The 61767-nt window shown below is 47.5% G+C and overlaps 1 protein-coding gene across 1 annotated transcript; it reads right to left on the minus strand.

Annotated features, from left to right (window-relative positions):
- Positions 1-17088: 17088 nt before the first annotated feature.
- On the minus strand, positions 17089-58370 carry LOC125943413 (uncharacterized). The gene is made up of 5 exons (XM_049662709.1): positions 58314-58370; positions 31059-31222; positions 22166-22329; positions 18396-18478; positions 17089-17093 (listed from the first exon to the last, which is right to left on the minus strand). Exons 2-5 carry the CDS (start codon positions 31173-31175, stop codon positions 17089-17091), a joined length of 369 nt encoding a protein of 122 aa, XP_049518666.1. The 5' UTR covers positions 31176-31222; positions 58314-58370.
- Positions 58371-61767: the final 3397 nt, after the last annotated feature.

Genomic DNA, 61767 nt, shown 5'->3' on the forward strand with positions numbered 1-61767 from the left:
AACTTAATTGAAATCGGCCCAGGGGTGATATCATAAACGGATGTTTTGCATGTACTTGAAGAGGCGGCGTCGGAGTTGGGGCCGAGCTAAAGCTTCCTCTTAGGACAGCTATATTTTTAATTGTTTAAGGAACGGAACAAGCAGAAGAGCTAAGAGAACTTGCACAAATAAATGTCAAGACCTCCGAATGCAGTCCTCTATGGACGAGGGAGGCCACAAGATAAATTTTGAGTAAACAACAGACGACTTACAAAGTACGTAATTACTCATATGTCTAACACCACACAGAAGAACAGCAGCTCCACGCGCAAGGGTTGCCTTACCGCTGCACAAGTGCCTTCAACATTGCGAGGTGCCGAAAAGGCTACTTCGACATCTCTTGTTTATTCGATTCCCATGACGAATGATTAGTCCTACGTGAAACAAACTGGCGCACCTGTCAACGACAGTTTAAAGGCGCATTCCAATGAAGAATACGAAAAAAAAGCAGAAGCTATTTATTTGAGCATTGTGTTAAGTATGCTATTACGTTGTGATTTATTGATACTAAGCTAGTGGTCTGTCTAGGATAAAATGACATGATAAATTAGGGCACCCTATCGCATAATATAGAGGACTGCGTTAGCAGCACGTCAGTGACTACTTCTGGCGAGTCAGTGACGACTTCTGGGGAGGAAGACCTTGTGAGGACACCTGAGTGTTTTGCATATTTGTGTTTTGCGTTTCGTCCGTTAATTTTCGTTTCTGCGCATGCGCGAATAGAGAAGTGTGAGGGTTTTTAATTATATATGAATGCCTGCCTACCTATTTTGTAAAGAACTTTTAGTTGCGAGTAAAAGCGCCATGACCTATTTCTGCCCGGTTTGCACCTTCGTATCGCGGCGCATGCGCACGTGGTTTCCTCCTCGCCAGCTCCTTCGCTTCCCGACCCCCGCCTCTCTTCTCTCCGTGGTGCGCTGAGCCAGGAGAGTAAAAAAAATCGGGGTAGCTTGCACTAGTGGCGCGAGGCTAAAGACACAGGGCAGCTGATCGGTTCCTAGCTTGACCTGGCTATACGAAGTGATGCTAAGTTATACGAAGTAATGCCAAGTGATGCTAAGTTATACAAAGTGTATAAGCATTTCCTCGTGGTCCGTGGCATCGGGGAACGCATCGCGAAGCACTTGCAGTCCCAGCCCACGTAGGGGAAGTGGGTCGAAGCACAGTGTACGGGCGACGCGCAGCAGACGACATCACGGGATGACGTCACGGCGCATACGCAGTAGCGCGCAGCTGGTGGGAGCTCGGCCGAGCCGCCGCCAGAGGCGCCTGCTGCAGTCACGGACACCGCGAGCGTTCGGCGATAATACGTGGAAACGGAGAAGCGCGGATGGCGTCGGCAGCCCCTCTGCGCGTTGCCTCGTTGGTGCTGCCACAATTTGTTTCTCTATCTCTCGCACTCTCATTTTCTCTTTCTCTCTCCCGAGCATAGCACGCGACGCTCCGTGAGGTGGTTGCTAGGAAACGCAGTGGCAGGCGGCACACAAAACGGCCGGCTTAAACAGCTCCGCTGTTAAAAAAAAATTTCACAGCATATCCACGGGGTGAATGATGATGAGTGGGCGAAACTCCGGAGGGAATCATCGGATCTCCCGCTTAAGGGGACGCTAGGACAAACGCGTTAGAAACGTGCAGTACTCTCTAATAAGGGGGAGCGGCCACAGCGTCTTACGCAGCCATTTACACATGCCGGAACGTGCACCGCGTTTGCCGACGCCATCACATGACTGCCGAGAGAGCATACCCCCCGTATTCATAAACGCTCCTCGACTTGAACTTGACTTGCCACCGCTTTGGGCAGCGCGTTCGAAACGCGTTGAAGGTAAGGCGGAGAGACCACATCGTCTTACACCAGCTTCTTACACGGGCCGTAACGCGCTAGCACAAACGCGTTAGAAACGCGCTAGAAACGCGGCCTTTCGTTAATGTTGGGTATTTATTGCCATCATGGTGCGTGTGTCCATGTCCGCTTCGTGGCGTAGGCGATTGACGATCTCCGTCCCGGCAAGTCGCCAGGGCCTGATGGTCTCGGAGGGGCTTTCTATAAGAGCTTTAAAAGGGAAATAGCTGTAGCATTACACCGTGTGATAAGTGAGATGTACGAGAGCAAGGAAGCGCCTCCTTCTTTTCGGACATCGCACGTTATTTTAATTCCTAAAGCGAAAGACCCAGCGAAGCTTTTGGCGGTTGAATCCTATAGACCAATAAGCTTGACAAATACGGACTATAAAGTTTACACTAAAGTACTAGTGAGACGATTGCAAACTGTGATAAAAGAACTTGTGGGCCCCCATCAAACCTGCGGTATCAAAGGGAGATCAATATTTTCGAATATACATACAGCAAGGGCCATACTGGAATGTTGTGACGAAAAGGAGGGCCGAGTGGCCATGATACAAATTGATCTTGAAAAGGCTTTTGATAGAGTCGTCCATGATATCATTTTCTTGCTTTTAGAACATGTTAAAGCCGGTTCAGTGATAACAGATGGAGTGAAAATGGTGTACAAAGATTGCACTGCAAAATTAATAATTAATAGAAAATTAAGCGCCAGTATAAAAGTGCAGTCTTCAGTAAAACAGGGATGCTGCTTGTCGCCTCTTCTGTTTGCCTTGTATTTAGAGCCGCTTTGTTTGAAAATAATTAGAAGCCAATCTATTCGTGGATTTATCTATTCAGGAATTGAGACTAGAGTTCTGGCTTATGCGGATGATGTGGCAATTTTTTGCAGAGATACTGAGAGTGTGGAGAAAACTATGAAAGAGGTTGTTTCTTTTTGTGCCGCAACTGGAAGTGCTGTCAGCTGGACTAAGTGCCTAGGCTTATGGCACGGCAGCTGGCCACAGACACCCGGCTATTTTTGCAACATAAATTGGAGCGTTATCCCTGCAAAATACCTTGGGGTGCCATTGCAACATTATCGTGACAGTGCAGAGTATTGGAGCGAAGAAATAAAAAGAGTTAAAGACCAGACAGAAAAATGGGGTGGGCATAATTTCTCTATGTTTTCAAGAGCTAGTGTGTGCAATTTGTTTTTAGTTACAAAAGTGTATTATGTACTACAAGTTTTATGCATGGCAAGAGTTTCGGTGCAGAAATTTCATAGAGTGTTTGCAGTATTTATATGGGGATCTACTTGGGAAAGAACTAGCCGATGTAACTTGTTTCATTCGTTGAAGAATGGGGGACTCGGGCTAACACATTTGTTTTTGAAACAGATCGTAAGTAGGTTCTTTTTCTTACGGGATCAAAGTGATATATTTCTGCGTACTGTTATTCAAGTGAGATTAAGTTCTTCGTTGCCTGAGTGGGTTGTTTCGTCAAGAAATGAACGAACACCAACGCCAATCGGATTTCTGAAGGAAGTTGTTGTCATTTTCATTACTGAAAGCTCATTTTTCGAATGAATTTCTGTCTTCTGTGACGCGAAAGAAACTCTATTGGGATCTTGTAGATGTTTTCTTACCGCTTCCTGTATATCGCACGATATACAACTTAGGACCTGAACGGAATGTTTTGAAACGTGTGAAAAATATGCCTGTTAGACCTTCAGCTAAAACATTCTTTTTTCAATTGCATTCTGGCACTCTCCCTGTGAAGCCATGGCTACAAAGTAAAGGCATATTTGTTCCATGGTCTGTTAACTGCATCATATGTAACAAATCGGAAACTATCGAGCACATCTTCCTGGATTGCCATGACTCCGTTTTCTTGTGGGACGTTCTCAAACGAACTCTGAAAAAAGAACTGCCGATAAGCCCTTTCGGTATTCGTTTCTTGCCAGGCGCAGACACAGAGGGAGTGCCGGCTGACATGATAATGCTTTTGTGTATGAACAGTGTGTGGAAAACGCGCATGGATGTCAGGAATGCCCGCGTAGATGCAAGGTCGGCAAGGCAACACCTAGTTGAAAGTCTTACGTACACCCGGGATGCCCTAAGGCACATGATTGAACCACCAGAGTGGATTCAGGAGCTTGACGTTTTGGTGTCTGTGGTGGCCTCTTTGAAGGCCTTTCAAAGTAGCATAGTCTAGCCAAATTATGCGTTAATATTGTGTAGCGCCAAGTGACCTGCTTTGTATTTGTACGGGTGTATGTATTGTTGCAAAGAAGGGAATAAAAAAAAAAAAAGCTTCGTGGAGTAGTGGGCTAACGCCGCGCGCTCGGAAGCGAGGGGTCCCTTGGTTCGATTTCGCGCTACGGACACAACTTCGGAATTTTTTTTCTCATTTTTCTCAGACTGGTTACGCACTACGACTACGACGAGGGACGAACGGGTGCCGCCTTAAGGACCTTCGCCCCTAAAAAAAGCCCGCAGATCCCACGACCTGTGGGAATCGCTGTTATGCGAAGCAGTGTGCGGGGAGCCTACCAAGTTAACGTAACGACCATGAGAGCACCAAGACGTAGGCGGCTTTTTCATGACCTACATGACACGCATGTCATGGCATTCACGTTATGAGTCCTCAGGAGTCCCTTTAGCAACGCCTAGGAGACCTTAAGGCGAAAGCCTTAGCCATGCTCATGACTATGACCAACCATTGACCTTTAGCCTTTTCCTTCACTTAGTACCACATCCGAACCCATTCCATTGGTTTTTGAGTGCTAATCTTTTTTCGGTGAGTCAATGTCATTTTTGCTGAGTCGTGGTAACGGTGTAAGATATATACTCTTTAGGTGAGGACACTCGCCAGACTCGATCAACCAGATCGAGTCTGGTCGAGCCTGATCATCCCGCACACGGTTCTGCACGCGGCTGCCCAGGTCCGCGGGAAGCGCCGCCGCAACCGCCGTCCCCTCCGAGACGGACGACAGCGCCTCATCCTCGTCGGCATCTGCGGGGGGCTGGTCCTCTGACGTGGCCGGCATCTTGTCAATAAATCCCCAAAACGCGCGATCACTGCATCGCCGTCGTCGGAAAAATCGCCCTCCTCCGAACGGGGCGACTGCCCAACACAACCACGCACCGAGAAATGTGCACCGGGAAGACGTCGAAATTCGGCCGGCGGACCACAATGGCGCGCCGATCTGCCCGGTGCCGGCAGCGGATACCTATCGGCAGTACGACGCAACTTCAACACAGAAAGCTTTTTATTGCTTTAATCTCCAGTTGTTACAGCAACCGGCGGTTCGCGGGAAATCCGAAATGATTGAGTGACGCACGAAAGTAGGTCACCGGGGAGAGGGCATGCGCGCGTTCCTTGTTGGCGGACGCTCTCGCGTGCGTTCTAACTGAAGTTGCGTCGTTCCGCCGATAGGTATTCGCTGCCGTCACCGCCCCAATAGACGCGCGCCCGTGCTACTTTATCTGGTCGATCGCGTCTAGCAAGCAAGCCGAGAAGTGTCCCCACCTAAGGAGTATATATCTTACACCGTGGTCGTGGTCATGACTAGGGCTTCTACCACCATCCTTTAGTGTTTCCTTCACATATTATCCACATTCGAACCCATTTCAGTAGATTTTGAGTGTCAATATTTTTTTAGCTCAGTCATTGTCATTTTTACTGAGTCATGCTCATGACTATGACTTCTTCCACCATCTTTTAGTGTTTCCTTCACTTAGTACCCACGTCACAACCCATTTCATTGGATTGTGAGTGTTAATCTTTTTTTCGATAAGTCGTTGACGATTTTGCTGAGTCATGCTCATGACTACGACTTCTGGCATCATACTTTAGTGTTTCCTTCATTTAGTACCCACGTCAGAACCCATTTCAGTGGTTTTTGAGTGTTCATATTTTTTCGCTCAGTCATTGTCATTTTCGCTGAGTCATGCTCATGACTATGGCTTCTAGCATCATCCTTTAGTGTTGCCTTCACTTAGCACCCACGTCCGAACCCATTTCAGTGGTTTTTGAGTGTTAATGTTTTTTCGCTGCGTCATTGTCATTTTAGGCAGCTGTTTTATTACTTACATGACACACATGTCATGATATTCATGTCATGACCTATCATTTATGTGTGTCATACACTCTTGTCATAGTACGCCAATTTTGGTAAATACCAAGTTAGCGATACAACCATGAGAGCATCAAGACGTAGGCGGCTAGATAGATAGATAGATAGATAGATAGATAGATAGGTAGATAGATAGATAGATAGATAGATAGATAGATACTGTCAAAGTGGCAAATGTTCGCCAAGAAATGCTTAACATTTAAAAAGGCGAAAGCTTGCACTAGGCCGCGCAATGCTCAAGACCACGGTGTAAGATTATACTATTTAGGTGAGGGCACTGGCGATACGGGATCGACCAGTTAGTTAATAGACAGTTTTAGTTTAGCGTGGTTACCGGAATAGCGGGCGTACCGGAATAGCGGGATCGAAATGCGCATGCGCAGAACACTAAACGACCCATACCGCTTACTGTGCGCACGCTATTTTTCAGACTTAACGTTACCGTGTTAGTAGAGTGTACTAGATTGGGGGAGTGGGTCCAACGAGGGCTCTGCGCTGAGGCATTTTTTATTGAAAATCCAGGTGGCGCCACCATCGCTTCCTCCCGAATGAGTGGTCCCGCTCGCCGGCCGGACGCTTGTCGCGTCGGAGACCCTACCGCAGCTGCATTGAGCATTGACAGGCGGATACTCGGTGGCGGTAACACTGAGATTATTCCCCACCGATCTATTGTAAATAAAATGGAAAAAGAGCGGCGGAAAGAACGCAAACGACGCAACAACGACGGTGCGTCGAGCAGACGACAGTTACTCAGCCCGCGAGCTCGCCTCAGCCAATGAGCACTGCCGAAACAGCCGGGGCCAACGTTTATTGGCCGGAGATTCAGAAGGCGACGGCAGCGCCGCCACATTTTCCGTGTTTTTTGCTTCACCCTCGCCGCTTGCTAAGGCGTCCGCTGGACCCACTCCCCCTTCTAGTACACTCTAGTGTTAGCGTGTTTACGTAGTGTACGTAAAACATGGCGGTGGTCCCGGTCGCCCGCTTCCAACTGAATTTGGCGTTGTTTTTGTAGAATTCACTTCGTTCGTAGCAAATGACTGCGTAAATGGCTTTTGCTTAGTCTCATGCCGCTTCGACGAGAGAGTGTTATGGCTAATATTGAGGAATTTTCGAGGTCGCTTCTCGTTTCGAACGCGCCTAAGCCTAACGAGAGAAATTTTCTCCGAGATGCGAGCGCCACCTTTCGGTAAAGTTGGGAGATAGGCGCGACGACGGCATATGGCCTCTGAGATAGGAGCATTTCGGAGGCTATGGTAGATAGCTTGTACTGCTTGTCTGTTTTGCTGCAGATCGGCGGACATGGCAAGTAAAAATACAACGCGCTCCTGGCTTCCATTGCGCTGCCTCTCGCACTTTCCGGACGCACACACACATAGACTTAGGTGCCCTATGCATGCGAAATTCAAAGCATAATGGAATAGCGCCCCGCACGTAAACTACGCTATCACGCTATACTAAAACTCTCTTTCTGCAAAGTTCGTTTGCGGAACGGCAACGCTATTTCCCTTAACCCCGCTATTACGCTAACGTTAAACTAAAACTGTCTAATGTAGCAACGGCGCGCGTCCGTTGGTCCGGTGACGGCAGCGGATACCTATCGGCGCGAATACACAACTTCAGTTAAAACGAAAGCGAGAGCTTGCGAGGGCACGGAATGTTCGGATAGCACAAGCTGCCAGAGAACCGCGTCTGCAAGCGGCGTCGCGTCGCTGTACCTGCTTCGTCAAGGTGATACCCTCTCCCCCACGCTGTTTCCTCACCACCGTGACCTACTTTCGTGCGTCATTCAATCATTTCGGATTTCCCGCCAAGCATCAGAAGCCGAGAAGTGTCCCCACCTAAAGAGTATAGATTTTAGACCGTGCTCAAGACACAGAGAAGCTGGCCGATTGATTGCGTCTCTTGATTGTAGCTAGGTTGAACTTGGCTATGTCGAGGCTATGTCGAGGACTGGGAAGGCTTAGGAGTGAGGATCAACGGCGAATATCTAAGCAACCTTCGGTTTGCAGATGACATTGTCCTATTCAGCAACAATGGAGACGAATTACAACAAATGATTGAGGACCTTAATCGAGAAAGTGTAAGAATTGGGTTGAAGATGAATATGCAGAAGACAAAGATAATGTTCAATAGCCTGGCAAGGGAACAAGAATTCAGGATCGCCAGTCAGGCTCTAGAGTCTGTAAAGGAGTACGTTTATCTAGGTCAATTACTCACAGGGGACCCTGATCACGAGAAAGAAATTTACAGAAGAATAAAATTGGGTTGGAGTGCATACGGCAGGCATTAAGAAATCCTGACTGGGAGCTTACCACTGTCGTTGAAAACAAAAGTGTACAATCATTGCATTCTACCGGTGCTAACATATGGGGCAGAAACTTGGAGGTTAACAAAGAAGCTCGAGAACAAGTTAAGGACCGCACAAAGAGCGATGGAACGAAACAATGTCACAGTTTCGCCCTAAGGGCGAAGCAATGAATGCGATAGCAACACAGCAATGTCATACGAAGTAAGGTGAGCGGCTTTGGTAGCAATATGAATTGTAGTAAACATGAGCTGATTAAGTAAGCAGGTGTGCTGCGGCGTAAGTAGACCGACATAAAAAGAGACTCGATGACCACGAGAAGGCGCGTGTGAAACGGTGGTGTTGATGAGAAGCGCTGCCCGTGGGCAGCGCGTGCGAAGGGACACACCTGTAGCGCTGCACTGCCGATCCGGGCAGCATTGCATGTGTAGCGTGCGTTGGAAAATGTGGCCCGACTATTACTAACTGAATGAATAAGCGTGGTGTGAGCGCGCGCAAACAAACACGAATAGATCACACTGAATGACTGCAGACAACGACTGTCAAAACGCTGGCAGCAAGCGCATATACGCCGCAGCGGGCGAAGGTACGTGCGGTCCATCGCTTCAACGGAAACTGAGCGGCGAATGCACAGCGCATAAAGGTCAGAGGCGTGTGGAGATAAGAGACGGTGCGGGGCGAGCGACGAACGCGGTTGTTGGCAGAGTAGAAATGCGCCCCCCCCACCCCGTTCCCTCCGCGCTCGCTTCCCGCTTCCTTGCTTGCGCGTGGGAGATTGAGTGCGTTCGCTCTCCGTGACAGCGTGCGTCCCCGCACGCTTCCGCTTGGGCATACGGCGCGCGGCGAAGATTTTATCTATACGGAACCTCACGGCGACGACGACGGCGATGGCGACGGCGACGCCGACGGCAGAAATCCGGTGGAAGTGTCCATATAATTGCCATCGCAATAAAAACTTAGGACTAACGTTAAGAGACAGGAAGAGAGCGGTGTGGATCAGAGAACAAACGGGGATAGCCGATATCCTAGTTGACATTAAGCGGAAGAAATGGAGCTGGGCAGGCCATGTAATGCGTAGGATGGATAACCGGTGGACCCTTAGGGTTACAGAATGGATACCAAGAGAAGGGAAGCTAAGTCGAGGTCGGCAGAAAACCAGATGGGATGATGAAGTTAGGAAATTTGCAGGCGCAAGTTGGAATACGCTAGCGCAAGACAGGGGTAATTGGAGATCGCAGGGAGAGGCCTTCGTCCTGCAGTGGACATAAACTATAGGCTGATGATGATGATGATGATGATATAATAATTGCACACTCTGTAATGATACGTTTCTTCATAAAAATGTCGGAGTTTTGCCCGAAAGGCGAAGCATCAATTGCGGAGTAGGGATAGTAGTTTCATCGGCTGCATAAACTTGGACACATTCGCTTACTAACTGAATTAACAAGCGTGGTGTCAGCGCGCACAAGCAAACATAAATAGATCACATTCGATGACCGCAGACAACCATTGTCAAAACGCTGGCAGCAAGCGCAGCCGCCGCAGCGAGCGAAGGTTCATGCGGCCTATCGCTTCAACGGAAACTGAGCGGCGAATACACCGCGCCTACAAAGGTCAGAGCCGTGTGGAGATCGCTTGCAAGATACGGTGCGCGCGACAACACCGGCAGCCCGTACCGGCGCAAAGTGCAAGAACGCATTTGTTGGCAGAGTAGAAGCACCCCCGCCCCCCTCCCTATCGCACTGCCTTCCCGTTTTCCTCCTTTCGCGTGGGAGATTGCGTCGCCAGTTCCCCTTGCGCCCGGTTGCAAGATACGCATTTGGTGCCGCAGCACAGCGCCCCCCCCCCTCCCTCCGTCCCATACCCACATGGCCTTTCGCGCGATGGAAGTCGCGTTTGCTCTCCGCCGTGCGTTCGCTCTCCGTGATAGCGCGCGTCCCCCGCGCGCTTTCACTCGCACATACGGCGCGCGGCGACGATTTTATCGCCTAGAATTTAATACGGAACCTCACGGCTACGATGACGATGACGGTGACGCCGACGGCAGAAATATGCTTGAAGTATCCGTATAATTGCTATCGCGATAAAAGAACTGAATCACTAGTGTGATATTACCTGCACAAGTGAATTATTGGTTGCAAGCTTTACTAGAAGGAAAAACATTATTTCGCAATTGTTTGAGAAACGTCCCACGTTTCCTGGCGTCAAACACTGGCGTCAAACACTGTTGTGCCTTCTCCAAAGCGATCTTTGGTAGCGATGGATGTCCCTCAGAAGTAAAATGAAGGTACTTAAGTAGAACCTTTAATTTACACTACAAGAATAGATTTGTGGCCTTTTCCTTGCCACAACTGCACAGAAATGGCAAAAGTAAGCCACGTACACAATTGTGCGCACCGTGACTGAAGGTTTTATGGCCAGACTGCGGCGCGAGCGCTCGTCACAGCATTTACGCTACGCAGCAGGCGCAGCTAGGCGCAACTGTATACAGGCACGGCAGAGCTGGAGTGCGCGCTCGCAGGGTCCAGCCTAGCCGTGCTACGTGGTGGCGACCGGCTTTGTCCTGCAAGGATAGTGTTGGCAAATCCAGATTGCGCGCTTTGTAGCGCTCGATACGAAGCTCAATACGAAGTACGTCTAGCCAAGAGCGGCCGGGAGTAAGCGTGCGCGAGCGCGTCCCTTGTAGATACCTCTGGTAACTTGATGCTAACCGCCATTCCTCGCGTGGCGCGGTAGGCATAGTAGGTACGCGTTGTCTGGGCTTAAGTTTCGCGTAGTTCGAGGCTAGTTGAGTGTTCCGGACTAGTCGTAAATTAGCGAGAGCCGCCAGCCAGAACGTCCCGAGAAGCAGTGTTGCCAAAATTTCATTCCTATGGTGGGCGGGCGCGGCCGAGCGTGAGCAAACGACGGTGGGCTCACGCTTCTCTACTGATGTCAGATCTTCGTCAGAAACGACCGTATCATGAATTATGGCAGACGCCAGCTACCCCTAAACTGCTGAGGAGAAGGCTGCTGTTGAAAAGAGAGTGTTTGAGAAGAAAGGTGTCTTCGCGCTGCGCTTGTGAGCCCCACGCGCCGCGCACGAGGGCAAAATTTGGCGGGGATGTTCCCAGTAGCGTATGCTATCCGCAGAATATGTTTTTTTCCCTCCAAGCTCGAGGGGTGGTTGAAGACCTCTTTAAGCACGAAGATTAGAGAAATGTGCTTGACATCATTCTCGTTTTAGTTGAACGATCGCAGCGTCAGAGCTATACCTCTAGCATGGCCGCTGGATAATAATAATAATAATAAAAAAAGGTGCGGCCTGCCGCGTGCATCGAAAACGGTGTGATCCACCGCGGCGCCACAGGCCGGGGTCTGTTGCCTGGCATCGGCATAGCAAATGCGTCAGGAACGCGCTTGGAACGCCGTCGCGCGTGCAAGCCGATGCGTTCCATCCCCCTCAGCTAGCGCCGTTTGGCCCAGCCAAGCGGCCGACAATGCAACTACGGCCGTCACGTTGGCTCCCATAGCAGCGCGCCCGACGCGGCAGGCCGCACCTTTTTTTTTTCTTTTTTTTTTCATCCAGCGGCCGTGCCTCTAGTACATAATTTGGAGGAAATTGTATGAAAACGTCGCCTGAGGTATCGGAGGAGCGCGAGCGAAACGCTGAACTTTGCTGTCCTTGTCGATGCTTCGCGCTTTGGCAGAAACTGCCAATCATAACTTCATTAAAATGTGGAGTAATGAATTGCGGGTATGTGAGTGACACATTAAAAAATTGCAGACACTAGAACTTTAAAATAACGAGTTTTGACATCTACTAATGACAAAATTACTGAATAGATAATATAGGCGGAACAACATGCGATTTCAGTAATTTAATAAAGTAGTCATTCGGTGTCCTGAATAAGGAGGATGAGAGGGAGAGAGGTAAAGACAGGGAGGTTAGCCAGTGCATAGACCTGCTGGCTACCTTTTGCAGGCGTTACAGCGTAACTAAAATGAAAGATAATAGAAAGACACACGAGCAAAAAAAAAAAAAAAAAGAAAGACCACCACCTTACTGTAAAAAAAAAGAAAGAAAGCTAAAAGATATGACTGTCGTGTAGCGTGCGGCACATTTCAAAGTCCGTCACTCAGTGCACATGCTCTCAAGGCGCGCAAGAACGCGTTCAATGCGAACTATTTTCAGGCCAGTGACAGCATATAGATTGTCCCTTCCAACAAAAGCTGATTGTCCAGTCGGTCTAATGCGGTTTAGAGTTCTTTTTAAGGTGCACTAAAGCAACTGAAGCGCAAGGAAAACTCCCGAACGGAGAGAATGGGTGGGGATTGTTGTGCAAGTCCAAGCTGGCAAAGTAGAATCTCTGAAGTTTTGTTTGCCTTGAGAACTGGCGAGATCTCCACTAGTGTGCCTCGATTTCCTCCTCGATTGCACAGGAGCCTATTGAGGCACCCTAATCTCCACGGTTCCGCCCATTTTGACTCCCTTTAAAGCCGCCGCGGCACCTTAGCTGGCCGGTGACGTGATTATGCTTCGACGGGCTGCTGGCGCGTTTCCGTTGGCGGAATCCTTGAAAACGCAGTCTCTCGCAATAAACGCTCTTAAATTAACATTTTCGAAAGCCAAAGAAACCTTGAACGCATGTTTGAAAACTTAGCGTGTCTGAACTATAGTTCTGCAATGTTTATTTCGAAATCTCTACATGTCTTTTTACGCTCACGATTTTAAGGTAAGTTTGCTACTCGAAAAAGACGTCGCAGCGTCTTCCGCGGTGCTTTGTAGGTTTGTCATAATTATACTGAATGCTTCACGACCTTGAGGTAACATGCAATTGAAAGCGCGTGCGCGCCTTCAATGGCTAGCGATGTTCAAGTCGAACCACTCAGTAGTTCATTCACGGCTTGTGTTTTGGTCTTCCGGGAAGCCCTGAGGTCCAGCGCCACTATATAGACACAATTTCGTCATAAGGGAGATTTAATGGGACACAAACGGCTTGCGCAGGCAAGCGAAACACAAACCGTTTGCGTCAGATCTAACCTATTACTAGTGCCGTGTGGCTCAAGTGTTCGATGTGATAGTAACGCGAAGTATTCTATGCCTCATACTAGCGCTTTGTGGTGCGCTTCTGTCTCGTCTCTTGTCGAGCGTTTTCAAAAGGCACCGAAAATGCCTGGGATTATCTTCATAGAAGCTTGCCGACAGAGTTTGATTCAAGTTCTCGAAGTGCACCATATGTGTAATGGTTGGATCGAACCTTGGTCTCCCAGCACGAGAGCCGAATATATATATATATATATATATATATATATATATATATATATATATATATACTTGTTTAATGCGTAGACTGCCGCCTTTGTAACTTGCCTGATGCTATTCAACGCTGTTTTCATATACCGGGTGTTTCAACGAACACTTTAAACATTTGTGAAAGGTTGCCTGTGGCCGATAGCACAATTCTAGTTGATGGGCTGGTCTACTCGAAAAGGCGGACATGCACAAAAAGTTGAAATGCATCATCGAGTTAATAACAAAAGTTCACTAATTAAGGCTTTAACTAATTATCTTATGGCCCATATTGCAATTTACAAATTCTAGCCGTGGAGTTCGCAAGGCGGCTCCACTTGGAACGATTTCTCAGGATGACACTAGTTTCGAGATGTTAATTCCTGAACTTTGTGGAGAAATGCATTGGTGCATTGCAACTCTCTCTCTCTCTCTCTCACCACAAAAGTTTGCAGAGAGTGTTTCATTGAAATTGTCACAGTATCCGATATCTTGCTGCACACCGCGCGATGACGTACCATGTGAGATGTTATTACTTATAGGGCTGCTTAGCACGTAGAAAATTTGTATGCAAGACTGAAATGCCGAAGCAATAGCTTCCTGCAATGCACATTTCACTCAAATAATTATGCACCTGAAAGTAATTTATGATCTAGATGATTGCGAGCCGGATTGGTGTCTACTTTTCGATTAAGTGTTTCGGTTCTCCTATCTAGCTTTTAGTGTGATGTGATGTCTTCTAATGATAGTAATCCTGTTTGTATGTACTGCTCGCTTTTTCTTATTTCATTTTATTTATTTCATTTCATTTCATTTATTAGTACCCCCAAGGCCCGGAGGCATTACAGAGGGGAGTGGTACATGATAACAGAGTAAATCACATGGGAAACAAAATAGAAAAAAAAAATGTCGCAGTTTCGCCCGAAAGGCGAAGCATCGATAGCGATAGCAAATTAGTAGAGCGCTATTCGGAGTAGGGATAGTAGTTTTATCGGCTGCATAAACTTGGACACATTGGCTTACTAACTGAATTAACAATCGTGGTGTCAGCGCGCATAAGCAAACATGAATAGATCACACTGAATGACCGCAGCCAACGACTGTCAAAACGCTGGCAGCAAGCGCAAGTTCGCGCGGTCTATCGCTTCAACGGAAACTGAGCGGCAAATGCACAGCCCATACAAAGGTCAGAGCCGTGTGGAGATAGTGACGGTGCGGGCGACCGCCGGGCAGAGAAGTTGTTGGCAGAGGAGAAGCTGCCCCCCCCCCCCCCCCCCCCCGCCCCTCTTCCCGTTTCTGGCTTTCGCGTGGGAGATTGAGTGGTAAGATACGCCTTTGGCGCCCGACCACAGCGCCGCCCCGCCTCCCTCCCTCCCATACCCCAACGGCCTTTCGCGGGATGGTCGCGTTTGCTTTCCGCCGTGCGTTCGCTCTCCGTGATAGCGCGCGTCCCCCGCGTGCTTTCGCTCGCGCATACGGCGCGCGGCGACGATTTTATCGCCCTTGGAATCTATACGGAACCTCACGGCGACGGCGACGGCAGAAATCCGGTGGATGTGTCCATATAATTGCTATCGCAATAAAAAAAGACGGAAGATATCCTACAGAGAATGTAAGTACCTTATACAATGATAGCATGTAAGCCATACACAGAAAAGTGGAAATACATGTTAAAATACCAGCAAAGGTTTGAACTATTTATGGCACAGTGTTAGCTACAAGTGCGTGAAAGCTAACAGGGTCTTGAATGCAGGTGATTTATCCGGGAAGGCCATTCCATTCTTTAGAAGTGCGTGGTATGAAGGAGTAGAGCTATGTTTTCTTACGGCACGGCGCAATACCGACCTTGTTGACGTGGTTGATGCGTGAAGACGTGTAGGATGGTGAGGGCATTAGGTGAGAACTTAGGAGTGGAATATGATAATAGATTTTGTGAAACAAGTACAGGCGGGAATGCTTGCGGCGAGAAGCAAATGGAAGGAGTTCGAGTGTTTTTTCTTTTATTGCAGTAATGCTAGCGGTGCGATGATAGTCGGCAATCATAAATCTAGCGGCGTTATTCTGGACAAGTATAAGTACAGTAATGAGAGTGTTAGAAGAAGGATCCCATATGGAAGACGCGTATCCAAGTTTAGTTCTGACCAGTGTTTTGTAGAGAAGTAGTTTGAGAGAGGAAGGTGCAGAGAAGTTTCGACGGAGTTAACCTAGCATGCGGTTAGCATTGTTAGTTATCATACTGGTGTGGAGAGTTCAGTTTAGGGGTTGATGTTATGTTTATTTAGTTATTATTTATTTAGTTACCTCTCTCCGCCTAGCGGGTTTCCGCTGAACTATTACGTCAAAACACTTGCCTTTGCTTCAAGTTGCTGATAAATTCGACTTCGCCCTGCCATCTGCTAGCCACCTGGTTAGCTCAGATGGTAGAGCGGCTGCCCCGGAAAGGCGGTGGTCACGGTACGAGTCCCCGGACCAGGGCGAATTTTTCTTCAACTGCGAAGCTTTTCTTTCGAGGAACCCGTATGGATTTCCTTTGTAGCAATTGCTACGATTGGGTGGATGTCACATTTTCCATTTAAAATTAAGTGTAGTTTGTGGGTGAAGGAGAGTAGCTGGGTTTCACAAGAGAGTAATTTGCGAAAGCCCTGTTGGGAAGAAGAAAAAAGTTATATGGATGAGAAATGAGGTGAGTTGAGAAGACAGGATATGTTCAAATATTTTACAGGGAATGCTGTTTAGGGAAATCGGGCGATAATTGGTAGGCGAATTCTTATTACCAGACTTGTGGAGGGGAATGACCTGCCAGTGTTTCCAGTCAGCGGGAATGTGGTGGATGTCAAGAGACTGATGAAACATTTTCGACATAATCATCGATGAATACAGTGTAATGTTCTTTAGAATTTTTGAATCAATCAGGTCGGGCGTCAGGCGAGCCAGACGATTTTAGTGATTCTATAACCTTAGCAACACCGCGTGATCCGATGATTATTGGCTCCATAGGAAGGCATGAGCGCGGTGCGACAGTGCGGAGTGGTGGATTAGGAACAACGACGAAGGTGTTGCAGAAAATTTCATTAAGAACGGAGGAACATTCGTCATCTGATATAGTTGCACCGGTATCGTTAACAAGTATTGTGACTGGAAGGGTTAATCACTCGCCAAAATTTTTGGGGATTGTTAGTTAACATGGTAGGCAATGTTTCATGACGAAATTTACTTCTAGCTAAAGTTAGTTTGAGTATTGATTATGAGCAGTACAGCCGAGTGCAAAAGTCCAGCGACCACGGCATCAGCAAAAATAACAAACAAATTAATTTCTTCTAGCACAGCCGTGCAACGTGAAATTGTATTAATGCACGCCACTGGTCAAACAGGCGCACATAGGCAGTACCACTTCATTTCAACCTTTATGCCTAGGCTGCGAAGAACGTTTAGCGGTACCTTTGGTCCTCAAACTTTAGCACTCGACTGTAGATATACCATCATTCTGCACAATTTTCTGCACATTCTGCGCAATCAATCTGCACAAGTGTTTCACGAAACCATGTTTCAACCAGGCAAGGTGGAAGTGTGAAGCTCGAAATTCTCCCGTGCCAAAGCCAGCTAGCTCTTTGAATCGGTTGGTGCGTGCACCACGTCGCTAGGAACAATTTGCTTCAGAAAGCGGGAGCACAAGTGCGCCCAGGCAATTTCCATTAGTCACCAGCCACAAGAATGGAACGTGCGTCTGTCGCTTGCACCACGTCGCATCGCAAGTTGCTTACAAATGCGAGATGGCGCCAATTACCGCCATTTTGTGTGTGTGTTTTTTAGTGGCAGCCATCGTTTTGAGATGCTGTGTGACACTACTGCACCGCCTTGGGTGTCGGCTCACTTTCCCCGAACCTTCCCTCATGGCAGCTCGCGCTTTGAGGTTGACGCTGAGTGACATTAGACAGTTTTGGAATAGGGTTTTTCGCTTTACGTACGTTGAACGTAAGCTTCTTTGCGTGACGTTAGCGTGCGCGTCCCTTCAAAACATTTAGTTTAGCTTACGGGAACACAAATGTAACGAATGCGTTAAAAGACAGAGCGCCGTCTGGTGCCTCGTGCCAAACATATGCTAGCCAAGGCAATTTATTAGCAGCCATCGAGTTGTTGCTATGGAGAGGCGTCTCGTTAGGCCTACGGATGTCGGAATCGCCGAACGATTTCAAAAATTGCACACGCTACGCGCTCACAACTAACGTATCAGGGAAGTTTAAAGGGAGCGAACGGTCTTGTCTATTTACTGGCGATCGACAGCAGCGAGAGCATAGCCATCACAACAATTCCCGCTGAAGCGGAAGCCACGAGTGCCGTCATGTGTTTTTTTTTAGTTTACGCAAACATTACGTACGTTACACGCGTCAAATAACGTGCGTTAACATATGGTACGTAAATTGCAGCAGCCAAAAACCGTACGGAGCATGCTCAGTGAGGACAACGCTTTACGCACGTGATACGCTTACGTCTCGCTGCAAACATCATTTTAAAACTCTCTATTTTACAACCTTCGGGATTAGTCCAAGTCGTAACGGAACATATTGTAACGTTTCTTCGCCAAGAAATGCCATCGCCATTGTCATACCAGCATCGCCCTTGTCTTCCTGCTGTTATCACACACAGTCTCGCATCACACACAAACAATGAATCGCTTGAGATAAACATTTCTCTCCATCAGGTATACGCTTTGCAGAACCAGAAGCGATGATAGTCATGCATCTACCTGTAAAATGCTTCACATGACGTAGATTTCCACAGTGCACGGGATCTGTACGTATTTTTTGTTTGTTAATGCTTACCGCTAATTGATGACGACACATATGCGTTAGGCCACTTGTAGCCTTCAGTAGTTTCCGCAAAGAGGTAGACCGTCCTATTGACTCTGCAAGGCAAAGGTGTAGAGAGAGAAAAAAAGGTGAAGGAAAGACAGGGAGGTTAACCAGACATTATCTCCGGTTGGCTACCCTGTACCGGGGGAGGGGTAAAGGGATTCGACAGGAGAGAGAGAGAAAAAATAAGTACAAAAAAGGGGAAAAAAAGGAAAGAAAAAAAATCACACACACACACACAACTGAACTGTTTCTGTGGGCATTGTCAGTCTGCGAAGGCGTTCTAGTGTTGAATAGTGTCAACGTCCCATCCTACGTCACACAGTGTACAGTCACAATTTGTCACTGAGTTTGGTGTCTTTTAAATAACGCAGCAGTGCCTTCAAGGTGGCTCGCGCTGTTTTTCGTGTAGGCCAGTTTACAAGGATGTTGATTTGTGTTATTAAGCGTTTGTCCAGTTGACCTATCGTGGCTGAGAGAGCTGCTCTCTGCGGGTTAAAACGAGGGCACTCACAAAGAAGGTGTGCGATATTTTCGTTGCACCGGAAGAGCGTTCTAATCACAGTCGGTCAGATAGGCCGGTGGCTCGTAAGAAGCGCAGAAGCGCCTGCACGGCCTTCTTCTGTGACGTTGGGTCCAGTCTGTAGGTGTTGTAAGGAAGGCACATGCTGATATAACGCACACACGTTCACAAACAGACACCAACGCACGTCCACATAATCATGTGCTCAGCTCATGTCCAGGACACAAGCACCGGCCCAAGGTGGTCACATCCTTGCAGGACTGGATCCGACTACGGACCAACGTGACACATTTGTTCTCACGTTTTGAGGCACGTTCGATTATCTTCGCAGCTCGCAGCACTTTTTTTTCCGGATGTCGGCTTTTTAGGATATTTTTCTGCGATCATTGTAGGCAGCATATGCGCAACACCGGGCTCTCTGACAAATGCCGACCTTGCGGTTGCCGCTAAACGCACATTTATCTTCAAAACTACGGGTGGCCACTGTGTTGACCAAGTGTGTGCTGTTTATACATTGACGTGCAGTACTCGCATCTTCTACAGCGTGCCGTCATTGCAGCTTATTTCCTGTACGAACCTGCAGTGCTATACGAGCGTAGTACAGCGCTGGTATTATTCATATTCCTGCCGCCAAAGAAGACATCGCTGGGCCTATTTTCATTGAGAACCACTTCGCGTCCATCGGCTGCCGTCGCCGCCACTGGAACAGACGATCGGCATTCTCAGGCGGAAGTACTCCGTTGGTTAGAAATAACTTCTATATTTGTTGCATTAGTGTGTTTATGCTTATGTTTACGCAAATTACTATGCGTACGCATGGTATTAAAAATAAGCTGAATGAAGCGACAGGTTTCTAGCAGTTCTGATGACGTTGCGTGGGTAGCGTTGACAACAGATGGAGAAGAAATTAGAGATGGAGACGGTGGCGTGCAGGAACCAAACTGAGCATAGTTCTGCGTGACAAGAAGGTGCGCATAATACGTTCCATCGATATTATGTTCCACCCATATACCAGCCATAATATGTTCGGTAGATCCAGCCAGAAAGAAAAATCAGAATAAAAGTAAAACTAATGATACCGTACCAAAAGCAGAGAAAAGAGTAATTCGGCTCGTCTTCGTTCTTTCGCGCAGTTCACGTCCCCATTATCGCTATTAACCCGCTAGCCAAGGCTAAAAGTTTGATCAAGAAGTGAATGTGTGGAGAAAATCGTCTTCAATAGGTCAAGAGTGCGAACCACATTGAGCGAAGCAACCGCCAGGAGAATCACGTTGCTAGACACTTTAAAATTGACAGCTCTAAAATCTACGGTCTCTGAAATCTAAGTCACTGAAATGTTTTACCCATGCGGATTATAACGTGTAATCAACATGTCAGGCGAGTCGTCTCGAACATGCAGCACTTATAGAAATGGCTATAATGTCACCCTATGGTATTGACTGCGCTATGGTTTTGATAATGTACGGTAGAGAGTGAAAATACATTTATTCGAACGTGTCGCAACACAATTTCCGTTCTTCGTTCGCTAGCGAGCGACTTCTTTTTCGGTTACAAGAGAACAAATAAACAAGCAATAAATAAACTGTTAGCAGCATGCACAGCAACATAAACATACATAAATAAACTATGGGCAGCAACACGACTACGCCGCTGCGAGAGTTTACACTTGGTTACTGCAATAATACACTTGGTTACTGCAATATTAGCTCTGTATTTGCCTGACTGAGCTCGGCGCCACCAGGTGGCTGCACCATGCAGGCCGCTCATGTTTTCGCCTCCGCACCACCGGTGAAACGCCCAGTCCCCCTGCGTTTGCCTGAATATCGGACAAGTGAAGACTCACTATTGACACGTCGGTGATGCCGTGGATCGTGCGAACAAATTAAGCGGAACCTCCCTGAACGGGAACTGTCGAAGATATGCGTATCATTAATGCCGGTCGGCGTGATGCGGAATGTATATGTTCGGCAATGCAAATAAGTGCATCTCTCGGCACGTACTCCCCACGCATCTATAAATGAATACGCACACTACAGCACCACAGTTAAGTACCGCACAAAGAGCCGTGGAATGAAATATGTTAGGCGTAACATTAAGACACAGGAAGAGAGCGCGGTGGATCAGAGAGCAAACGGGGTTAGCCGATATTCTAGTTGACACTAAGAGAAAAAAAAAATGAAGCTAGGCAGGCCATGTTGTGCGTAGGACAGATAACCGGTGAACCGCAGTCGACGATGGCAGAAAGCGCATGGAAGCGCAGTCGAGGACGGCAGAAAATTAGGTGGGGTTATGAAATTAGGAAATTTGCCGGCGCAAGTTAGAATCAGCTAGCGCAAGACAGGGGTAATTGACGACCCCTGGCGCAGGCCTTTGTCCTGCAGTGGACATCAAAACTTGGCTGATAATGGTGACATCAGCAGACCCCCCCCCCCCCCCCCCCCCCACACACACACACACACACACACACATGCATAACACGTACCCCAAAACGCCGACCGCCAAATAGTGCACCTATCTTGGACAGTTCGCGTTCAGGGAGGTGCCGCTTATGTTTTTTTTTCTTGTTTGCTTCGTAATTACTTCTGTAACCTTACCATTTTATTACTATTACTGCAGCTGTAGGATCTATTCTAAGTCTAGAAACTGTTTCTTTTTAGTATTATTGCCGTGGCTAGCTTTTTACAGTGATATCCACTTGAGATAGTCAGCTCGTACTATTCCGCAATTAAGCGGACAATTCCTTTTGACAATAGAAAAGCAAAAAGACGCATTGATGAACTACCAATTTAATTTTTAAAGACGCCCATAAGATGCATATTAGAAATCAGGATGAAAACGCATCAGCTTTTTGTGTGTTTTCTTTTTTATGATTTCTCATATACACCCAATTAGTGTCATTAAAATTTCAGTTGGTAGTTGAGCAATGCGTCTTCTTTCTTTCTGTTTTCTCAAAAAAAAATTGTGTCCGTTGAATTACGAAATAGGCGACCTTTTTACCTTCTCTGACGAACAGCTGTCATATTCGCGAACGTTAATTGCGTCCAATACTATGCAGACTTGTATTCGTAGCATATGTTCCAGATTATCAACGCTATGTTACAAGATGAATACCGCAAGAAACTCTGCAATTTGACGTTTATGCCCGGTATTGCTGATACCTGTCTTGTTGCAGATTGTTATTAGCGACTTTTCGTTTTCTCATGCTTTCGCCACTTACCTCTTGTTCTCGGAGGCACGCCATTGCACAATGCCCACGGCATACCGTTCTTCCGGGTAGAACTCGAACATAAAGCCTTGGATACAGTCTCCATCCCAGGAAAAGCTTGGGTCGTGCTCGAATGATCGCTGGTACAGCACAAAGGGGCGGTCTTGTATTAACGTCTGCAATGAACGGAACGAATAGTTTTAAGCAAACTTGTACGTAATTACAAGTAAGGAATTACTTGTAATCAGTTACGTTTCTTGATAATATTGTACCACGTAAACGATTACTTTGTTTACTTGCTAATACTCACTGTAATTCAATTGCTTTATTTCAGTAATCAATTACACGTAACGAGTTACATTTTTGAAGAAACGAGCTTAACAGGCGACGCAGCTTTGAGCACGTTAATCTGGCGGGAACTAGAATATCCAAAGCGATGAAACATGTTCATTGGTTACAGCTTTCCCACAATCAGTGTACACCTCGGTCACCTGAACATGGCAGGCTTGCAGATTTGTACACCTCTCTTGGAAGTCTGAGATTTTCTGTTACAAGAAATCTATTATTTCTCTCTCTCCTGGAACCGCTTTTAGAATCCTTCGTAAGGGGTAATAGCTGCTGCTTAATTCTCCTTCGCTTAGTGCAGCTTATGGCTTCTCTGATATAGACAGAAGTTTTTTGCCGTTAAATGCATATGGTTCCATGTTTTATATATACGTGACTGATACGCAGTCGAATCTTTTACAACAAATTGCTTGTGGCTTCCGAATTTATTCGTTATACAGGTCACTTGGTTGTAAAGTTTGTATGCATAATCTTGTTAGCTAAGTATTCGTGCGTTACTACACAGCCCTTCTCTCCAGCGCACACGTCGAGCCAGTTTTCAGCGTGGCTGCCAAATGTCTTCACAAGAAAACGAAAGAAGATTATAGAAAAAAAAATCGTCAGCCCTTCCACTGCTTGAAGATGGTTAACCGGTAGAAGCTGAAACGTGCGGCCCCTGGTATTTATCACTGGGTTAATCCCGAGTGTTTATTAAAGTATTTCTCAATTATGAGGTTACACACACGTTCGGCTGCGACGGAGAGAACGACGTCACTGACGGTACGCCCGCAGTCCGTGGTTGTCGCTTGTGTTCGATGTCTTGAGTTTGCTCGGCGGCGTGGTTAGCAGCATTCGCCCGCCATTGCCGCTTGCGATTCTTCGAAATTAAATTGCTTCAAAATTAAATATGACTGTCACGTAAAACAATGAATGGCTAATACCCCTGCATGTAAACGCGGCCTCCCCACTACGACGACATAAGAGAAGTGAAATTCTACGCTGGAATGATGAGCGGCAACGCAGCCAGCTGTGGAAGAAGACGACGACGAACGCGGGAGCAGTGGCACGAGCGCGTGCCGTGCACTAGCGCGAGTGCAACCCGAGGGTCGTCAACGAGCCAGTTGCGGAAGAAGACGACGACGCTCGAGTCAATGCTGATGATGATAGTTTTCTGTTGACAGGTGATTTGGGCTCGCCATTTAAAGCTTCGCTTTAAAACGTATTGAAAAACAACTTTTAGTGAAGGTAAACAACGTGTGTTGTTGTTGGGCTGCAGAGGCTGCATTGAAAGAACCAGACCCGCCTTTATCTTATTTACTGTGTTTGTGCAATACTAATAAATGTAGTGAGAAAAATTACGTTCAAGTAATAGATTACTTTGTAGTAATTGCTCAGTTACTTTCGTGGGGTGGTAATTGGTAAATGTAAGCAATTACATTTTTCAAATAAGTAATCGTAATTGTGATCGGTTAACTTGTTTCTGTAAAGTGTACAAGTTTGGTTTTATGGAAAGGAAAGTATGGTCAGAATGTTCATTGAACCTGTACTGAAATTCACATTCTCGGTTATACGTAAGCCACAGCCGTTAATAACCGAAACATCGCTTTGTTACAGAGCTTCTCGTAAGAAAAAAAAAACAAGCAAACAAAGCAGCCGCCACAAAAATTTTTACGTCAAGAGAGCGAGCTAGACAAAAATTGACAGCCGCTGTAGCATACGCCAAAGAGCATGAAGGCGAAAGCCTGCGCGCTCACGAGATATTCATTAAATTACTTGACATTCTCATTCGAATGCTGTTGTTACTTCCTAGTGCTTGTTTTCTTTCATCAAATGTCGTGGGTTCGAGTGCCTTAATGAACTCTATCCTAATTATTTGTGCCTTAATTACCTCTAACTTAATTGAGGTGGAGTTAATGAAGGTACCCGAACCCACGACTTTTGTTGCTTACACCATGGCGGCGACAACAGATGGTGGCACCATATGGCATGGTGGAACCATGAATTTTAGTGCCATAGCGGCGGACCACGGATTTTTCGACCCATGAGGACATGTAAGGATTTCGCCCTAATAATGCCTAGATAGGCAATGAGATTAGCTAGAGCTAGTTCCGGTTGGCTTACCGTCTTTATTCGCATACTGACTGCGGCTCGATTGCTAGGTAAGACTCAAACAGCCTCGATGCTGTGCCGCGTATGCCATACTGAAAGCTATTGGCAGCGCGAAACCGTACGAACGACATAGAAAAGATACACGGACAAGCGCTGACTATCAACAGACCTCTTTATTGAAAGCACACATATAAATAAGCGATGATGCAAGTGACAAATATATGTGTGCTTTCAATAAAGTTGTCTGTTGATAGTCAGCGCTTGTCCGTGTATCTATCTGTGTCGTTCGTCTCGTTTTGCGCTTTCAGTAGCTTTCACTATGGATTACCAACGTGCCCAACGTGCTGTCCTTTTCCAGCGTATGCCATGACACTCTAATTTCTGAAAGGAAAAAAAAATATCATTTAGACCAGTCAAATGCGCTCGTGAAATCTACAAATATACCTAATACCCATCTTGTGTCTTCAATGTTTTTTATTGTGATTAGAATATAAAGTCTGTTTCACATGCACACGATTTTGGCCCATAAGCGGGGCGGCGGCCGTCGCCGGAGATAACCTCCTCGCCAAAAACTGCTTTTCGAGCGGCGCGCACCGCTGTGATCGAGATCGAAATGTTTGGGAAAATTTCTGACCGGTGACAACGGAGATCAATGGTGAAGCGTCCGCGAGAAGGGACGCCAGGAGCACGTGACAGGAGCGGTGTCGGCGCGATGAGCTCATGCGCTCCAGCTCGCGACTCTTTTCTCGCAGACGACAACCAGTGACAAGCGAATTGGGGGCGTATTAACGCTGCAGCGTTAAAGGCCGCGTGTCGCAGAATGGCCGTTTACGCTGCCGAAAATCCGGCGTTGGCGCAAGCATCGGCGTCTATCGCGGAGAAATTCATCCCGAACAACCCCGAACACACAGGCCCTCCGTGTGGCGCGAGGCGTTAGTGAACAAAAATTGAATTTCTCAAAGTAAAATCCTGTCAGAAAAATTGTAAAGTACGACTTAACTACAACTTACGGACCCGATAGCGTCGGATTGTAATTTGAATGTACGAGAAAACATAATTCTGTTACGAGGAAAACTCAAACACAAACCCCTTTTCCAGCATTTCTACCATAACAACAGCGGCGCGCTCGGGCATGTTACTTGTGAAAACCCCATCCAGATGGCGCTCGCCTCCTCGGCAACGTCCAAAGAGCAAGGCACTGCTGACTAATGCCATAGAGCAAGTGATTAGAACAAAGAAAATTCTCGTTGGATGGCGCTAAAGCAAGGTGAACCTGATTTACAAAGCAAAGGAGATAGGGATAAGACGAGCTCGTGCACGCCAGTAACAGTAACGTCGGTGATATATAGAAGGGTAATGCAATCCATAAAATTAGAACTGTCGAAGTGGGTGGAGAAAAGTGATGTACAGGGGGAAGTACAGAATGGGTTGAGGCCAGGCAGACGCTTAGAGGATAATATGTTTGTACTAACTCAGTGCATAGAGATTTAAGTAGCTCAGCATAGACCTTTATCGATAGCATTTCTAGATATTAAAGAAGCCTATGACAACGTAGGCAGGGAATTGTTATGGGATATTCTTAAGCACGAAGGTGTAGATGATGATTTCGTGGAGATGCTGAGGGAGATATATAGAGACAACCGAGTACAAGTTGTATCGGAAGGTCGAAAAGGTAATGAAGTGGTGGGAATTCACCACGTACTGAAGCAAGGATGTACTCTGTCTCTATTGTTGTTCACGCTTTATGTTAAGCGCATAGAAAGACGACTGGAAAACAGCGAATTAGAGTTTGATTTATCCTACATGCGTAATGGCCAGTGCAACAGAAGCTCCCTGGGCTGATGTATGCGGACGACATAGTGCTACTAGCGGACAATACAAGAGATTTACAGACACTTGCGAATATCTGCGGCAACGCAGCAACAAATCTAGGCCTTAAGTTTAGCACGGAGAAATCAGGAATTATGATCTTTAATGAAGCGACGAGTAATTAGTGCGTGTCAATTCAACAACAAGTCATACGCATACTCAAGCAATATAAGTACCTCGGCGTAAACATGAACGAAGGAAACACTTATTCAAGCACCCACCAAGATAATCTGAAAATAAAGAGGAAGCGGAATGCAGCAATAATGAAACACATAGCACATAGAGCATCTTCCACAGCTGGCACGTTGGCGCCCCTCGGTGCAACCGCGCGAACGCGCTCGTGCCACTGCTCCCGCGTTCGTCGTCGTTGTCGTCTTTTTCCACAGCTGGCTCCGTTACCGCTCATCATTCCAGCGTAGAATTTCACTTCTCTTCTATCGTCGTAATGGGGAGGCCGCGTTTACGGGGGTATGAGCCTTTCATTGTCTCACGTGACAGACAGATCTAATTTTGAAGCAATGTAGCTTTGAAGAATCGCAAGCGGCAATGGTGGGCGGATGCTGCTAACCATGCCGCCAAGCAAACTTGAGACATCGAAGGCAAGCGTTTGTGAACGCAATAACTTGTCCATGATGGACAAGTTATTGATGATGACCATAATGATGATGACCGTAATGACCATCACCCGTGATGACCGAACCCCTTGCAGTAGACCACAGCGATCACAAGGCTACTCTGCTCACTTGCAAAAAATTGACTGGCGAAGTTTCCGACGTTGAATAAACATGTGTTTCACTGCCGACTTATCTTCATTTATGTCACCAGTATCCACACAATTCACATCTCATTAATCACTTGAAAGACATCGGACTCAGTGACATATTGTGAGTCTGCACTGTGTTACGTAGGATAGAACGTTCATACTATGCAACACGAGAACGCCTTCGCAGACTGCGTGACAGTGCCCGCAGAAACAGCTCTGTTTTGTGTGCGTGTGTGATTTTCTTTCCTTTTTAGGGGCGAAGCTCCGTATAGCGGCACCCGTTCGTCCCCGTCGTAGTAGGTAGCCACGTCTAGTTTTATGAATTGCTCAATAGATGCCGTTGTGTGTCCGTATATGTATGTATACCCATATATACATATATATGTATACATATAGTATAACAGGAAGCCGACTTCCACTTCCGGTTCCGCTTCCGTTTCCACTTCCGGTTCCGGAAGCCAGCTTCCGGCTTCCGGAGAACGCTTCCGGCGTTTTATGAAAAAAAAAATTCCGAAAGTTGTGTCCGTAGCACGGAATCGAACCAGGGACCCCTCGCTTCCGAACGCGCGGCGATAACCACTACGCCACGAAGCGCACATAGACACACGCACCACGATGGCAATAAATACGCAACATTAACGAAAGGCCGCGTTTCTAGCGCGTTTCTAACGCGTTTGTGCTAGCGCGTTACGGCCCGTGTAAGAAGCTGGTGTAAGACGCTGTGGCCTCTCCGCCTTACCTTCAACGCGTTTCGAACGCGCTGCCCAAGGCGGTGGCAAGTCAAGTTCAAGTCGAGGAGCGTTTATGAATACGGGGGGTATACTCTCTCAGCAGTCATGTGATGGCGTCGGCAAACGCGGTGCACGTTCCGGCATGTGTAAATGGCTGCGTAAGACGCTGTGGCCGCTCCGCCTTACTAGAGAGTACTGCACGTTTCTAACGCGTTTGTGCTAGCGTCCCCTTAAGCGGGAGATCCGATGATTCCCTCCGGAGCTTCGCCCACTCATCATCATGCACCCCGTGGATATGCTGTGATTTTTTTTAATTCTTTATTTTCACTTATTTTTTTTTCTCTCTCTCTCCTTTCGCATCCTTTTACCCCTCCCCCGGTACAGGGTAGCCAACCAGAGATAACCTCTGGTTAACCTCCCTGTCTTTCCTTTACCTTTTTCTCTCTCTCTCGTTAATCACAAGGGCCCATTCCAGTAAGCATAAAGTTGATGGGAAAGGGGACGGTTAGGTATACAAAGGGACAAGCTTCGCTTCTCATCCATCTTCACAGAGTGAAGAGCCGAAAAATTTTCTGGAGCAAACCCTGTCAAATTTGATGATGTTATGAGTAGCTAGCGTGGGAACTTCAAGCGCACCTTTTTTTTTATACTGAGTGAGGTGCATGTGGAAACATTGTATCACATAACTACACACATGACGTACTCCACCGACATGACAATTCCCAGATGCTGAGATGGTTCATGCACAGCGGTATTTGAAAGTGTGTTGATACGCCAAATAATGCCACCGGCTGCTCGAGATTTTCGGCCGAACGACGAGCCCTCGACACATGGACCCCACGGCGTTGTTGGCCCAGCGATATGCACGTCGCTAAAAATCTCCTTAGGACCATTCAAGGCACTATGTCCAAGGCTCTTAGGTTGCGTGGCATCCAACGGTGCCGCAGCGTCTGCTTCGGACCGAACGTTCCTGGTGCGCGCCGCAGCGTTTTAAAAAGTTTCGGCACATCGTTCCGCGCAGCGTTGGCGTGGTGTTTTGAACAAATCAGCGCCGCTTCAGCCTCCTCGTTCTTCCTCCTACAACCGACCAGTGCCGCTCCAACGCCCTCTCCACTGCGGACTCTTCTACGCACCAGCGCGCTCACTCCCTTCTCTTCACAACTGCGAAGTAGGGGAAGGGCTTTTTCGACTTAAAGGGCAACGCCGGCGATTTTTTGACCATGTCAAGGTGATGGAATAATTAAGTTCCCGAGACCCCCTTGCCCTGCGTCTGATAGTAGAATTGTTCCGCAAATTCGAAAATAATTTTAAATAAGCAAAAAAGCGCGAAAACGATACCGACACCTGTCCAAGCAGCCGAGCGAACCTGTTCGTGTGATGTCACGAGTGTTCCCCCGCCGAGAAAGGCGCGCAAGGCATGCCGGTCTCGCCCGCGGGGTGAACGAAACCAGCGAAGAGCAGGCGCTCAGCTGATTCGTGACCGCGCCGGACCTTCGAGTGACATTGTAAGCTGCAATACCTCTTTGCATCTGTCAAACAGTGACAGCTATGATTCTGACGAATTCAATAGACGCGAATCGCTGTTCACATTTGACCCGCCCCCACGAGAGCCAATGCCTATGCGCAACATATCGCGCTGCAACATGAGGATCAAGCGTAGCCCTAACCACTGATTTTATACGTGGTGCTTGCTATTTTAGCTGTTTTACCCCTTCTCAGGGAAGCGCTTCGTATACTCACGGTAAGTTGTGGAGCACGGCGTTCCGCATTTGTATCCCGCAAGAACGCAGCTGACAGTTCGAAGCACCGATCCGGTGCAACGTTTACACCGGCAGGTGCAGCGACCGCTCGTCGTTCGCTTTAGATATGATGTTAGCCGCTCATCGGTGGCATCAATTAATGTCAGAACATATCAAAACACGCAGATGTTGTGCATGTAAGCACCGTTTCATCACTCTGGGTCGCGCTGATATGAGCGGCCACACACCTTCAAAAACAGCGAGCGGGAGACCGTAGTACGGGAGCGTTGATGCTGCCTACTTATCATTCTTATCATTCTACTTATCGCGTATGATCGTTCATTTAGAGAATGCGTAGTTTGCTCGCGGGAACGCCGCGATGCCAGTATTGAGACCGTTGGCAACTGAACGAGACGGTTGTTTACGCTGCTGTATCGAATTAGGGGCCTCCGCTTGCTTCCCATTTGGTATACGAAGCAAACAGTGCATCTTGGAAGCTAAATAATGAGTCAGCATAACAATAGGTAAAAATACACCCATGTACGTAGTCACATTTAATTTAGGCAAGCGCCGGCGAATGCGACTGGCCGCTTTCGAGAACGGCAACGTACGGATGTTGATTGCGCGTCGTGTCGTCGCTTCTAGCTTTTTGCGCGTGTACTGTACGAAATGAGGAATGGTTCATTTCAAATACGTATAGTCAAAATTGAACTACACAAGCAGTTTTCTTCATCCTAATGGCTTAATTAGCTTCAGATCAGTCGCTCAGGTCCGCCAGCCGTATAGACGCACAAACTCGGCGACTGTGATATAGGCTTAACCTCGGCTGACGCGATCGGCATCGGCTCAAACTGTGTTTGCGGATGGCGAGGACTGAAGTTCGTGCAGCCAACAACGCAACACCCCTTGCCATCCCCATAACTTGCCCGTCTACAGGGAACGCAACTTCTCGCGACAGCAACTTCTCACGCCAAGCACTATAGCGCACGATCGTCGACTTCTCCATGCTCTCATCGCTGTCGTGTGAATGATCCCGGCATGTTCTGCGTGGAACACTCTTGACGCCACACACAATGTGGCCTGTAACTGAGGGGTAGGTAAGGTAGGGTGTTCAAGGCAATAAATTAAATTCATCTGTAAAAAATCTGTGCAACTCTCAGGCCTGTTTTTTTGACTACATGGCGGAAGTGTTGAGAGGAACATACCCAGCGAATTTCATCGACATCCGTTGCCATCAAAAAATTGCTGGACATTCCCTTAGGCAGGCGCCGTGCAACATGCCCCATTCCACAAGCAGTTCTACCCACCCCGTAGAACCAACACCTGCTTCATCAAAAGGAGACGGGCGTTTCAGTATACATCAAACACACCTTCCAGCAATTTTGATGCTCCCACAAGAAAGGTTTCAGCTCGGGATAGTTGGACGCTGTGGCGTAAGCGAAGCTAGCCACGATGATGACCCAAGTAAGACGACTTCTAGGGAGCATACCGACTTTCTTGTTCCGCTCCGTTGGCTGAGAACGGCACCGTATACCTGCGAAAGAGAAGCATCAGGTGATCAAGTGATTGAAGGTCGAGCATCAGGCACGCGCACTGCCATTTCAGCTGGTGTGTCATTACATGTTTAAAACAATAGTGCATATGGCAACGTGCTGATTATAAGCTACCCACTAGGACTATGCACAGGAGTGCTGAAATGTTATCGCTGTAACTTAATACGAAGTGATGAAACTTACTGGATATGCGGCATACCTATGAAGTTCAGCGCCCTTACTGCGTCATTCGAGATAATTCTTTTCCCACTTGGAACATGACGCTGGTCGGTGAGACAAAACTCCTTTGTAGAGACCCCTAAAGATTAAGTGAACCATTATTTCCAGAATTGGTTTACCGATTAGCAAACTGGAAGCCAGAAAGAGCCTAATTTAATATTAAAATAGCGTGATATATTCAACCCACTCATTGTTTTGGATTCCTCGAAACCGTAGCACTTTGATGAAAGGTGAGAACACGTTGTCGGAGCTTCCTTCGCCCTTAATTTAAGCGGTGGATTTTAGTACAAAGCATTCCTGCAATGAAGAAACCAGTTTTTGTCGTGTATCTGGTATCTGGCGCCATTCGCGAAGCAGCCAGTGAAAAGAAAGAAACAGATGTTCGTAAAGTCATCGTACACGACTTAAGCCTGAATTAAATATATAGTTTTGGGCCCCGTAGGAAAGTGCGTACGTCGGCATAATTAACCGTGATATCAATGCACTACTTGAAAAGCTGCTTTGCATCATAGGTGTCACACACAGAACCTTGATGTACATTTGAGGTCGCACTCGTAATAATGCCAGGGTCCACTCGAGTACGGCCTAACTATAGACTTGGATAGTTCCCAGAACGCTCGAGAGAGGCGCTCACTACGCCCTAGACGCCGCCAGATCTATAGCGACGCCCATACCCATTGCCACTGCTATGTACAAAAACCTTTGTGGATCCCTTCCTTGTAAACATAAAACAAAAAGAAATAAAAAAAAAAAAACAGCGGCGACTGTGCTGTTTTGCATAGAAGGTCGACTTTTAATATAACACAATTGCGATATAACGAAGCGAATTTCCGATTTTACCGACTTCGTTATATCAAGTGTTATATATATTGTTAAGGGAGTATTTAATTGGTAGTGCTTGTCTGGTAAAGACTGCACAGAGCGCACAGGTTCCAGCAGGTTTCAGTCCGACAGGAGAGCCTCTGACCCAGCCCCACTACAACGTCTTTGTCTTTGCCATTGCTCGGGACATTATACCCGGCCGATGAAGCACCGATCCGGTGCTTGTTGTGGTCAAAATGGGTTATTACAGTTGTAATGTTTGAGGCGGGAGACATGCACAATGTCACTTCGTGGTGTGGCAGTCGATGAGGTGGATGCCATGGGAGATATCTCATAGGTGACTGGAGTCACCTGGCGCAGCACGCGGTAGGGCCCGACGTACCGCGACATTAACTTTTCACAGAGGCAGATACGACGAGATGGGAGCCAGAGAAGGAGGAGAGAGCCCGGTGGAAAATCAGTATCCCGGTGTCGACGATCGTAAATGGCCTTTTGTGCGGTCTGCGATGATGAGAGCCGAGCGCGGGATACTGTGCGCGCGACGAGCGCACCCGTGATGGCATCTTGCGCATAGGAAGTCGTGGACGTGGAGGCTGGATCAGAAGGGAGCAAGGTGTGAAAGGGTAGTAAGGGATGGCGTCCAAAGAGAAGATATACGGGCGAGTAGCCGGCAGTTTCATGACGCGATGAGTTGTATGAAAACGTGACCAATGGAAGCGCAACGTCCCAAAAGTGGTGGCCATCGGAAACGTACATGGAAACGTATATATATATATATATATATATATATATATATATATATATATATATATATATATATCACATTATAAAAAGCCAACAAACACTGACACCAAGAACAACATAGGGGAAACCACCTGCACACACCAATTGAATGAAAGAAATCATAAATTAATGGAAATGAAAACAGATGAAAAAACAACTGTCCGCAGGTGGGCAACGAACCCACGTCTTCGCATTACGCGTGCGATGCTCTCACCATTGAGCTACCGCGGAACCGTTTTCCCATCCGCTTTCTGGGGTATTTATGTTTACAACTAGAATTTACTCTGGGAGTGTTAGCCAGCGCCACCACTCACAAGCCTAGGGGCGGATGTGGAACATCCTTTCTGCCGCAGGCGTCACGAGCACGTGATCTTTTTGGGTGATGGCAACCGGTCAATAAACCCACATATGCTCCCTGAAGGCATCAATGTTGCCGGATTCGAGCCCTCGTTATGTAATGAACGAGAAGAAAGGGAACCGAGGGGCCCGATTTTTTTTTATTAATCACATCATAAAAAGCCAACAAACACTGACACCAAGAAGAACATAGGGGAAACCACCTGCACACACGGCGTTCCGAACGGTCGCGCTTTGTTGTCCTCCGCTAAAAAGGATCAATCGGCCTCTGGTCGAGGTGCTGCCCAGGCTCAAGCCAGCAGTAATAACTATCGTATCGTCCTGCCTCGTCTCCCAACTGGTAAGCTCGTCACCGATTCCGTTTTTCTACATGCTGACCTAACCGGACGCCCATATCATGCTCAAGACTTCAGAGACGCTCTCCAGAAGATTATAGACTTGAGAGAAATAATCTCAATAGGACAATTCCAGATGTCCTACGTCTGGATGGTGACATGCAAATCGCCTTCTGCGAAAGCCATATTAGTCACCTGCGGTGAATTTCTGGTTAAGTTTAAGAGATGTGTTGTGATTGATCCAGAGCCAGCGGATGTAAAGATTAAGATGATATGGCTTCCTGAATATTTAGAGGATGCTTACATACGCGAGGCACTACAGACGTCCGGAAAAGTGCTGTAATTATCCAAGGAAAGCTGGAAAGTATCGGATATGGAAGAAATGCGAACTCTCAATCGAGATGTTGTTCTGCCACTTGCTGATGGTGTCAGTGTCGCCGATATCCCACACTTATGAACAGTTTCATGAAATACAAAGTCTTCTACTCATCCCTGGAAGACCACCACTGTGCCTTCGCTGCCATAAAGTTGGTCACATTCGCCGTCACTGTCGCACGCCTAGGTGCGACGATTGCCGACGCTTTGGGCACACGACTGCAGACTGTGTAGTAACGTATGCTGACAAGCTGCGACATCGCACAAGACCTTCAGATGACGCACTGCAAGAACACATCATGGATGTCACAGAGGTCCTAGATGCAACGGGAGATCTGCCAGTTGACACCAGCGAATTTCCGCCACCGATCAGCGCAGAAGCTAGCGAGACTACATCGACTGAGATCACAACGCAAGCAAGGAAGCGGGAAGCCAGCGCCGGAGAAAGCGGGGGGGGGGGGGGGGGGGGGGCGCACTTCTCTGCCAACAACCGCGCTCGTCGCTCGCTCGCACCGTCTCTTATCTCCACACGGCTCTGACCTTTAAGCGCCGTGCATTCGCAGTTCAGTTTCCGTTGAAGCGATAGACCGCACGTACCTTCGCCCGCTGCGGCGTATGCTTGCTGCCAGCGTTTTGACAGTCGTTGTCTGCTGTCATTCAGTGTGATCTCTCCGTGTTTGTGCGCGCTCACACCACGCTTGTTCATTCAGTTCGGAATAGTCGGGCCACATTTTCCAACGCACGCTACACACGCAATGCTGCCCGGATCGGCAGTGCAGCGCTACAGGTGTGTCCCTTCGCACGCGCTGCCCACGGGAAGCGCTTCTCATCAACACCACCGTTTCACACGCGCCTTCTCGTGGTCATCGAGTCTCTCTTCATGTCGGTCTACTTACGCCGCAGCACACCTGCTTACTTAATCAGCTCATGTTTACTACAATTCATATTGCTACCAAAGCCGCTCACCTTACTTCGTATGACATTGCTGTGTTGCTATCGCATTCATTGCTTCGCCCTTAGGGCGAAACTGTGACATTTTTTTACTGATAGGCCTGTATAGCCTATGGAAATCTCGTAGGCAAGACCGAAATGCAGAAAAAAACTATTTCCTCAAGATCGCATTTCGTTCAGATGATCATACACTTAAAAGACATTTACGACCAAGAAGAATGTCGGCCCGCTTGGTATCCGCTTTTGATTAGGTGTTTAGCTTCCCCTTACAAGTTTTTGCTGTGAAGGAGGGTGTTGCTGTGTGTGACGTTATCTTCATATGAACTGCTCGGCGACGTTTGATTAGTTATGTTTCTGGTGCTCATATTATTATAAATAGTTCATGTACATACAACATTTCATTCATTGTAATAACTACCATGTTAAAAAAAAGAAGTGGCTGTATAGCCTAGTGGTTACGACGCTGGCTTTGGGACAGGGGCTCGAATCCCACCTCTGCAAGGACGTTTCTTTCTTGGTAGTTTTTGATACGCACCACAAATTACGGCTGGCTTAAACAGCTTCGCTGTTCAAAATAAAAAAAGGAATACAACAAATCCGTGAAGAGAAACTTGCGCGTACACAGAGTGGCATTATTTTAAAAAGACGTAAACACAGACTTGTAAAACGTAGGTAGCCTATGACAACAAGCGCGCGTAGATTTAGTGGTGTCATGAATGTCAACACGTACATTGACTCATGTGAAAGTCAACAAAAACTTTTCTATGTTTATTTTGACATTTGATTGTGCGGCCGAAACGTAATTACAGTCATGTTATTGTATTTTTCCTTTGTTACTACGTTCTCCTGTTCTTCGAACTACATATATATATATATATATATATATATATATATATATATATATATATATATATATATACACGTGAATGTTGTGATGGTTATATAACACGTATTGTATGGTACGGTTATGGAGTGATATGCATGTTTTCACAGCATTCATTTGAAATTATGTTGATGTTTATTACTTCACCTTTTAACATAACGTTTCATTCATGATATATTTTATTTTTCACACACTCATAGACTTTGTATAAAAAAATTACACCATCTTCCCGCAGGGGAACCCTGAGTAGTATGCGAAGCAGCCATGGGGTCGGCTCAAGTTCCCATTAGTTTTCAGATCGGCCAGTCGCCGCTGCCGTTTCGTGGCAGCGGCTCGAACCCTCTTCCCCGCGGCTCTGTCCACGGCGCTGACACTGGCGTTGACGCTGGCGCTGTCCGTGGAACTCATCGCGGCGTTGCGGGAGGAGAATGAGAGGACGAAGCGAATGATGATGAGTGGGCGAAGAACCGGGGGTACAGTGGCTAGAATGGGGATCTTTCGGGCAAAACGCCGGAAGCGTTCTCTGGAAGCTGCCTTCCGGAACCGGAAGCGAAACCGGAAGTGGAAACGGAAGCGGAACCAGAAGCAGAAGCCGGCTTCCGGTTCCGGCTTCCGGAAGGCGGAGCTTTGCGGGGAGCGACTAAATCCCCACCAGAACACACCAGTCTTGCCAGATCTCGTCTTGTGCGCTTCCCTAGATTTGCGAGGCGTAGATGTCCCTAGTGAAGTCACGCGACTGCGTGCCGCGCTCGTCTTCTTATCGCCTCCCCATCTCGTACGTGCGTGCGCCAGATATCAACGTGTGTGCAAGCAGAAGATGAACGTGGGCGCAAGGTTTACACTTGCAGCTTATTATGAAGAGAAAGTTAATAAATGAAACTGTGTTTCAGTTATTTATGAGAGATCTAAGTTAGCACGTGTTACGACGGGGTATGTGAGCCTCAGCTAGGAGACTGGCCACGGCCATCTGGTGTTAAGCGATCGGGCTATGACGAGACACTCTCTCGACTCGTTCTTGACGCCTTTTATGCGGCCCCCCCCCCCCCCCCCCCCCATTCTTAAAATAATTTTCATTTACGTTAGTCAATGTGGCACTCTTCAACATTTACCTGATTTTTGAACGGCGTGGCGGCGCCTAGCATTCCTATATTTGTTTCTGTGTAGACTTCGAGGCCATTCACCTACCTGCCCTCCCGTTTCTTGTGGCGGTTTCTTAGCTTCCCTGGCCCAGCACACCCGTCCTTTATATATCTTGCCGTGCGCCAATCAGCGTTCTGTAGGTCTTTCGATCTTGTCGATGCTCAACACATTTAGAAAATGTAATGCTATCTATTACGCAAGGCAGTTGCTAAACTTATGGTGGTACAGTTTATTTTGCAATCAGCATGTCATCAGCATTGCATGGTTCCAGCTAGCCGGCTGACCTGAGCCGATTCTTGTAAAAATTTGGCACGTCTGAGAAACTCGATCTCGGTTCCGTTTGTGCCTTTGTATATTCTGCATCTCATAGCAGCACACACCGCGCGACTTATCGATTCAGAAGTTCAAATAAAGTCAGCCTAACCTGCGCTGACAAACGCGCTGACGATCTACAGGTGCATTGCAACAGTAGCCTTACTTAATTCTTCGACCTGCCACGCGGACTTCCCGTAGCTCTAACCGGCAACAGCTCACTGGTTCAAGAAAACGAAAAGATCATGTTTCTAACGTGACTTTTTGGAATCATGCGGTCAGTGGGTGCACAGATGTGAACAGATAGCGCAATTTGAGAACACAGAAAGAGCCTGAAGCTTGACCGCGGAGCGAACTAAATTTCTTGTCAAATAAACACACACACGTACAGGTTAATGCGAATGACCGATTCCTAATCGCGCAAAATCGACCACTTACATACACACAAAGGGTCAATAATTAATCGTCGCCACCAAGACAATTCATCCAAATGATTGCACATGCCACACAAGACCATAAGGCATCGCCGAAGATGAAGTTGTTGACAGTCCTAACAATCTTCCCGTGAATTCATGTGAGCGCTCGCGAGATAACGCAATCCTGGCTAAAACAAACAAACAAACAAACACAGAAAATATAAAGAAAACAATTCGCATAGGCGGGAACATCATTAATCATATGGGTAGCAGCGAAAAAATATGCACAGCGAGTTTCAGTTCGCCTGTTCAACTGGTCGACATGACTAGGGAATTTAGGCCTCCATTCTGGGTACATGAAAGAGCTAGTTTTGGGGAGCAGCCCAGAGTTGCCAGCATGGTGTTTTCTATACCGCTAACTTTGGGCGATGTTGCGGTCGGTATTTATTCTCGCGCAGCTTTGCGTACATATACTATGCATATACATACAAGGAGAGGAGGGGGAGGGGGATGCGCATGCGCAGTGCGGGTGTGGACGGCGCACGGCGGATGGAGGGAGGGAGTGACACAGCCCCGACCATAAGCTGCTTCGCATCTAAAACGCCTGCCCGCAAACACAAAGGGTACCACGTGTGCAAAGAATGCAAGGGATCGCAGTTCGTTCAACTCAGAGGTTAGTGGAGGTCACAGTGCAGGCGTCCTACGGCCAGGTGAGGGTGTATTGACCGTCTTTGTGGTTAAACATGATGATGATGATGATTTAATGTCATCCCCTTTGAAACGGGGCGGTGACAGATACCTAGCCTGCTTGATTTAATCAGGTATACCATACATGTTCTTTATCTAGCATGTTTGTATGCCTCTCACTATTCTTTTTCTTTTTTTCCCAAACATCTGCCTTGTAAAACTCTCCTGGCAGCAGCGACCCCTCGCATGCTTTTTTTGTTAACATGTTTTCATAATGACACTGTATGTACGCGCAAATTTGTACCCCTTGACAGCACCACTGTATATGCCCGTGGTTTTTGTTGACTGATATGAGTCAATGTACGTGTTGACATTCATGACGCCACTAAATGTACGCCCGCTGTTGGTCATAGGCTACCTACGTTTTACAAGTTTCAAGTTTCAGTTACAAGTCGGCGTCGCCGTCGCCGTCGCCGTCGCCGTGAGGTTCCGTATGACGTCAAAGGCGATGAAATTGTCGCCGCGCGCCGAACGCTGTATGTGCGAGTGAAAGGGCGCGAGGGACGCGCGCTTTCACGGGGAGTGAACGCACGGCGGAGAACAAACGCGCGTTCTGCGCCGTGCTCCCTTAAGGGCTGCAGAATTAAGCGTCTCTTTTCTCCTTTACAATCGCCATATATGTAGAGCAAACGTGACTTCTTCAGACATGCGAAAGGTCGTGGGGGGGGGGGGGAGGGGAGGGAAGGGGGGCGACGTTTAGCTGCGGCACAAAATGCCTATTTATATAAAAACGTTGTGAGGCGAGAAGGTGGTAAAGAATTCCGACGCTGCTCGACGAGTGTTCCGTTCTGATCTCGTGGAAAACCTCCGAGCCGCCCCCAGAGACTCCGGCAACAGTCACCAACGCCGCGCGCGTTTTGTGCGAACGCGGGCAAAACGCCGACGGCGTCGACAACAGTGCTGTGTGTTGCCGGTGCTGCTGCATGTCCAAGTTTGTACAGCTGATAAAACTACTATCCGTACTCCGTATAGCTCTCTACTAAGTTGCTATCGCAATTGATGCTTCGCCTTTCAGGTGAAACTGCGACAAGTTTTTTTAAAAATTATGCCACTCAGTGTACGCGAAAGTTTCAATTCATGGTTTTGTCGTATTCCTTTTTTATTTTTTCTACATATTTTGTAACAGCGAAGCTGTTTAAGCCAGCCGTAATTTGTGGTGCGTAGCCGTGGTAGCCATGGCAACCCGGAGGAGGAGGAGGAGGAGACCGCGTGCATGCGGTCTGCTCGTCAGCTCCTGTCTTCCCGACCCCTGCCTCTCTTCTCTCCGCGGCGCGCTGAGCCAGGAGGAAAACAAATTACACCATCTTCCCGTAGGGGAACCCTGACTAGTATGCGAAGCAGCCATGGGGTCGACTCAAGTTCCCATTAGTTTTCAGATCGGCCTGTCGCCGTTGCCGTTTCGTGGCAGCGGCTCGAGCCCTCTTTTCCGCGGCGCGGTCCACGGCGCTGACACTGGCGTTGACACTGGCGCTGTCCGTGGAACTCATCGCGGCGTTGCGGGAGAATGAGAGGACGAAGTGAATGATGATGAGTAGGCGAAGCACCGGGGGATCATTCGGGCAAAACGCCGGAAGCATTCTCCGGAAGCCGGAAGCTGGCTTCCGGAAGTGGAACCAGAAGTGGAACCGGTGCCGGAAGTGGAACCGGAAGCGGAACCGGAAGTGGACGCCGCACGGCGGAGGGAGGGAGTGACATAGCCCCGAGCATAAGATGCATCACATCTAAAAAAAAGCGGAAGCTTGCACTAGGCCGCGCAAAGCTTACGACACAGCGAAGCCGGCCGATTGATATCGAGGGGCTAGCCTCCAACGCGTTCGGCGTCGGCAAGCCGGCAAGCAGCAGCGTTCTTGACACTGTGCCAACCTTGGTTAGCCTGCCTGCGTTTGTGGCATGCCAGGAACGCTGTCGCTAGTAGGCGCCGACGCGTCCAGCGCTGGTCACGCGAAATTCGCGAAAGGGAAGGTACCTCTGAAAATGATCGCTCGAGATACCTTCCTACATGCGTAGTTAAGTTAAACCAAGTTAAGACCTAGCAGCAACCAAGTTCATACCTAGAGGTAGCAGCCAGTAAGATTCGCTGTGCCTAAGCTTTGCGCGACAGAGTGCAAACTTGCTTGATTTTTTTCACTCTTACGGAGAAAATGTATAAATTGAGGTCTGTCTGCTCGCAAGCGCACTCTTGATGAAGGCCGAACCCCTACCGAAGCGTCAGTAAAGTCCTGTTATATGTTTTTTACTAGGTGCTTCTATTTCTCTAACTATATATATCGTCTTTAGCCGCCTCCAAGCAGTGTACAATGCTCTTAGATTTCCTTAAATCCTTCCCCGGGCACAATATGCGTGATTTGAACCTCATAAGCACTTAGTCAGCGCAAGACTGCGCCACATGCAGTTCCGTAAGAAATATCTTCGCGGTGTTTAGCACAAACCATGGTTCATGGTTCCGAAACATAAATGTCCTCACCTGCTTTTATTTAAGAAAAGAGCAGAACACTGCGCAAAATGTCACTTGCTGGCTTCTTTCTTTGCTAAAGACCATACATTGGGCGTTGTAATTTGTTGCAATACAATGTGATTTCACGCTGTTTCATATGCCATAGTTCGCTCAACACGAGTTCAGCATTAATAATTTGAAGCAGAACAAACTTTAACCGACTGTGCTGCTGTCAAGACGTGAAAGCTAAGCCCAGCCCTTGCATACAAAGGCATTACCACTGATTAACTATGTCTTTCATAGGTACCCAAAAATTTCTTCTATCTGCGGAATGCATTCGTAAACTGCACGAGAAAACCACCGTTACTCATTCATAAGAAGGTGCACTGACTCTGCATGCTACTTTCCGATTGCTCATTCTCGGTAACTATATTACTAGAATTGCAGTGATGGCGGCAAAGCGAAAAGTTTGTCTGATCTACTTGAGCAGCGCGCATCGTGTTTCGAGCGAGTGTACAAAGAAAAAAAATTTTCTGTTTGCGTTGTCGCCATCTCAACGCCCAGATTGTCGCTGCATCCTGAAGCAGGCTAGTGTATTGTGACATTTACGAAGGTAAGTTGCGACAAATTGTTTGCGACCGTGAGAATTTGTGTTTACAAATCCGTGCGCTTGCACAACTCGGAAGACAAGTATTTTGTTTACTAGGTGTGTGCGAATATTCAAAATTTTAAATAGAATCGAATAATCTCGATTGTAGAATTTACTATTAGAAGTTTTTAAATATTTGTTTGCAGACAATAACGTTCCTGAACAAATACATGGATGAGGTCACTTGACTTGAGCACTGCAGTTACCAGCCGTTGAGTAAGCTTGTCTCGTCTTAGGCAGCCTATTTAATCGCTGTTTCAATTGATACAACTAAGGTTATTATTTTACCAATGGTTGGATTCCATCAAAATGATGCGCGACGCCGTAGTATTGCTTTGTTTTTTCAGTTACCACTACACCCTACTAAATTACCAATACACCCTACTACATGCATTTGGGGCATTCTGGTCCTTATTTTTGATTACTCTCAGTGCTATCATGCGCCAGATGTTATCGTCCTGCATCACGATGTAGGTTTATCGAGTAATGTAAGCAACACTTTTTTTGCCGGACACACCCCGCCAAATTTTTCATTTCACATTTAAGAAAATTGGAAATACTCGATATTCAATATTGGACATTCGTTTTTTCAAATACTGGTATTCGCGATTCAATTCGTAAATTTTAGCATTCGAACATCCCTAATAATTTTTATTGTTTTTCCCGTACTCAGTACGTTTGATAACAAAAAAATGTAGTTTCGTCCGAAAGGCAAATCGTGGATTGCGATAGCAAATTAGTAGACAGCTCTACGAAGTAAGGATAGCAGTTTTGTCGGTCGTATAAACGTGTAAACATTCGATTACTAACTAAATTAACAAGCACGGTGTAAAATGTAAAAATAAACACAGGTAAAAATGAACACATCTCGCTCGATGACCGCGGAGACTCGCTGTCAGAACGCTGGAGTGAGAAAGCGCGTCAATAGCAGCGAACGAATTGACCTTTGTGCTGCCTCTCGCTTCAACGTGAACTAAACGTCGAAAGCAGAGCGCATACCAAGCTACCGGCCGTCGGCGTACTTTGTCCATATCGCAGATCGCTTTGAACATGAGGCCCACGCGTGCGCGCACTTTGCCCACGTCACAGATCGCTTTCAAGATATGGCGCTCGCTAGAGATGGGCAAAACGGCTCACTTCAGTGAGCGGCTCGGAACGGCTCAGCTCACTGAAATGAACCGGTTCATTTGAACGGCTCACCGGTTCACTTAAACGTGTAACCTGTGTTATGCATATTCTATAGTTATCTGGCTTTGAAAAAAAACGATATATGCATGATTTAATAACCGTGTTATTGGTATTTTCGCTATGTTTAGAGAATATTTTTACATATATTAAAAGCGTGAATTTTTAGTTGTAATGAAACTTTCTTTTCTGATATTGGGGATAAAATGCTTATGATACTGTGACGGGCAGAATGACGCACTTTTTTCAGAAAAAAAAATATGTAACTTCATCGTCATTACAGAAGCTTGTCTGTTTTTGTGGTACGTTAAAATCAACTTTTGTCAATATAGAAACACAAAATGATTGTACGTTATGTTGCAACATTATTCATTTATTCACATACACACGTTCACTATAATATGAGTAAGCTGTAACGCCATGCAAAATGAATGTAGAAATCGTTCCTTGAAGTAATATACAAAAATCATACGAAATATCCACAAAACAGCCGCACGTACTTTTCGTTTTTTTTTCTCTTGAGCGCACGCGCGATACTGGCGATCATGCCATCATACGCCAGGACAAAAAAAAAAAAAGAAAAAAAAAGAAATGAAGTTCTATTACAACACAACAGATCATTAGCCTCGTTTTAATGACGTGCTAATGATACACGCTCAGAACATGCACTGAAGTGGATGTCATAGGCTCCATTTTCATGACTACAATAATTAGGACAAATGAAGACCAGGACGTAAACTGTACTTCACCTGTTGTCTTTAAAGACACGGAAGACCATCTTCGAAGTGTTATTGGACCAGCGCACGATGTGTGAACGACGTCGTGAGACATCGTTCGGACAGCAGCCGGCAACGAACGGTACCATCCTTTGCCAATTAAGACTTCTTAACTTCTCCCCTCGGTGACATCGGGCGCCACACCACAGGACGCACGAAAAACCAAAGGGACTGCTGCTCACACCACACACTGCGAGCGAGCACCAGTAGCGCGAGTCTGCCCACACCGGCCACGATTCGTCGGTCAGAAATCGAAACCTCGAAGCCCAGCAGAAGACCCAGCTCTGACTGAACGGTTTGGCACGGCTCATTCAAGGACAGTGAACCGGCTTCCTCACTCCGAAAGAAACGCCGCTCACTTACTGATCCACGGCTCAATCGCTCTTCAAGAGAGCGGCTCAAAAGATCCGGCTCGTTCCTGAGCGCTTTCTAGGAACGGTTCCTCACGCTAACTGAACGAGAGAGAGGCCAGCCGGCTTCCTCTCTCCGAAACAACCGCCGCTCACTTACTGAACCACTGCTCCCTCGCTCTTCAAAAAGCGGCCCGCTCCTGAGCGCTCAGGAGCGAGCCGGGTCTTTTGAAGAGCGAGGGAGCCGTGGCGAATAGAGCGGCGCTCAGGAACGAGCCGGATCTTTTGAGCCGCTCTTTTGAAGAGCAAGGGAGCTGTGGTGAGTGGCGGTTCTTTCGTTCTTCAGCCGAAGGCGAGGAGGTGAAGGCGACTATTGCGAGGAAGGGTGGGAGGGCAGTTGCTTTCTCGTACCATTAATAGATGGCGCGGAAGTCGCACCCAGCAGAAGACACGGCTCTGACGGAACGCATCGGCACGGCTATCTGAACGCGAGAGAACCGGCTCCCTTTCTCCAGAAGAACCGCCGCTCATTTTTACTGAACCACCGCTCACTCGCTCTTTAAAAAGAGCCGCTCACAAGATCCGGCTCGCTCCAAGCAACCCATCTCTAGCGCTCGCGCGACCGCGCGCCGTAAGCAGCAGTCGCCGGAGAACGCCCCTCAGCCTCTCCGTCGTCTCCCCCACCCCCTTCCCCGTGCTTCTCGCGCGCAAGAAGACGGCGCGCTTCCGGCCGGCCTTGCTCCCTCGCATGCGCGAGATTGAGCCGCAATCGACGGCTGACATTCGCGAGCTTTCACTCGCGCATACAGCGTACGGCGCGCGGCAACGATTTTATCGAGTTTGGACTTTATACAGAACATCACGGTGATGGCGACGGCAGAAATGCTCCTGGAGTGTCCATTTAATTGCTAACGCAATAATAGAAAACACGGGGAAGAGGCAGGACACGTTGGGGCACCACACGGCGTGCCGTATTATCTTGTGACGACACTGCCTGAGATGACCATCTCTATGTGTATGGCTGCTGAAGCTGTACAACATTAAACTACATTGATGTCTACGTGATAAAAAATGATTTGTGTCTCTCTTGTGCCCGAAAGACCATTTCTTCCACCTGCTGACAAAGCCTGCGCATGCGCCATACCGACAAGTTGATAACACTCTGCGGGATTTTGCTTCTTTACCGTGCTGAAGCGGTTCGCAAACCGTTATAATAAAATTTTTATGTATCCGAATCGTAAGTGAAGCGAACAAATCGGAGCGCGCTGAACACGAACCCAAACCGAACCAATACTTTTAAGGCGAAAGCCTTATAGGTCTCGTTTTGAGCTGACCCTGAAAAAGTGGAGCCGAAAATCGGACAAAAATCGGTTAAAAATGACCAGCCCTTCCCCTGTCGAGAAAATGGCGGTAAGCGAAGCTTGTTTGTATCTGACCTTCGTGGTGATCTTCTTTATTTCTCTCTCTCTCTCTATCTATCTTTCTTCTCTCTCTTTCTTTCTTTCTTTCTATATCTCTTCCACTCTGTTTTTCTATATGACCTTCGTGTTGATTTTCTTTCTCTCTCTTTCTTTCTCTATCTTTTTCTCTTTCTCTCTCTCGATCTTTCTTTCTCTCTTTATTTTCTTCTTTATCTCTCTTTCTCTCTCTCTCTTTCTTTGACCTTCGTGGGGATTTTGTATATTTCTCTCTTTCTCTCACTCTCTTTTCTCTCGGTCTTTCTTTCCCTATATATTTCTTGCTCTCTCTCTCTATCTTTCTTATCTCTATCTTTTTCTTTCTCGCTCTCTCTCCTTATTTCTTTCTCTCGCTCTTTCTCTCTTTGTCTGACCTTCGTGGTGATGTTCTATATTTCTGCCTCTTTCTCACTCTATCTCTCGGTCTTTCTCTCTTTCTCCCTTTTTTGTCTCTGGTATGTGCCATTGAGCTTGGACCCTTTCTCTGCTATCGGCAAGATCGGCCCACTTTTCAGCGTGATACCGCCGCCGCCACCACCACCGCGACACTTGTGAGCCTATAGAGCTTCGCTTAAATGTCGCAGTTTTGCCGTAAAGGCGAAGCATCAATTGCGATAGCAAATTAGTAGAGAGCTATGCGTAGTAAGGATAGTAGTTTTATCGGCTGTACAAACTTGGACACATTCGCTTATAAATGAATTAACAAGCATGGTGTCAGCGCACACAAGCAAACATGAATAGATCACACTCGATGACGGCAGACTACCGCTGTCAAAACGCTGGCGTGAGCAAGCGCGGCGACAGCCGCGAGCGAAAATTCGTGCAGTCTATCGCTTCAACGGAAACTGAGGGGCGAAAGCACAGCGCATACAAAGGTAGGAGCTGTGTGCAGATCGCTTTCAAGATACGGTGCGCACGACCGCTCGCAGCAGCGCTAAGTAGAAGTGCACAGTTGTTGGCAGAGTAGAAGCGGTAGAAGCCTCACCTCCTCCCTCCCGCGCTGCCTCCCCACTTTCCTCATTTCGCGCGCGAGATGGAATCGCCAGATCCCCTTGCGCCGACTCGCTAAATGCGCAGTTGGTTCAGGTCCGGAACCAACTGTGCCTTTAGGATTTCGGAGCACAACGGCGCCTCACCTCATTCGCTTCCATTCCCCCCAAGGCCTTTCGCGCGACCGAGAAGTCGCGTTTGCTCTCCGTGAAAGCGCGTGTCACCCGCGCGCTGCATGTGCCTCCCTCGCACATACAGCATACGGCTCGCGGCGACGATTTTATCGCCCTTGGACTTTATACGGAACCTTTCGGCGACGGCGACGGCAGAAATCCGCATTGAGTGTCCATATAATTGCTATCGCAATAAAATACGCACAAAATATTGGGGCAGTTTCGCAGTAGTGGCGCGAAGACTGGGCAAACAGCGAAGCTGGCGGCCCCACCTAGCTTCGTCGGGAAACGCTTCTCGTACGATCCGCAACGCAGTCTCTTGCTTTTCGAAGTCGTGCACTAAGCTAAGCGTAACAAGTTCGTGTCGAACCACAGTCTATCGCACACTCGGAAACTGTGTCCAAACTCACTGTTCAAAAACTCGAGGGCAAACCGTCCGTAGGCACCTTCCATGGCTTTCCGAACTTGCCGCTGGAAATTATCAAGGACTCGCAGGACCGGATCGTTTTGCTTCTGGTTGCTTGCTCGTTTGAGCAACCAGACGGGCTCTAAAATCTGGATCTTTGCCATTCGCTGTCGTTTAGTCGCCGCTTCGCCGGCGCGATACTCTGGATCGGTGCGAGGTCGTCTCATCCGCTCTCGAGCAGCGGCGCGCTGTCTTTCGCTCCGCGCTTCTTCTTCCTCGAGAATGACGATCCTGTTCGGTCGCCCTATTCCCTTCTGCAGCGATGGTGACGCGGAGGCGACGCGGAGCTATATATGCCCCGTGGGACGCTGACGTCGCGGCTTAGCTCCGACTCTGCACAGCTGCGGCGACCAATCCGCACGGCATGCTGACGTCATGGCTAGGCAGAGCTAAGGCAACACCACAAGGCCTGTTCGCTTCGCCTTAGCCAACACCACCTAGATAGCACAAGGCCTGTTCACTCCGATCCATGATGTCATGCTACCTGGCCCGAAATTTCCATTACCAAGGCTGGTGTGACGAAAGCGGTGACGTCAAAATCGCTCTTGCTTACTCGGGAGCATCCCCATTAGATTCTATGACAGTCGGGCCAAGTAGCAGGACGTCATGGATCGGAGTGAACAGGCCTTGCGCTATCTAGGTGGTGTTGGCTAAGGCGAAGCGAGTCGGCGCGCGCGATCACGTCATGGCTCGTCTTCCGCATCTGTTTCGAGGCTCGGCGTTGCTAGGCGACGCATGTGACTTCATCGCCAGGTTGAGGGTTTTCTCCGCAGACCTATCGCGCAACTACCGGCTTAAACAGCTTCGTTGTTAAAAAATCGATAACTCAATTGCATCATTACTAACTCTATAACATTATATATCAATCAATATGCAATTACATGGCGAATATAAATATCGATAAATGATCATAATAGTTAATAAATAAATTATGATAATTAGCATGATAAAACGGGAAAATGGGCCGAAAAAGCCGAGAAGTGGCCAAGAACCGAGAATTAATGATAGTGATGGGTTTAAGTATGGTTATAAAGGTAATAGTAATGATTAAATTGATATACAGAGAGGTGAATGAGGGGAATTAAGAGTGAATTGACGGGGAATTAAGAGTGAATTGTTGGTGAATTAAAGGGGCTTAGTTGGGTGATAGGAGTCAAACGAAACGTTATGATGAGACAGTGAGCTAAGGTCATCATCAGCAGCAGCCTATATTTATGTCCACTGCAGGACGAAGGCCGATATACCTGCGATCTGCACTTACCCCTGTCTTGCGCTAGATGATTCCAACTAGCGCCTGCGAATTTCCCAAATTCATCACTCCACCTAGTTTTCTGTCGTCCTTGTCTGCGCTTCCCTTCTCCTGGTATCCATTCTGTAATCGTAATGGTCCACCGGTTATCCATCGTACGCATTACATGGCCTGCCCAGCTCCTCTGTTTCCGCTTAATGCCAACTAGAATATCGGCTGTCTCCAATTTAATGATTGTACACTTTTCTTTTCAACGACACTGGTAATCTCCCAGTCAGGATTTGGTAATGCCTGCCATATGCACTCCGGCCCAATTTTATTCATTCATTTTGAGGCATGGAGTGGCGCCTGACACCGGCAAAAAATATCGCCAAGAGCTAGTGATACTATACTAGTGCAGGTGCAACCAAACTAGGAAGGCCCACTAAGCTTCATCAGTCACTCCCTCACCAGAACAGGAATTGGCCTCCCTGACGCAGTATTCGGCCGCTACCTCCCTAATAATGGCTCCTACAATTTACCCATTGCCCTCAATCCCCATCGGCTGCGGAGCACCTGACCAAGGCGGAGCTAAGATAATGAAGAGTAAATGAGAATGAATTAAGAGTGAATGAAGGTGAATCAAGTGGTGATAAGGGGTGAATCAAGAATGATGAAAAGTGGAAATTTGGAGTAAAATGGCAAAGCAACTGAGATGGAAGTAAAACCGAGATGGATAGAGTGAATGAAGGTGAAACAAGCAGTGATAGGGTAAATCAAGACGGAATCAAGTGTGAATTAAGAGTGAATCGACGGATAATGGGGTGGCGGAGTGATATGCAAAAATATATGTGAGATTTGAGGGTCCAAGTAAGAGTTACTCAGCAAAAAAATGTCCAGAGTCACGGTTCGAGTTTCACGAATCATAGGAAGGGTGACTTGCAAAAAAACATGATGACTTATGACTTTCAAAAATGACTGCAAATTGTGCTTTCGAGTGATGACTCAGCAAAAAAGTGATGAGTCATGGCCCGAGTTGGGTGTATAAAAGATGACTTGCAAAAAATTGAAGGACGCTTAAGCTTCGCTTTTAAGAGTAGAACGCGACAGCGTTATCGGGACCCGTTCGCATCGAATCGTTCCCATACGGCAAGTAGCCTTCATTGACTGCAACACTGAATGTGGAAAAGCCAGCTTACAAAGACCAAGCTTAAAGCCCCTTAAAGTCGGCTTCACTTTTAAACTCAAATGCATTGCTGGAAATATGTTTTTCCAGGGGCAATATAAGTGGTCATATTAAAATGTGAAGGTCCTAGCACCTTTTTAATTATTTTATTAATTGTTTGCTATTGCCCCGACGCGCGCAGGTTTGGTAGAAATGCTGGAAAAGGGGTTTGTGTTTGAGTTTCCTCGTAGCAGAATTAGGTTTTCTCGTACATTAAAATTACAATCTGTTATATTGTCTGTTGACGTTGCTGCGCACCAGCCAAGCCAGCTGTGCGCGCGCACGCTTTTTTCACCCTATCGTTCGTGTACCCCTTTCCACCCTCCAGCTCCTGCGCCGAGTTATCGGCGGCGTTCCCTTTCCTAAACCCTTTCACCACTGCAATATATATATATATATATATATATATATATATATATATATATATATATATATATATATATATATATTGCAGCGCTGCCTTCAATAAATGTTGTTCCACCACCAGCTAGCGTCTCGTTGTGCTGCTGCCTGTCGCAGCCGGTTACTACACAATCCGACGCCGATCGGTAAACAATCTGACGGCGAATACGACGCCGAATGGTAAAGTCGTACTTTACCATTTCTCTGACGGATTTCACTGTGAGAAATTAAATTTTTGTTCCCCAAAACCTTGCACCATGTGGAGGGCCTGCGCGGTCGATGTGGTTGGATGATTTTCTACACCACCTGCGATCACACGCTGGTTGCCGACGCCGGATTTTCTGCGACACGGGGCCCTAAACGCTATCGCGTTAAAGATGACTGCATAATATGGCTTCAGAGTGACGATGACTCAGCGTCGTGGTCGTCGTGCCAGTGAGTTAGCGGCGCTCGGGCTTTATGCACCCCTCCCCCTCCCTACCCTGCCTTTGGAGCGTTGCGCGCGACTGGAAGACGGCGCTATTCCATGTCGCCCCCCCCCCCCCCCCCCCCCCCACAGCTTGCGTGCGCGAGATTGAGCCGCGATCGCCGTCTCATCCTCGCACGCTTACACTCTCAGTAGGGAGCATACATGCGAGTGCTGTTTTAAGGGGTTACATCCTTTTAAGGGTACTTGCCACCGCCAGCTAAACTGGCGGGTTAAACTTTTCGACAAATTATAGGATGTGGGACTCGAAATGGCGAAAGACCAGCCGACAGACCACGTTTCCCGCAACCCTTGGTGACGTGAAACTAATTCATATTAAAAAAATAAAAACCTTGGCTTCAGTATTTAGAGACATATATGAAGTCTGAGCGCAGTACAAGGCGCGTCTAAGTTTTAGTTAAGTAGGCTAGTAAGCACAGTCTTTATTACAGCCCACTTCGAAAAACACCCTTTATATATTACGTACAAGTGGAAGGCAAGGACAATGCTTAATGCAGTTCACATTCTTGGCTTGAGATAATACTACCACGAGCATGCCACCATGCCTTATAACTTGTTGCTTTATATGTGCCGCACGACATGCGATAGAAAAAAATAAGTTTGATGGGTCAAAATAGAAGGAAAAGGCAACCAGTATATTAAAGATGTATGCAGGTTTCGCGTGTGCATTGGTGCAAAACTAAAGAACTTTAATCGATCGCGTGCCAACATGGATGCATCAGAGCGTGAAAAAAAGGCAGGAATGCGCCGCGACTTCTAGTGAGATTGGGAATCAAAATGGCTACTTACCAAATATGGCAGTAAATAGCGGTCAAACCACCCTAAAACAGCGCTCGCATGTAGGCTCCCTAGCTAGCACATACAGCATACTGCGCGCGGCGACGATCTTATCGCCCTTGGGCTTTATGCGGTACCAACGGCGACGTCCACGTGCGTGCTGCCCACGGCGAAGGCAGAAATGTGCCTGAAGTGTCCATATAACTGCTATCGCAATAAAACCAGTTGCGCGAAAAGATTGCGTTTGCAACGACCGCAGGAACGAACCCGGACGCCGAATGAGTGCCTCACCACGCACCACACATGCCTTTTGTGCATGGCTACACATGACGAGCGTGTGACGAGTTCTTAATGCGTAACATTCTTTGGTAGGTGCCCGGGATCATTTGCTGCTGTGTTCGGTTCGTCCTTCCGTTCCGTATATATAAAAAAAAAAAACCCGTAACGCCATGGAGGATTGAATAGGTGAATTTATGTGAATAAACTGCTTAAAAAACTGCTGTGCGCTCACCGCCACCTAGTTGTGGGCACACGAACCTTCGACGCCATATTTTGTCAGCCAGCATGGGAGTGGTGGTTAATACGACTAATGCATACAGTTGCCTAACTTCGTTCTTCTGGCTTCAAACAGCTTCGTGTCTTTGTAAACTTGGCAGTATGGATAAAGTAGTGTTTCGTAAATAATTAAAGAACGACCATTAAAATTTCCCGACGGCAGCATTCGAACACACGACGTCTAATACAGCTATATTGAATAGAGAGCCTACATACAAGCGCTGTCTTGCGCTTGCATGTAGGTTCCCTAATATTGAGACCATTACGCCATGGACGCATGCATCAAACAAGCGACATAGGAGACCCTTATGAATTTATCGTGAGAAGCGAGCGCGTTGAAATGTTTGGCGCATTTCAACTTGTCATTACCAAGGCGCAGTTAGAACGCAAGCGAGAGCACGCACGTTGAAGGAACCCGTGGATAATGCAAGCAGCCATAATTGCGTCTGCAGCAGCAGGGAGGAGCTTCTGAAGGGTACGTGTTGGAGGGAAGAAGAGCGGGGGGCGGCGGGCAAATTATGCGAGAAAAAGAAAGAACTATGGCAACAATTGTTTCATTTACCAAACACAAGATTGGTAACAAAAATGCATTTACTGACGAGATCGGCACAGCGTGCGTGGCATTCTTTGCAGTTGCTTATCTCTTAAAGTACGGCAGCCTTGGTTTCAAGAGTAAATTATAGGCTTTATAAGTAATGATTACAAAGAATGCGATGCACTATAAGACAGTACCCCAGTGGGGAGCATCTGCCATTATTTTTCTATTTTGCCACAGTAGGGGGCAGAGACTGTCTGGAATTAGTCCCCACCGCAACAATCACTGCTGGAAGGGTAGATACCCACCATCATAGCCAATCAAATTGTCGTACCTGTTCTGATACATGATTCTTGCGCCACGTGTTGCGATTCTTACGCCACGTGTTGTTTGGCCGGAATCTTTTTTTTACAGCGAAAGCTGCATATGGCTAGGCGAAACGAAAACCGGTCGTCCCATGTTTCTCTAAACGTCTCCATTGGCTGCGCCGTCAGTTGCGTCGTTCTCTACGTCCCACCCAAGCGCGCGCGCCATTGGCAGCGCCGTTAGTGACGTCACTCTCTGCGTCGTACCTGCTCTGCTCGCAACGCCGGCTCCTCGGTTCGCCGTTGTCGCATGTGCTCGATATTTAGAGTTAGCTCGGCGTCGTGGTTAGCAGCATCCGCCCGCCATTGGCGCTTGCGTTCCACTAGAAACACAAACATGTAACCAATAATTGAGAAACGCTTCAATACAGCGTCGGGATTAACCAACTGCTAAACACCGGAGCCGCACGTTTCAGCTTCGCTGGTTAACCATCTGTACGGAGTGCTTGCTTGGGCGGTGTTTTTTTTTTCTTCGTTGGTAATGCATGTTCGATCAGCATTTCACTAATTCGTGCGGGCAAAATCCTTCCAAAGTTCCCTTCTCGCACGCCGGCGTCAACGGATCATTTCAGCTCGGTTACTGCCTTCTAAGAGGCGTGCGGATGTTTTGCTTGCGGTCACCAATACACTTCTGATGTACACATAACATCAGGCTATGCCCTTCCATATCACCCCGTCAAACCACCGTGGGTGATGGTTCAACCTTCGGTATGTGTGCACGTCCCCGGCATACTAAAGAAATCATTAGTTCCCGTTAGCAGGCTACAACAACTTTCTCTGGCATACATCTGGTCAGAATACCAGACCTATGTTCATGTTTACACAGACGGGTCCGCGTCACCAAATGCATCGACAGCAGCTGTGGTGATACCAGCCCAGCAGATGACTCGAGGTTTCATTCTAGATCACAATTCAACATCAACCGCTGCAGAGCTTGTGGCTATTCGGGAAGCGATTCGCCACATATGCGGGGAAAGACCTCAAGAATGGTGCATTTTCACGGACTCAAAATCCGCGCTGCAAATTTTGGGATGCTACCTGCGCCACACCACATATCAAGTTCTGGCACTACAGATCACCGAGCTACTTTCAAGAAAAGCTACTCAAGAAAAACACCACCGCATAGTGTTCCAATGGATCCCGGGACACTGTGGGCTCATTGGTAATGAGATGGCCGATGCTGAAGGAAAGCGCGCCCTCAGCAATGGCCTGCGAACTGTAGTGCCGTTCTCTAGACCGGACATCACATGCCTTCTGTCGAAATTAATGAGGAGTTCGACGAAAACATACTGAGCCCAACCAGACGCTTGTCACGTCCGCCTTAAAAGGCTCGATCCCGATATGCAATTTCCTGTTCTGCGTGGAATTCCACGCCCTCATACATGCCTGATACACAGACTGCGATCAGGCGTCGCTTTCACGCGCAAATACTTGCACATCATTGGACGGACAGACTCCCCGGACTGTTCAGTGTGTGGTGTTATAGAGACTATAGACCATGTGTTCGTGGTGTGCCCTGAGTATGCGCGCGCAAGACTGACACTGGCAGCTACCTTGAGGCATTTATACAATGGACCACTGTCGAAAGACCTCTTGCTGGGCGCATGGCCACAGAGTTGGCAGATGATAGAGACAATGCGTGCTATTTCACGCTTCTTAGGCGACACGGGCCTGGACTCACGATTGTGATAATATTTATGCAATGTGTCCTTTCACCTCGTTCCTCCTATTGTCATCCCCCATTGTAACCCTCTTTCTTCCCCTCTTCCCCTTCCCTTACGTAGAGTAGCAGGTCAGATGTTCCATTTTCCGGTCGACCTCTCTACATTTTCAAATCATTATACTTCTTCTGTCTTCTTCTGATGTAAATGCCGATCGCCAAGTTCCGCACCAGTACATCAAAAAGCTACGGCCTGGGTTCTCAGTGTCACGAAACAGTTTTCTCGTATCTTTCGCAGCTAAAGCCTTCGTAAATGACGGGACATTGGCAGGCTGAACCCTATACAACTTGTCGGTAGCTTCAAAAACTTCTGTTTAGTTTTCGATGGTTTGTCGTCCAAGAGGAACACCCCAATCAACGAGGCGACACTGCTGGCAAATCTTCGTGAAACTGTGTGCGCGACATAGGAGGCGGATGCGCACGCTTTTGTTTTGGCAAAGGTTACTGTCACGGTAGGCGACCGTTTAAATAGTGCGGCGTTCACGAACACTTGTGTGGCTTGTTGCGCTGCGTCCTATCAATTACTCTTCGCAACACCGCTGTGTTCAAAGTAGACGCTGAGAACTTCCACAGCTTCTACGCATTAAATATAGCCAGGTAAAATGTCGCAAAAGTTGCCAGGACGAATGGCTTTGCTCTTGGCCGTGTTTTGGAAGTCTCTTGATAACGTGGCTTACTCCTTAAACAGGTCCAGAAAGTGGCGGAAGCTAGATTGATTTTGTAAGTAAAACGAAATGTCGTCTGCGTACGCAGCGATACTAAAGCTCCCAGCAGTCTCATTGGAAAGTCTGGAATGTTCTGGCAGCTAGCCACGTTTCTTGAGAATGGGTCAAGGGTCAATCTAAAGATTTCAGTTTCCGTGTTGTTGTTGAACAGTCGGCAGCTCAATTATCTGTATAGTAGTTCTATGCAGCGTACCGTAAGGCTCAGGAAGACCAAATATTCGCAAGACACTGTATAGGTATTCGCGCTCCACTCTATCGAAGGCTTTCGGGCAGCCTATTCGGGCAGCCTGATCGGCCACGGGCGCCCCGCCTAGGCAGCAAGGCTCCGTGGGGAGGGTAGGGAGCAGGGGGTGAGGGGCTTTCTATGTCTGGGCCGCTGTATTTTGAAAGCCATCTGCGGTGGGGACAGAGTCCGCCCCGCGCTGTGTTTTCGTGGCTTTGTTCGCGTTGATACGAGCGTCAGCACGAAGGTCAATTCGCTCGCTGCTGCTACCGCGCTTACTCATTCCAGCGTTTTGACAGCGAGTTTCCGTGGTCATCGAGTGATATGCGTTCGTGTTTGCGCTTGGGCGCGTGACACCAGGCTTGTTCATATAGTTAGTATGCCTATGTTTACAAGTTTATACAGCTGCTAAACCGACTATCCTTACTTCGTCCACTAATTTGCTATCGCCATCGATGCTTCGTCTTTCGAGCGAAACTGCGACATCTTTTTTTGCTTGGTTCAATGACACGAAGACCCACGCGGCATTCTTCTACTTGACGTAGGAGAAGAGGTCTCGGACTAAGTGTTGCAAATACGCATCGAACCGGTACCGCGCACGTTTGCATGGGAGAAACGTGATCTTACAAGGGCGCCAAGTCGCAGGGCATGAATCACAGCGATGAGCTTGTTCTCTGTGGTGGTGATGGACCTCCACGACCATGGCTCGGCAGAATCAATGCCCTCCTTCAGAAGCATAATTACCCGTCCCTTGCAGAAACAGCTTGGTTTTGGTCCATCAACTATGAATCGGTTGACCAAGTTCGTAAGTGTGCCGCCTTAAACGACGGAGAAGGCTACATAAAATCCTTTTAAGATGCCGTCCGGACCTGCTATAGTGGTAGACTTCTTGTGTACTAAGGTATCCCAGACTTCATTTTAATGCGTTAGCATTCATAGGGCATCTCACACACCTTCCCGAGGCTATCCATTCATCTATGTATGTATGTATGTATGTATGTATGTATGTATGTATGTATGTATGTATGTATGTATGTATGTATGTATGTATGTATGTATGTATGTATGTATGTATGTATGTATGTATGTATGTATGTATGTATGTATGTATGTATGTATGTATGTATGTATGTATGTATGTATGTATGTATGTATGTATGTATGTATGTATGTATGTATGTATGTATGTATGTATGTATGTATGTATGTATGTATGTATGTATGTATGCATGCATGTATGTTTTGATCTATGTTTCTATCTCTAGCACGCTCATATCGTTAAAATGAAATGCACCATTTAAAAAAAATGGCGCGCATTTATCCTTCATAGATGATTAGCAACTTTAATACTATTAATAATCTACCTTATGGTTGGCACGTAATTGTTGATGATATGTTTTATGCGGGGTGATCATTTCTAAGTTTTACGAGATATTTACAAATGGCCTTTTGTGGATAACATAGTTCTAGTCTTTGAGCTGGATTATTCGCAGAGGCGGACATTACTTACGGAGAAATCGAAACACATACCTACTAATTAACCCCAACTTCACGAATTAACATTTTAAATAAATACATTGCGGCACATATGGCAATTTACGAATTGTAGCCGGTGAGCTTGCTAGGTATATCCACTTGGAATTAATTTTCACTATAGCACCAGTTTGGAGATTTGCGTCATCAAACTCGCCGTAAAAAAATGATCTGTTCCACTTACTTTTTAAACAAAACATTAACATTACACTTTTTTACCATAAAAAAAAAAAAATGTAACACTCGTACAATGTATGCTGCTCGGCGCATCGTGTTGGCGCCGTCACGGCAACTTTAGCAATGTTTTCGGAAAACAAACACAACTTAGTTATGCCCACCCCACCTAATTTTCTGCCGTCCTCAACTGCACTGCTCTTCCCTTGGCTGTGGGTTTATGATGGCGTCATGTGGGTGATGATGAGTAATGAAAATTAGGTGAGGTGATGAAATTAGTAGTAAATTTTCAGGCACAAGTTGAAATCAGCTAGCACAAGAGAGTAAATAGAGATTCCTGGCAGGGGCCTTCGTCCTAGAGTACTCATAAAGATAGGCTAATGACGATGATTCAGTCTCGAAATATAATTTTGGCTTAGGGCTCACTGGGACTCAGTCTCACCAAAATTCTACTCAGCTGGGCTCACTCATACTCAGACTCACGGTTCGGTGTGAGTCTGAGTGTGTCGACTCATGAGTGAGTTTGCCGACCTACGGCCCTATGTGACCTACTGCACATCGGACGACCCAGACTAGGGTGGCTGTTACTGCTGCTGTTGTCGTCTATCGAACATGGGGCTCCTACGCGCTACGGAGGCTTGGCCAAGAAATCGACGGACTATTCCATAGAAGAATGAAAATAATATTTCAGCATTCCTTTAAACTAAGTGCTTCAGAAGGTTAAATTATCCGTTAAAATGAAAGCAATACCGTCAATAAATGTTTGCTTCTTCGGCGATCTGCCTACACAATTTTGCGAGCGATTCACTCAATTTGATGCCAGGAATGAGTTGACAAATGTTTCACAATCTCTTGCACTTCGATGTGAATGCCGTTGATGTGGATGCCTGTTCAACTAGAAGTAACTGAACAGCAACCAAACGAAACCTTGAAGTACAAGCAGAATTGATAAAATCATACCACTGTCTATGAATTACTAGACTGTGGAGATTTCTGAAAGTTAAGGCCATTGGCCAGGGGTACACGTCAACTTTCAGCACTATACCTACCTTTGTAAGCGAACTTTCTCCAGAGCGAGAAATAAGAAATCTAGAAACAGGGCAAACTTATCTGACAAACGTATAAGTTTTATGCTTATTATTGAATCATAAGGATTGTTGCCACAGCTCAGTGAAGTAATAAAGTCATAGCCAGAAGTGATTTTGCAAGAAGTAAGGCGCAGTGAAAAAAATTTAATAAAGGGTAATGTTAATCATAGAAGCTAAATTGCGGAAGGTGCTCGACAACGTCAATTGTTACTTACTAGGCTCGTCCAACGTGCAAGCTCTTCGAAGTCCTCAGCTGACACTGGCATTAACTGGTTGCAGCGTTACCTGGCATCTCTCTGGAGGAGGAGGAAAATCCTGTTGTTTTGTTTCATAGGACCTAGGTTCCCTGTACAGGCATTTTTGCTGCTAGGTCGCGTGAGAAAGCGGCTATAAGCACACTGAAGTACTGACGGAGTCACGTCTCTGGCGGAAAACAAGCAGTTCCTTAGCTTTCTGTGGATGGTGGTTTCCTCCTTCAGATTAGGCTCTGGCGACGCTTGTAATTATGCGATGGCCATTGTTCGATACGAAGACCTTTCTTAGCGTGCATATTCTTTCTGCCTGTTCGTCTCCATATTTCTCGTAATTATTTTGCTGTCTTAACTTAATTTCTGTAATTTAAAGGGACGCTAAAGAGAAAATGATGAAAGGCCGGTGCTGACGCCGCCTCGAAGTTCCCGCACCAGCTGGCCACGAAGTCACAGATTTGAGAGGACGTGTGCTCGGGCCTAGCTAATATTTTAGTGTTGAAAATTAACTAATTGGTTAAGAACTAAATGGTTCTCCCCGGCGTGGAATGTGAAACCTCGCGCCCGGGAATGAGCCAACTCGTTGGCATTAAGGATGGTTCCGTGTACGTGTCGGCCAACGTGTGCCGGGAACCAGATGATTTGCTTTTTTTCTGACCAATTGGCAGCACAGAGAACGCGCGCGGCTTCCCGACAAACCGAGCCCGTCATGAAGGCCCGTGCGGTTGCGCGCGAATCTGTGTAAATGGCGGTGCGGTCGGTGGCAGCGAGAGCTAGTGCCACAGCGACCTGCTCGGCACCATCAGCGTTTGAATTTAATAAAGTCATAGACGACAAGTGTTCGCCTTTGAGTGTTGTTACTACCGAGACAAAGTGGTCCGCATATCCGTACTGCGCTGCGTCTACGAAGGCCACGTTATCCTCCATGGCGGCTGCGGTACTGAGTAGTGCTCGCGCCCGTGCCTGACGTCTCCCCACGTTATGTGTGGGATGCATGTTAGGGGGTATCGTGAATACCGTAAATTTTGAGCGCAGCTCTTCGGGGAGCTGTCGCGAGCTTTCTTGGGTTACGGGAGATTGGAGCCCTAGGTGTGCTACTAATCGTCGCCCAGCTTCAGTGGAAGACAGCCTTACAATTTGAGAGACTTTTTGAGCTTCTACGATTTCGTTGAATGTATTATGAATGCCTAGCTCGTTGAGCTTGGTCGTGCGGGTGCTGCCCGGTAACCCGAGCACCTGTTTAACGCACCGGCGGATGATCACGTCGAGACGGCGTACATCTCCTTTTTGCCACAGGTGGGCAGGAGCCACATAGTTGATGTGGCTCATGAGGAACGCGTGGAACAGTCTGCGGAGATTCTCCTCAGACAGTCCCCCGCGCTTGTTAGCTACTCTGTTAATTAATTTAGCCATTGCTTCGGCCTTCTTGGAAATGTGAGTGACACTGGCATCGTTATGGCTGTTGGCTTGAATGACCATGCCTAGAATGCGAACTTGGTCCACCGTGGGGATCGGTGTACCATCCGCCGTCAGGACGTTGATTTCCGGTATGCGCCTCTGCGCGCCTTGTATTTCGGGCGGTAGAGTAGTAATTCTGATTTATCCGCCGATAGCGAGAGACCGGCCTGCCGTAAGAACGTTTCTACCGTGTTGACCACTTCTTGCACTCGCTCCTCGATATGGCCGTCAGTGCCGCTCGTACTCCAGACGGTGATATCGTCTGCGTAGAAGGCGTGACTGATGCCTTCGATCTGTGAGAGTTGTCGCGACAGAGCGCGCATGGAGAGGTTGAACAGGAACGGAGAGATCACGGCCCCTTGGGGTGTGCCCCTCGGTCCCAGGTTGAACTGCTTCGAGCCCATCCAGCCGAGTTGTATTGTAGCTGTCCTGTCGCGTATCAACGAACTAACGTAGTTGTAGAAACGCTTACCTAATCCTGCCTGTCTAATCGAGTCGAGGATGTGAGAGTGGTTCACGCGGTTGAACGCCTTCTCGAGGTCGAGCGCTAGGATGGCTCTAGTGTCTCTGGTGATCTTATGCATGAGCTCGTATTTCAGCATCAGCATTACGTCCTGCGTGGACATGAACGGGCGAAAGCCAATTTGGTTGATCGGTAGAATCTGACGCTCCTCTACGAATTTCGTGACTCGCTTGAGGATTACGTGTTCGGCCACCTTACCCACGCAGGACGTGAGCGAGATGGGACGAAGTGAGCCTAGCGCTAAGGGTTTACCCGGCTTAGGGATAAGTATGACGGTTGCCTCGCGCCATGCAGGCGGGACGTTACCTAGCTGTCTCCCAGATTTTGTTAATGTGCTCGGTGAGAAGTTCTATGTCCTCCTCGGCGAAATTTTTAAGAAGTTTATTCTGCATGCCGTAGGGACCCGGGGCCGAGCGGCAGTTGAGTTCGGAGAGGACCGCCTTAACCTCAGCGCAAGTAAAGGGGGATCCTAGTGGATTCTCCCCCGTAGCGTCCGGGGCAGGCGGGTAATCGGATGAGGATGGGATAGGTAACGCGCAGCTAGCTCGTCGGTGATTTGAGTGTCGGTCTTACCCGAGATTTTTAGTTTGTGGATTAGCCTGTCTATCGTGAGTTGTTGGGATGCTTTCGATGGTTTGTCACCTAGTAAGTGTTTTAACAGGTTCCATTTGGCCCCATTTCTCATTTGACCATCAACCGAGTTACACACTTCGTCCCAGTGTTGACGCTCTAGATTACGACAATGTGCCTCGATTTGACGATTGAGTTCAGCTATCTTTTTACGAAGGTTACGATTGAGCTTTTGCGTGCGCCATTTCGCTTGCAGTGATTTTTTAGCTTCGAGCAGGTGTGCTAGCCGACTATCCATGCGCTCGACCTCCAGTTCGGTTTCAACGTCCTGATTCGAATTCGCAAGGTCCTCTTTGAGTCGTGCGAGGAGTTCTGCTAGGGTTTCGTAGTGAGTGTCGCCGCGTTTCCTGAGCTCTCGAAAACGATCCCAGTCCGTAATGCGAAACTGTCTAATTTTGTTTGTAGAGACGTTTACGATCGTCTGTATAATGTAATGATCACTGCCCAGATTCTCACCTTGGTTAGTCCACGTGGGTTGTCCCGCATGCCTAACCATCGTGAGGTCCGGGGTGCTATCGCGCGTGACCGAGTTACCTACCCGTGTGGCTGAAGTGGGATCTATTAGGAGCGTGAGTCTATGTGTGTGCATTTGTGATACCAGGCCCTTACGGGAAGAGCCGCGGTACCCAAAGTCTGGATGCGTGGCTATAAAGTCTCCCGCGATTGTGAGCATGTGGTCCCCTGCAATTTTGTTCGCGCGCTGAAAGAGGACATGAAATGTAGTTTGCGTGTTTTTGGGTGTACTATATACGTTGAGAATAAAGACTGACTGTTTAAGCTTTGAGTTTGGGATTAACTCTACCATAATGC

The sequence above is a fragment of the Dermacentor silvarum genome, chromosome 2, assembly GCF_013339745.2.
Source record: "Dermacentor silvarum isolate Dsil-2018 chromosome 2, BIME_Dsil_1.4, whole genome shotgun sequence".
Taxonomy (NCBI): domain Eukaryota; kingdom Metazoa; phylum Arthropoda; class Arachnida; order Ixodida; family Ixodidae; genus Dermacentor; species Dermacentor silvarum.

Excerpts from the sequence above, each read along its gene's own strand:
- LOC125943413 (XM_049662709.1), bottom strand. The coding sequence starts at position 31,175 with ATGCTCCCTAGAAGTCGTCTTACTTGGGTCATCATCGTGGCTAGCTTC. Across the intron at positions 22,330-31,058 it reads AGCATCAAAATTGCTGGAAG|ACGTTAATACAAGACCGCCC; the intron begins GTGTGTTTGATG and ends CGTTCATTGCAG. Across the intron at positions 18,479-22,165 it reads CGTGCCTCCGAGAACAAGAG|AGTCAATAGGACGGTCTACC; the intron begins GTAAGTGGCGAA and ends TTTGCCTTGCAG.